We start from the raw sequence: 57,307 nt of genomic DNA, 5'->3' as shown, positions 1-57,307 counted from the left end.
CTATCCTACACATGATTTGGAATTGGCAGCAGTGATTTTTACTTTAAATATCTAGAGGCATTATTTATATGGAGAAAAGATATAAATTTTAACCGACCATAAGAGTTCAAAATACATTTTCACTCAGAAGGAGTTAAAATGAGACCTTGTAGGTGATTAGAACTGGTGAAGGATTATGATTGTGGATTTTGTACCACCCAGGAAAGACAAATATAGTGTCGGACGCTCTAAGTAGGAAGGTAGCTAATTCAACAGCCATGGCTACCAGACAGACTCATCTATGCAAGGATCTTGAACGGGCTGAGATTGCGGCAGTAGTGGGGGAAGTCACTGCACAGTTGGCGCAGTTGTCGATACAACTGACCTTGAGGCAGAGAATTGTTGATGCTCAATGGAGTGATCTTTACCTTATTGAAAAAGTTCATAAGGTGGAGTCAGGTCAGCGTGGTGAGTTTTCTGTATCTGCAGATAATGGTTTTCTCTATCAGGGACGCTTATGCGTACCAGCGAACATTGACCTTAAGAACGATTTATTATTGGAAGCTCACAGTTCCCCATTTTCGATACATCCTTGCAGCACCAAGATGTACCAGGACTTAAAGCGTTGTTATTGGTGGAATGACATGAAAAGGAAGATGGAAGAGTTCGTCAGTAAATGCTTAGTGTGTCAACAAGTGAAAGCCTCAAGACAGAAGCCAATAGGCTTATTGCAGCCCTTAAGCGTACCAAAATGGAAGTGGGATAATGTGTCTATGGACTTCATCATGGGGTTGCCCCATACTACAAAGGGTTTTACTGTGATCTGGGTTGTGGTAGACAAGCTTACTATGCTAACGCATGTCGTTCCAGGGAAGTTTATCTTTTCGGTGAATAAGTGAGCGTGGATATACATGAAAGAGGTGGTGAGATTGCATGGAGTACCTATGTCCATTGTGTCAGATAGAGACCCTCGTTTTACATCTAATTTTTGGAAGAGTCTCCAGTCAGCATTTCGTACTCAATTGGATTTTAGTACAGCTTTTCACCCACAGACTGATGATCAGACATAACGTTTGAACCAGACATTGGAGGATATGTTGTGCGTTTGTGCATTAAAGTTGTTAGGGTGTTAGGACTCTTACCTACATTTGATGGAGTTTGCATATAATAACAGTTATTAGGTTTTTGGATCTAATGCAGAGAGTTTCTAATTATTTGAGAGGCGTTGGTTATTTACACTAAGTTAATGGCATGTATGCAAGAGAAATAAGAGTTATGCGAGGGGAAAATGGATTTATAGATGAATGGTTTTAAGTGTAAATGGTAATCGAATGGAGATGGTACAAATGTTCAATCTAAGTGTATTTGCTATGCATTGGAAGTCTATTCTTTAGTTCATGCTATGTTCAACATCTCCAAATGTCACACATAATCCTATCTCTAAGGTGCATGGTTAGTTACAAAGAACAGGCAACAAGCATGAACAATTCTATCTCTAAAATTACTTCACGCCCTGACTTGATGCGTCTAACAGTTAAACTACTTTCTCGAGTGATTTAACTGCTATTTTACTTCAATCTACAGATTAAGAAGATTCAAGCAACAAATTTCATGCACAAGCCAGAAAGTTCACAAACACAAACAACTTTGAAAGTAAATAGATGGAGAAATGAAAAATGGTTGAAGATATGATTGAATTAAAGATAATAAGTGTTGATACAAATAATCTTAGTTCAATTAAATGGAATAGTGGATGGAAATACAAAGTAAAAAGGAATAAGTCAAGTTGTAGAGTTCAATCTCTTGTTCTCTTAGGCTTGTTTTTAATGCTTGCTATGACCAACTTGGTGAAGGAGTTGAAGAAGATATCTCTCTCTCAAGATTCTCTTAAGTAACACCTTTTTATCAATGGTGGAAAAATGGTGGTCGTCCCTCCTCCTACTTGCTTGGTAACAACAAAGGTGAAAAGTTCTAACTACTGGCTGTCTATGTTCTAAATTCTAACTTTCTAACTCTTTTTCTTTGAGGTGACTTCTCCTTATATAAGTAATCTCTCAGCAACTTGGTGATGTGATTACATTAAATTCCATGTCCTGAGATAGTCGTCTGCCACTCTGATTCAATAAGATGTCGACAGTTAGATGCTCATGCCTGCAAATTGTGATTTGACATAAAATGCATGAGCCAAATGAATCCTTCATGCGTCGAGTAGTCTTGGACGCATACGCCTTACGTTAGCTTCGTCTGCAACATTTGGTATATTTTTTTTATTCATGCATTGAGGTGCGTTAGTAAAGCAGCTTTTATTTAAAACAATACTTTTGTACGAGTTTATCACATATGTTAAATTCCACGTGTTTTCTTTTGCAATGAATGCATTTACATCACTAAAAATCCTAATTATTCCAACTTTGAGAGAAAAATAACTTGTATTTCTACAAGTTATCATCAGGCTACCATTGTCATATTGTCGTTTGACGCCCTATATGGAAAGAGTTGTAGATCTCCCATTTGCTGGGATGAAGTTGGTGAGAGGAAGTTGCTAGGACCTGAGCTAGTACAAATCACGAATGAGGCAATATAGAAGATTAGAGCATGCATGCAAACAACTCAGAGTAGACAAAAGAGTTACGCTGATGTTAGACGTATAGACCTAGAGTTTGAAACTGGTGACTTTGTGTTCTTAAAAGTGGCACCTATGAAAGGTGTTTTGAGGTTTGGAAGAAAAAGGGAAGCTAAGTCCACGATTTATTGGGTCTTTTGAGGTCTTGAAGGGGATTGGCTATGTAGTTTATCAATTGTCGTTACCATCACCTCTCTCTTTAGTTCACAATGTTTTTCAAATCTCAATGTTGAGGAAGTATGTGATGGATCTGTCCCAATGTGGTGGACTTTGAACCATTACAGTTGAACAAGAACTTGAGTTATGAGGAGAAGCTTGTTCGAATTCTCGCCAAGGAGGTGAAAAATTTACGCAACAGGGAGATAACACTTGTAAAGGTTTTGTGGCAGAATCACCAGTTCGAGGAGACTACATAGGAGCGAGAGGATGAGATGAGAGCTCAATATCCAAAGCTTTTTTAGGAATAAACTTTCGAGGATGAGAGTTTTTTAAGGAGGGAAGAATGTGACATCCCAAATTTTTCTATGTAATTTAATTCAGTAAATATGTAATATTTGAGAATTATTTTAGATTTTTTAAGGTTAAATTGAATTATTGTAAAAGAATAATTTAATTTTAATTTTTCTCTATCACAGGGTCAAAGTTCTTACGTAGCTCCCTTAATGAGACTATGGGAGGGCAAAACCAGTCTGTCTCGAGGATAATATAGATGGCTTACTTGGCCTAAGGCAACAGAGGCGCTGCGAGACGTCGTGTGTGAAGGAACTTATTAAGACCCTGAGCTGAAACGTGAAGATCAGTCCCAAACTTTATTTTACAGAAACAAAATTTCATAAAAGAAAATATGCATACAAAAAACAATTTACAACATGCAATAAAACAAACAGAAGAAGAAAAATAAGATTTCTTGAAAACCTTGCCTTTGAAGAACTCATAGTCTACACAAAAATTCCCTTCTCCAGATTGTCATGAACAAAACATGATCGAAGATGACCACCACCTATTGGAGCCTTCTGTATTCTCTTTTGGGATGAGAATCTCTAAGAATGTGTGACCTCTTACGTTTTTGGAAGAAAATGAATACAAATCACGTCAAGAAGAAGCAATAATTTCCCCCACTCTTCACGATTATATAGAGAGAATTGAGGGGAGGGGAGTTATTTTTCTCCCTTTAATTTAAAATAAAATAAAATAAAAAATAAATTTAGTTTTGAATATATATATCATATATAACATATAACCTATAGCTTTAATTCTCTCATTAATGCAGGGTATTTAATATAAATCTCATTCATACTAAATTTAATTATATGAATCCAATTCACATAATTAATATTTGAATCATATTCAAATATCTATTTCCTCTCAAATAAACTTTATATTATAATGTATTAAATACATTATAGTAATTATGTCATATATAATTAAATTAAATTAATTATATCACATACAATCAATTCCCTCATTTAATTTGAACAATTCAAATTAATCCAAAATTAATTCTCATTAAATCTGTGTTGAGGCACAGAAGATACCTCATGGATCTGTAAATTGAAGCTTTAATGGTACTTAATAATTAATTAAATTCTTTTATTTAAATTACTCAACACCCATTAACGGTTGGGCACTCCACTAAAGACTGACAACTATACTTTTTGCACTACATATATATTTTTGTGTCCATTGGATATAAGTAGTCAATAAAGCGATGACCCTTCACAAATTGCTCATAAGTACAACTAGGCCAAATTTACCGTTTTGCGCTTATAGTTACATCTAACTCTTTAAGTATCACTGGTCCCTCCAATGAACAATAAGCCATAGTCTAACTATGATCAAACCCCTCTCGGGCCAAGAGAGGGTGTGGTGTCACATTGTTCAAGCCCCAGAATCAACCCTTAAGGGAGGAATTTATCTATTTACCCCAACGTTAGGGACAGAGTGAATTCCGTCTTGTGTAACTATATTCCCAACTCCCCAATCAGACGAATCCTCAAAATGGTAGGCTTATTGAGTCGGCAATTTGACAACTCTCACCCATACAAATCAAAGGACCGTCTTCATAGCAGGAGTTCATAATTCATTTAGGATTTAGGTCATGTCACCTATGGTCATCCTGGTGAAACGCAAATCTTTATTATAAACGGTGTTATATAGTGAGACTAGTTATTTCGTGGTCCAGTCTTATACAAACTCCTTTGTATAGAATACCCCCGTTCATATGTCTCCACATGAATGATCGTGATCAGATCATTTGTAGCACTTTACAACAAATGTAACATCTATAAAGCGGGTCGTATATGTAGTATCACTAGGATAAGGTATCCAATTTTATCCATCTACTATATACCATTTAAGTTATCACTTAAACATGATTTAGCTGTATATCTCTACATACATGTTTAAGTTACAAATGATAACCTTAGATGTTAGTTTATTAGTTTGTGGGTTTAATGCTACTAAATGTCAAATAAAATATCTCATATTTTATTAAATAAATAAAATGTTTATACAATACAATTACAAACTACATAACCCTACGAGATTTAGGGCATTAACCTCAACAGCGTGTGCAAGAACTTTGACTAGGGATGATCGTCGGTCAGTCAGAGTTGGTTTTTCGACCATACGACACCAAACTGATCATAATCGTTTTGAAAAATGACCAAACCATCCCGACCTTGCTCTTTTAATTTTATTTATTTACTTACTTAGAAAAATGCTTTATTTAATTATTTACCATTTAGTAGTTAGTACTATTAGCTATTACTATTATAGTATTAGAAAAAAAATTATATTTTGTTATAAATTATTATCGTAATAAATAACAAATTTCTAATACAAATTAAATTAACTATCAAAAGTCAACTAATTAAAAACTAGGTTTAGAAAAACTAATTTAAAGATTTATAAAAGTTAAAGTCGAGTAAAATAAGAAATGGAATAGTAAAAGCAAGGGTAATTTAATTTTCAAAATTTTTCATATCTAAAAAAAAAAATCATTTTCCCCATTCATGGTTTCCTTCCAGCTTCAACTATGTAAAAATTTATTATTTGTTAACTTCCTTTTTCTTCCTATGAATTTAGCTAGTCAATTTGGATCGAATATTGCCTTATCAATCATGTTTAGTTTTCTCTCTTAATTTGTGATTGTGATTCAGAATTTAAGATACTATTTTAAATTTTAATACTTATGGAAGATAGGTATTAAAATATTGATATGATTTGATTTGACAACTCTTAATATTTAAAATGTCCATTGTTTGGAATTGTGTTGGCTTGGCTTAATTGCTTAAAGAAGCACATAATACATGTATTTGAAAACAAAGCTAATAAGAGAGTCAAGAGTGTCTTCTTCATTCTGTTTGCAATTTGTATTATCATATTCAAATATCAATTATATTGTTCATAGTCTCATATTAAAAAAAATACAAATTACATTGTTTATAGCTTCATATTACAACATAAAGTTATAAACCGTCACAAATGTCAAATACAACCAAATTAGAAATTACAACATAAAGTCATAAATAGTAAACAATATGTCACTCACAAAAACAACCAATAAATACAAAATAACTAGTAATACTAACTAGTAAATCATAAATGCTTAATCATAAATGACAACTTTGCAAAATCTAGAAGGTCTTGAATCTCTTTTTCATTATCCATAACCGCTCTGAATCCTATATAATTAAGATTAAGAAAAGAAAGAAAACCTCATTAAGATTTTAAATTAACACGTTACAACTACAAAATACAAATAAATAAAATTTAAAGTTGAACAATTAAATAAATATCTTCTTCAAATAATGAAGGTTCTTCCAATTCATGCTGAACTTCAAGATCTATTGGACCATAATTGAAGTATGGCAATGGAATTTGAGTACCGATGAGAGACTCCACTGTTTTTGGAGCCAATGAACAACATAATGAATCAACAACACGTCGTACTAAAACCCTACTCAGATGCTATAGTAGATACTGGAATTGCCAGAATATCTCTAACCATATGGCTAAAAACCTCAAACTGATGATTGTTTATCTTCTACCATTGAAGTATGTCAAATCACATTCATTCTTAACATTGGCTTCCGACAAATAAATATCAATCTCTGACCCCTGTTTGAAAGGTGTAGTCTCTTATCGTCTTCAAAATAAATATAATTGTATCATAGACAAAGTCTTCACTTACCTTTTCAGTTGGATCACAATCAATAATGGCCTTTGAGCCTAAGACAATTGGTGTATTAGTAGTAGTACTATTACCACTACTCCCACTCCCACTCCCACTATGAGTACTAATATACTCATGAAAAAGACGTCTACAATATTTCTCCACTACATTTCTCATAGATTTGACAACCTCTGGCCCAAAAAAATATTAAGGCAAAAAGATATAAACCTCAGCTTTTTTCAAGGATCTAACACAATAGCAACATACGACAAAAGATTATTCATTGTTCCCCTAATACTTCTCAAATTTGACCTTCATACTATTGGTCATTCCAACTAGCCTTGCATTTGCATTACCAGCATTCAAACGTATATAATTTTGAACAATTGTAATCTGATAAAAAACCATAGTTGAAGTGGTGTACAAAGAGCATGAAATTTTTAACGTCATATCATAAAAGACTTTTAAAAACCTAATCAACATCTTAACATTTGTCCAATCTTCTTTATTTAATGATAAATTGTGTCTATAAGAATCATCTTCATCTTCTAATCTATCAAAAGCCTTAAGAGTCTTTGACACCGTGACATTCTTAATAGAAAAAATGGGAGTGGAGTGTTTAGGAGATATCGAAATGTTAGAAGGGACAAATAAAGAGTGACCGGTATGAAGAATACTTAAACTTGGTCCATTGCCAACATGTATTTGTTCTCCTCCATTATAATCATGCTTGAGAGAAAGATTTCCAAGATCATTTGTAACATGATTCGTAGCTCCATAGTCAGGATACCAGCCATTGTTGTCATTAGAATTTGAAGAAGATGCCACAAAAGCTTGAATTGAATTCTGCCCAAACTGATTAAAGTCATCAAATCCTTCTCGTCTTTGAATATTGTTTGGAATGTTAGAAAGTATTTGTCTCTGAAAATTAGGATCATGAAGAGAGAAATACTTTAAAATTTGCTGTATATTTGACATGGTTTTGAATTAGACCAAAACCGATTTCCTCCTCTTCCTCATGTGTCATCAACAAAAGAGTAAATTTCATGAAAAGGCTTTGTCTTTGTTTTAGCAGATATAACAGAGACAATTGAATCATATTTTTGACATAATCCCAATAGAATGTGGACAATATGTCTTGCAATGAAACAACACATCCAACTTCATTTAATGCACGAACAAGATTTTTTACCTTTACTTCATTCAATGAAATGGCATCAAATCATCAATTACTTCAATACTAAAACATGATCTATTTTTTCCCAAAAAAAAAAAAAAAAGAATTAAAAATCATGAGGTATACGACCAAAATATCAACCTATGCAACACAATATAATAAAAAAGGGTTATAATGAACAATACCAATACAATTTCACCAAAATATCAACCATTTTAAACTACACTAATTTTAATTCAAAGGAAAAATTTTAAAGAATCGATTTGAAAGATATATAAAATACTGTAACTAACCAGGAAAGACAAAGCTCTTGGATACAAAGAAGCAATCCCCAAAGGAAAATGCTCGTGCCACAATGTATTAGCTCCCACAGAACCTGTCCATGCCAACTTATGAGATGTTGTATTGTAGGAACATGACACATGCTGGAATGTAATGGAACGGAAAGTAATCTTCCTAGACCTTCATAATGCCTCTTTAACATTTGAAAAATCACTAAAAAATCAGACAACACTAATATATGAGACAATTCCATTCTAATAGCCAACCGAAAACCTTCATAAATAGCCTAAGTTTTAGCACCTGTCAAGCATAAGGATATTTTCTTTAAAGCCTCATCTACCTTAGGGAATTTTCATGGATGGATTTTACTATAATATAGGAATGAAATCAATTAATGGCATATAAATATCATAAAAATAGATGTCCAATACTTAGTGTCCTAAAAGTCATGTGTCATTTTCCATATTGTCAATGTGCCTTATAATAATTCATGCTGGATGTCCATGCAAGTTCACATCCTACTTGTCACTTTGCCTATAAAGTGGATCTTAAGATGATGCACATTAGTGAGAATAAAAAGAAAATTTTATATATTTCTTTTTTCCATAAAATCATATTTTCTATTTCTATTATATTATTTTCATAAAATTATCATTTTAGTTATTTAAAAGTTTAGTGATATTTTATTATTTTATTATTATTATGTTATATTATATTTATATATATATATTATATTTTCTCCATATCCGTTGTACTCCATTATGCTCCCGAATTTCACAATATGCTATCAGCACGAGCTCCTGTTGCTTCCATCACTGAAGGTAGGTTCTAAAGGTAGGTCAGTTTTTTTCCTCTTTATTATAATTAATAAATTAAATGTTATTTTGCATATTTAGTATATATTAAATTTCTAATATAAATACAATATTTTGTGATAGTGTTGCCATGACAAACCTTACAGAATTAGAATTTGCAGCCCTTGGCATTAATGGCAATAATTATTTATCATGGGTGCTCGATGCTGAAATTCACTTGGATGTTATGAACTTGGGAGAAACAATTAAAGGGAAATATGACATCCAACTAGGACAAAGTAAAAGCTATGATTTTCCTTCGCCATCATCTCCACTGAGGGTTAAAAATGGAGTATCTTACAATAAAAGATCCCCGTATCTTATGAAAAAAATTGAAAGAAAGTTATGATCATCAAAAGACGATTATTCTTCCTAAAGCTTGTTATGGGTGCATTCATTTGAGGCTATAAGATTTTAAATCAGCAAGTGTTACAATTTTGCATTATTTAAAATCAGTTTAAAATTGTTGTTATATGAAGAAATAATTATTGATGTTGATATGTTAGAGAAGACATTTTCTATATTTCACGTCTCGAATATGCTCCTGCAGCAGCAATATTGAGAGAAAGGTTTTAAACAATATTCTAAACTAATTTCATGTCTTCTCGTGGCCGAACAAAATAATGAGTTATTAATGAAAAATCATGAATCTTGACCAATCGAAACGACATCATTTCCTGAAGTGAATACTATGAATTTTAATAATAATTGAGATCAAGGTCATAGTCGTGGTCGCGGTTGAGGTTGTGATTGTGGCAAAAGAAGAAATAATTATTATTTTTGTAGTTGTCATTTTAATCATTCAAATTTTAAAATAACCACAAAAAATGATGATCACAAAGGAAAAGCTCCACAAGATAAGAGTTCAAAATGTATTGAAAATAAATGCTTCCAATAGGGGTGTACATAGTCCAACTATACATAGTCCAGGTTGGGCCGGGTTGGAAGATTTTTGTGGACCAACCCAAAAATTCGGGTTAGCTAATAATTAACCCTATTAGTTCTTTTTTGGAGGGTCAACTCAACCCAACCCAATCCAAAATTTTCAGGTTGGGTCATCGGTTTTTTTTTTTTTTTTTTAATTTGACTTTTTTTAACTTTTATATATATATTGGGGTCGGGTCGGGTTGACCCGACCTTGAAATGGGATAACCCGAGACCCAACCCGAATTTAATATTTTTTAACATTTTTAACCCAACCCAACCCAAAATAAAATCTAACCCAACCCAACCCTTACGGTTTAGGTTGGGTAGTCCGGGTTGGTCAGGTTACTGGATTTTTTTAACACCCCTAGCTTCCGATGTGGAATGACTGGGCATTGGTCACGTACTGTCATACGTTAAAACACTTAGTTAACTTCTATCAAGCCTGAAAAAGGAAAAAATGTGAAAGTAAATTTTGCAAACCAGGATAATGATATATTTTACCCATCCCATATGACAAATTTGGATGTGGCGGACTCCTTTGAATCTCCTGAAGAGAAGATTGGCGCAGTTGATGAAACATCAAGTATTTTTTTTTTATTATTTTGAAAACATCTAGACTTAATGTTGTTGTTGTTTTTTTTTTTTTTTTTTTTTTTATCTATCTTCATGTTTTTTTTAGTAACTTTTTTATATATTTTAAGTGTTGTTTTTATTATTGTAATTATATTATTTTAATGAAAAAACATGGATAATTTTCATATTTTGGGTGTTTAAAAAGTGAGCAAGGAAGATCTATATTTGGCAGATAGTGCAATTACACACACAATACTTACAAATAAAAAATGATTTTCTGAATTGACAATGTTGAAAGCAAAAGTGAATATAATATCAGGTTATGCAAACTTGATCAAATGTTTTGGAAAAGCAAATATTATTTTGTCTAAAGGAACAAAATTTACAATTGATAATGCATTGTTCTCTAGTCAATCAAAAATAAATCTTCTATGTTTTTAAAGATATACATTGCAATGGTTATTATATCGAGACTGATAGTAAGAATAATGTGGAATATTTATATATTATCTCCGCTGTCTCAAATGAAAAGTGTATATTGAAAAAATTGACTGCTTTATCCTCTGGGTTATATCATACTCATATACGAGTAATTGAAACATATGCAATAATGAACATGAAGTTCATGAATCCAAACATATTTACAATTTGACATGACATATTAGGTCATCTAAGATCTATGATGATGAGGAAAATTATTGAGAATTCAAATGGACACCCATTAAAGAGTCAGAAAATTCTTCAATCTAATAAATTATCACGTGATGCTTGCTCTCAAGAAAAATTGATAATTCGACCATCACCAGCTAAAGTAGGGATTGAATCACCTGCATTTTTAGAGAACGAATTCATGGTGATATATGTGGACCTATTAACTCACAAAGTGGACTATTTAGATATTTTATGTTATTAATAGACGCATCCAGCAGATGGTTATACATGTGCTTATTATCAAGTCGAAATTTTGCATTTGCAAGGTTACTTGCTCAAATGATAAGTTAAAAGCATAATTTCCTGATTATACAATTAAAAACACTCTTGATAATGTTGGTGAATTTACATCCCAAGCTTTTGATAATTATTCTAAGACAATTGGGATAAATGTTAAACATCCTATAGTTCATGTTCATGCACAAAATACTTACAAATATATCACCATGTATTTTTATAAAGAAATCATAATCAAAACAATCCAATATGTCCATGTGTTTTTATAAAGAAATTATAATCAAAATTTGTTATTATAACTGTATATGTTGATGATTTATATATAATTAGGACTCATGAAGTGCTTTCAAAGGCAATATAATATCCTAAGAAAGAATTTGAGATGAAAGATCTCAGAAGAACAAAATTTTGCCTTGGCTTGCAAATTGAGCATTTAGCAGATGAGATATTTGTTCATCAATCAACTTCTACAGAAAATATTTTGAAAATATTTTATATGGACAAAGCACATACATTGAACATACCAATGGAAGTTTGTTCCCTAGATGTGAAGAAATATATATTCTAACCTCGAGATGATAATGAGAAACTTCTTAGTCCTGAAGTACCATATCTTAGTGCAATCGACGCATGTATGTATCTTGCTAATAATCCGGATATTGTATTTTCAATAAATTTATTAGCAAGATATAATTCTTCTCCAACAAAAAGACATTGAAACATAATTAAACATATACTTCGTTATCTCCTAAGAACAATTCATATGAGTTTTTTTTTATTCAAATAAATCAATTTTTGATTTAGTTGGTTATGCAGATTCTGAATATTTATTTGAGTCACACAAAGCCAGATCTCAAACAGGTTATCTATTCATGTGAAGGAACTGTCGTATCGTGGTGGTTAGTGAAACAGATCATAACGGCTACTTCCTCAAATCATGTTGAAATTCTTACAATTCATAAGGCTAGTCGAGAATGTGTGTGGCTAAGATCAATGACTCAGAACATTCGTGAAACATGTAGTTTGTCTTCTAATAAAAATTTTCCAACAATATTATACAAAAACAACATAACGTGCATATCTCAAATCAAAGAATGATATATTAGAGGAGATAGAATAAAGCATTACCTACTGCAATCTTTGAAAAATTGGTGCGCAACATTGGAATGCGAGCACTCAGAGATTTCAAGTGATGTTTCCATGAGGGGGAGTAAATATGCTTTTTAGGAGTATAAATTGAAGGAACTCTTTTTACAGAGAACCTTTGAGTAGAAGTGGATTGTCCAAATCCTAATTCGATTGAACGCATAGGGTACCCAATTTTATCTATATACTACAGACTATTTATGTTATCACTTAAACATGATCCACCTGTTTGCCATCACGTACATGTTTAAGTTACAACGGTAACCATAAATGTTAGTTTATTGGTTTGTGGTTAATGCAACTAAAATATCATATATTTTATATTTTATAGATAAAGTGAATAAAATATCATATATTATTAATCACATAAATGTTTGTTCATACAATGTTTACAAACTATAGGACCCTACGAGATGTAGGGCATCAACCCTAACATAAATTATATGAAATATGTACTCTTTTCCCTGAGATTTTTTCCTAATAAGGTTTTAACAAGACATATTTCGTATATATAATGAACATCTAAGGGGGAGTATTATAAATATTATGCTAATAGATGAGCATGCTTAGTGTCGTTAACCATGTGTCATGTCCTCATTTTCCAAAGTGTTGTCCATGTTTCTCAACATTACACATTATTAGTGTCCATGTAATCCACCTCTTATTTATCAAATTGCCTATAAATAGTGATATTTTGTGAGTTTTGGAAGACATGCACATTGGGCAAAATCCATGAAAATTAGGAAGAGTGGAGATTTTAGAGAAATTTTTTATTTCATATTTTGTTAATTTAATTTATTTTAATTATTTATATACTATGTTTAATTTATTTTAATATTTATTTATTTTATTATTTTATTAGTATCCGTGTATCCGTTGTGCTCCTTAAGTTCACAACAAAAAAACAATGTAATGAACATTATTGACTACACTTGAAAATAAAATAAGTTTCGTAGTATTCTCACTTTTATTTTATTATATATATATATATATATATTAAAAAACTGTATTCTCACTATTTGGTAAAACAAAATAATACCATAAAATAAAACATGAGGAATATTCCTCTTTACATATTTTATTTAATATATCATGCCAACATCATGGAGACGTAATCTCATATCAAACAAACTGTCTACTAAATATACAAACAATTTGTCATATTAAATTTATATCAATCTTGATCAATGACAAAACATCTAATAAACTTCACTTAAAAAAAAAAAGTTAATAACTACGTAAAATTTTTAAAATGACAAATTAAAATTAATATTAAAACACGTTAACTAAAATTGTAATTTTAAAGTCTACTAGTTGAGGTGGACGACATGATGTTTCCAAGTGAAATTGATTTATGGTTATAAAAGAAAAATCACAAGGAGGAATGATTAACTACTAAACTTTAGTTTAATTAAGTGTCAAATAAGTAGGACTCCGTTTGATAATTATTTGATATTTTATTTTTTATAAAATCGTACTATATTTCTCGTATTTTTCCAAGTTTTTAAAAGCTATGGTTCTTTTAGCTTTCAAATTTTTGTCTTACTTATTTATAACTTGACGAAAAATTAATTTCTTTAAAAAAAGTGAAAACTATACCAGTTAGATTTTGAGTCAACTAGCATATATTTAAAAGAGACCATTGCAAATATAGTAATCAAACTCAAAGTATTTACAGATATAATATATTATAATTTTTTTCTTACAAATATAGAAAATTTTAGACCACCTCTTAAAGTTCATCCATGATAGGATCTATCAATGATAGATTTTGTTATATTTGTAATTATTTAAAATGTTGTCATACACTTAATTATTAACCTTAAAATGCTATCTATTGCAATTATCGATAATTGCAACTATAACAATCAAGTCCAAAGTATTAGCAGATATATCCCAATACAAAAAGAATTGCAGATATAACAAAATTTAGATAGTTTATCAGTGATAAACCATGACACTGCCAGGAGTCAATCACCACATTATTGGCATAAATCTATCAACGATAGGCCGTATAATTCATACACTTTGCTATATTTGCAATTTTTAAAAATTGTTGTTATACACTTAGTTATTATCACTAAAAATAATATCCATTGCAATTATCCTTAGGGGTCGTTTAGTTTTTATAGATGCGGAATAGGATGCCTAGGAATAAGATATTTGGGATCAAATATGACCGTGTTTGATTGTGTATTGCAAATGCTATAAGAATTTTGTAAAAAAAATGTTTCTATTTAATTTATGAAATTAAATGTGACAATCTTATATAGTTGTAATAGATTAACTAGTTAAAAATAAATATCATTCAATATATTGATAAAAGTTAACTAATGAAGAATCAATAATAATTTTAATTATAAATATTTGAAATTGAGTAATTTATAATTAAAACCAACCAATTAATATATTAAATGAATATCATATTAATTATAATCTAATTCTGGATCATTTTTGTAATTAATTAAGTTCGATGTTAGTAATTTTAATTGAATAAATATATTTTAATAAACAATGTGTTATATAAAAACTGAAAAACGAAATAGAAATATGATAGGTTAATGAAGGGAAAATTAAAAGGATATTGTTCTTTTAGAAACTATTTAGGAAAATATTGTTGTTTTCAAACTATTTGTAAAAATATTGTTTTTTTTTAAAAAAAATAAGTCGAGGGTTGAAAATTCGACCTAGATGGGTCGAATTTTGAACCCTCGACCTTCTCCTTTCGCTTTACATTTGCACGTCGAACTTTGAACCCTCGACCTTGCCTTAACATTATTATTGAGTCTGTTTAATTATCATTCCGGAGACCTTCCTCATAATTATTTGATGTGGAGAGAACGAAAGATCTTCTTCATTCAGAGACCTTCGTAGACCTTCCTCATAATACTCATAATTATTTGATGTATTAAAAATAATTTTGTATTGGGAGAGAATGAAAGAGGGAAGAGTAAGAGAGAGAGCGAGAGCGAGATCGAGATTTTGAGAGCGAGAGCAGGATATCCGTACAAATTTTCAATTTTTTTTAATTATTACACATTCCACCTTCTTCTTTCTTTCTTCCTTCCTTCCTTTTTTTTTATTTTTCATTTTATAAAAATACTTTCTAAAAATATTTTTTTATTATTTATAATTTTTAAAAAAATTCCATCAAAATCTTGGTACCAACGGTACAAAAGGAATCCAAGATAATTATTGTAAAATCTTTTAAATGATTAACCTCACTACTATGATTAAAATTTCTGTTCTTTATATCAATAATACAGTCTTATTTATAGACTTGCATGTGAAGGTTTTGAGTGTTGATTTGATTTATTATGTCCCCAAATTATTATCTAAAATATGAAAATTTGAATATTGAATTTTTTTTACCTAATTTTTTAGATTTAGACTATCTGATGTTATTATTTATGTCAGTGACATTTAAAAGCTTATATATCAAAATAATTACTATTCATGATATATAAAAAGAATAAATCAAAAAATAATTTCTCATAAAAATAAAAAAATATAAATTAAATATCTTATTTATATAAAAATAATTACAAAAATTAACGTGTCCCACAAGGCGGACGTCGTCGATTTCGAGCTGGTTGTCGTCGTCGACTTGGAACTTGAGGTTGCTCGGGTTCTTCTTGATATTACTGTGGTACCTCTGCAGGCGCTTCATAATATAAATATTCATTATGCTCTCAACGACCCCGACCATGTCCATGCACGTATGAAGACAAATGACTAGCCTCTGAGTCACAATGTCCTGAATCAAATGCTGGCATCATCATCATCAAACTAATATAATCAGTTTGACTCTGCGTCTGCATCATAGGGGGCAATTCTCCCACATTATGTGCAACCTCATCAAACTCATCCTCTTTCCGAACAGGTCCTCTACGTCTAGAAGCTGGTAGAGAAACAATAGGTATATCGTACATATAATGAATTTCCTCCATATAGCTAATTAGACAATATTTAAAATAAATTTAAATTAAAAATAATTAGATAATATTCATTTACCAGATGACCCACAACTGCTCCCGGACGAGTGACGTAGCGCCTTGTGATATTATTATACCAATGAATATATTCTAGAGTGACATCTGTGTCAAACTGTTCAAGATAAACCCTAACTGCAATAAACCTTGCACTATAGTGCCATCACACTACCAAATGTGCAACTTTTTCGAACCAATCTCCAGTCCTTAAGTCAATATCATGCAGTACGGGTTCAGTATTACAAGGCAATGGGATATTCTGTTGAAAACCGAATTGTCTCATCACCCTGTCAAGAAGATGCCACTCACCAATGTGAAAACATATGAGAGGACTCATCGTCTGCCATATGTTTTAATCACTTGTACAAAAATTAGCCAAAGTATGCACAATAATTTTGTATGGCTCCTAAATAACCTGAAACACAAAATATTATATTAGAGAATATTAAAGAAAAATACAATAAAAATGTGTATAAAATAATCAATTGGGTTTAGTGTAATGTACCTGTTCAGATGGAAGCAGATCAAACATGTATCTATACTGGCTGACTACATATGTGGCTATCCTAGTCGCACAAAATTTGTCTCTCCACCTAGAATTTTAAATTGATAATTTAGAATTTAAATTAACTAGATCGGTGATGTAAAAATTAAATTGAATTAAAACAACATACGGAGAACCGTAGGCTCATCCAACTAACTAAGCGTCATTAACATGATGTAGCTGTGGAGCCATTGTTGAAAATCGCTCCCAAGCCCATAGTTGCAAAAGTATGAGAGGCCCAGCTATCTCTCGAACCTCAAGTCTTGTTGCTTTGCATAGTTGTCTATACAACCATGCCAAACATGCTTCACCCCACGAATACCGCCCTGCATCATAGAGGTTAGCTAACAGTGACAGAAACATCAAGTGAACAAAATGATTTGATTTATCTGAAAATAAACTTCTACCCATCATTTGTAGTATATATGCTCGCACATATCTTATGACAGTTTCCTCGCCTGCATCATCTGTGAGCTCACGAATTTGTGTTCCTAACCATATTAAACTTAACCTCGATCATTTAATCTTGTCAGTAGGCGGGGTCACACCGAGGTACAGTTGACAAACTTTTAACCAGTCATCGTACATCACTCCGGTGACCGGCTCACCGTCAACAGGTAACCCCAACAACACTTCTATGTCTTGTAGAGTGATAGTGCACTCTCCAACAAACATATGGAATATATGCATCTTGGGTCTCCATCTCTCGATCAAGGCTGTGATAAGATGCCAGTCCAACTGAATAAATCCTAATTTGGCAATCCCATAGAATCCAGATGTACACAATAGCGGTAGTATTCGAGGGTGGAGTGAGATAGTGCGCTGGAGAACTGCCTCTCAACGGCTGCAAGATATTTCTCCAGTAGTACGATCTCGCCATACAACAGATAATTGATGAATGGACGGTCGTATAAAACATCGAGATCAATAGGTTCTGGGTTTAAAGCCATGACCTGAAAAAAAAAATTATTTCTCAATTAAAAAAATATTTGTTTCTCAATTAGAAGAATAATGTACAACTTAATTAGAAGAATAATGTACAACTTAATTAGAAGAATAATGTACAAGTTAATTAAAAGAATAATGTACAAGTTAATTAAAAGAATAATGTACAACTTTATAATAAAAAAATTGAATATACAATAAATTTATTTACTTTCCATAGAAATATATATATACACACACATGACCAATGAGAAAAAAAGCTAGTAATCATTAATGAAAAAATAACAACAATAACAGAATTTTGAATTGTAAGAGGGAGCGAGATTCTGAACGAGATTGAGGGTGAGATTGAGAGAGCGAGATGTTCAGAGACAGCGAGATTGAGAGCGAGATTGTAGGAGAGAGCGAGACGCATACATTCCATAGATGTTGGAGTTCCCATTCTACAATCTCGCTTTCAATCTCACTCTCACCTACAATCTCACTCTCAATCTCGCTCTCTCTTACAATATGCTTCACCCACTTATCTTCCTTGTCGAGGGTTGAAGTTTCGACTTATGTAAAACTAGCGAGATTTCCTATTCCTTGTATGTCAAAACTTCAACCCTTGACAACCCTAATTTATGTATTGTTTCCAAGTTTTTCTTTGTTTGTCGAGTTCTCAACGTTCGACCTCTACATTAGTCGAATCCTCAACCCTCGACTTCTAGCATCGAACTCCCAAAACAACAATATTTCTCTAATAAGTTTCAAAACAACAATATTTCTCTAATAAGTTTTGAAAACAATAATATTAATATTAAAGGTCTAGGTTAATGAAGTGTATTAATAAAAAAAGACACTAAGAAAGTTGTATATGTTTAATTAGAAAGATCAAATAAAAAGTAATTTCAATAAATAATTTTGATTATAAAAAACAATAAATAAACAATTATTATTATTGAAAATAATTTTTTATACTAACTAAATTTAATTAATCATAGTTTACTAATTAAATATATTTAAAATATTGTTAGATAATTAACTATTTATTTATGTAAAAAGTAATTGCACTCATTTAATAATTTTTTATTGTAAAAATAAGTTAAATAAATATTTTAATAGAATACTATTGATTTATTAAATTCAAAATAACATTATATATGAAATGAAAAATAGATGGAGTTGGGAAAATAGAAAATCAACCGTCTTGAAAGGAAATTTGTACGTGGGAATGAATATACCTTGGAATAACTTATTGCAAATGGTTGAAAACTATGTTTACATGAATTTTATTTGCATATATTAATTCATATGCATAAAATCCTATAACCAATCGATTTAAAAAATCTTAAATATAAATATGAGCATCTTTTAAATATAATAATAATAGAGGATTTGAACTCGATCACACAAGCTTTGAAAGGACCAATTAGATATAAACAAGCTCGTGAATTATATTTGTGAATTAACAAAAAGAAAAGAAATGATTATTGGGTTGAAAATTGAAATTACTATTTAGGTGACATAATATTGGGCTTGCAATAATTTGAAGGAAGGACATGATTGGAATAATGTGAAATCACGAGGGTATGTAATAACCTAGCGAAGGGCACAGATCTCACTGACCGAAAACATTTTTCCCCGCTCTGAAAAAACGACTCCTCGCCGGAAGGAAGAAGGAAACCTTCAATCACCAACTTCAACCCACTTCAAGAATACGAGTCCGGTGACAGAAATGTTGATTTCCCTTTAAGATTCCACCGGGATTACAGCCTGTGCCTCAAGTTCCGGCGTCAATACGAGCTCCGACGAGGAGGCGGCATCATTTCTGGAACTGGGACGTAGGCGGAGACGATGAGCAGAAATCTCAGATCCTCCGCCGCAATGTCTCATCGGAATAACCCTAAACCCCTCCCGTTGGTTGTTACTCTCAACTGCATCGAAGATTGTTCGCTGGAACAGGATTGTTTGGCCGGCGTTGCTGTGGTGGAGCATGTGCCGCTTAGTCGTTTGGCAGACGGGAAAATCGAGTCGGCTACGGCTGTGCTTCTTCATTCACTTGCTTACCTCCCGCGGGCTGCTCAGCGCCGGCTTCATCCTTGCCATCTCATCCTATGTCTCGGTTCTGCTGATCGCTCTGTCGATTCTGCTTTGGCTGCGGATCTCGGTCTCCGTCTGGTTCACGTTGATACTTCTCGAGCGGAGGAAATTGCCGACTCCGTCATGGCGCTTTTTCTTGGATTGCTTCGCCGTACTCATCTACTCTCTCGCCATACACTCTCGGCTTCGGGATGGCTCGGGTCTATCCAACCTCTTTGCCGTGGCATGAGACGCTGTCGAGGATTGGTTTTGGGGATAGTTGGTAGATCTTCTTCGGCTCGGGCTTTAGCTACGAGGAGCTTAGCCTTCAAGATTAGCGTGCTCTATTTTGATGTCAATGATGTAAGTTCCGTTGTTCTTTCATAATGGCTTAGGTTGCAATTGGCATAGGTTAACATTTAAGAGCATTTGGTTCAAAATGACGTGCTTCCATAGCTAGATATTAGTACTATCTTCGTTGGATCTGGTGGGAGGGTTATGTTGGTTAGGAATTGAATTGCAATTTAAAATCTGCAATCAGTTTAGTTCTTCGCTCTCCGCACCATGCTTTATATGATGCCAAGAAGCTGAGATCATGGACGCTGTTGGATATCCGTTTGATATAGCAAATTTTCTGATTCCCTGTCTTCTGGTGCACTAGATTTTGGGCCAATTAAAATTTTACGAGGATTTACCATTTGTTCTTAGACATTTAGACGAGCTGATTTTTTATTTTTCCAAGTTTTATCCATCTTGGGTAGCTTCATGAATGTGGAGTAGCAGGGCGCATGCTACCTGATAATGGGTAAATTCGTTATTCGCCCATTTGTTTGCGTTCACGTTGACTGGCAATAGCTTATTCTTTTTTGTTACTATCCGTATCATTTTTAAATGTTTTTGTTCTGAACTTAAAGGGAAAAGTGAGCAAGTCTACAGCAACATTTCCATCTGCTGCTCGAAGAATGGATACTCTTAATGATTTGCTTGCTGCAAGTGATCTTATATCACTTCACTGTGCCCTAACAAATGACACAGTTCAGATTATCAATGCTGAATGTCTGCAGCACATAAAGCCTGGTATATATTAATTTGCATGCATTTGGATTCATTATTGAAAGTTTTTTTTTCCTTATGCTTTCTGTTAATGGGAGATTATTGTGTTTTACAGGGGCATTTCTTGTTAATACTGGTAGCAGCCAATTATTGGATGATTGTGCTGTGAAGCAACTTCTGATTGACGGAACCTTGGCTGGCTGTGCTCTGGATGGTGCTGAAGGGCCACAGTGGATGGAAGCATGGGTATGTAACTTTTTCATATGGTTATATTATATTAATCAAAATGCTAGGATTTTTAGTATTTTGAATATTGTGATATTGTCTTGTAACTCGTTTTTTGGTGGCATACTTTACCTGTCCATGGTTCCAAAACTAGTAGAAATTTTAAGAAGAAACAAATAAGTCTTAAACTCTAGTTTGAAAGTTCAAAGGGTAAACAAATAAATTTATTCATAACTCTGATGCAGGTGAAAGAAATGCCAAATGTTTTGATACTTCCCCACAGTGCAGATTATAGTGAAGAAGTTTGGATGGAGATCAGGGAGAAATGCGTCTCCATATTACAAGCATTCTTTGTTGATGGGGTAGTTCCTGAGAATGCCATCTCTGATGAGGATGAGGATGAAAGTGAAGTTAGTGAGGTAAAAGAACAATCTGATGGTCGTGGTATAGAAGGCACCCTTCAGCTTGCTGTGGTTGAGCAGTTGGCTGATGATAACCATTTAAGTCCAGAGAGCTCCCAGAAGAAAGGGTTGAATCTCTCACCGGAGTCATCCAGTCAGCCCCACAGTTCCAGTTTGTCTCAAACTACTGTCACCAGGTCTGATGGAAGACGCAGTAGGTCCGGTAAGAAAGCCAAAAAAAGGCACACACGTCAAAAATCTCAACAGAAAGATGATTCTCACGCGTTAGAAAAGGAAAGTACCTCTCATCGAGAAGATGATACTGCTATGAGTAGCACAGATCAAGTATTAAGTTCAAGCTCTCGATTTGCTTCCCCTGATGAATCGAGAAACAGGAAAGTTCCTATGGAGTCTATGCAAGAATCTACCTCAGATCTATCACTTAAATCAAAAAAGAAATTAGTTAGGAAGTCTATTAGTCAGCTGAAAGACGGGTATATTGTTGCCATATATGCTAGAGATCGTCCTGCAGTCCATGTATCCCGGCAAAGAGTTAAAGGTGGTGGTTGGTTTCTTGATACCATGACTGATGTGACAAAAAGAGACCCCGCTGCACAGTTTCTGGTTGTTTTTAGAAACAAGGTTTGTTTAGGAACCTTTTCTTCATAGTTAGACTATAGTTGCTACCGGTTTGCTGGTTTAATCTTCTGATACTCTAATTTCAGGATACAATTGGTCTCCGATCTCTCTCTGCTGGTGGGAAGTTATTGCAGGTAAGAGTACAAGCTTGCCGTACCATATTGGGCTAGAACTCTCCATCTGTCATGCATACCTACCCCTTCCCCCCACAAACTCACAAATTTTATGGAGTTATTGATGATATTCAATTCTCATTAAGAGTGGAACATTTTGGCACAAAGAAGTAAACTAGCAGAGTTACTAACTAGGTTTGAAGATTTTGTATTTTGGTTATAAATCTTTAAGATTCCTCTTTCAGTGTGCATACCAATCGGATCTCTTTTTTGTAACCTTTATTGGTTCAAGGCGGCCGTCTTTTCAATGACTTTTTACTTCACCTTACCTTAACGAAACACTTTTTTTTTTTTTCAAAAACCTTTTGAGCAAAGGCCCATATAGTTGTGGTAAAATTGTTTTAATTTGCTATCTGCAGTAGATCTTAAGGTGTCATTTGATCTTTCATATTGCAGATAAATCGTAGAACGGAGTTTGTATTTGCTAGCCACAGTTTTGATGTTTGGGAGAGTTGGATGCTTGAAGGCTCTCTGGAAGAATGTAGGCTGGTCAATTGTAGAAACCCATTGGTACGTTATTTTCTTACTACTCTCTCAATTGCACACTATTATTTCTAATTCATGAATGTAAATTTATGTAAGTTATTTTCTTTTCTTTTCCCCCCTCTCCCTTCCCTCCCCAACAAAAAAAAAGAGGGTTTAGTCCTAAATTCCTGATGAAGATCACTCACATTTCCTCTTCGCTCTTTGGAGGAGTATAGTTCTCCAAGTCCTTATTTGGTATACTTGTTGTGGATGTGGACCATGTGGTTCTAACGCCTGATTTATCTTTTTAGTAAGACAAGGTCATTAGCATTTTCTATTTGTTGAATTGAAAAGTCACATCTTTTCATGTGTGAAAGTAGTAATACAAAATAGAATCCCTGTTTTTCTTATTTTGGTATATAAAATGGTTCAGCTTGTCGATCTTGCGACTATGAGATGGTTTGAATTAATGTTAAGGTTGGCTTAACTTTTAAAATAGGAAAAGTGTTTCTAGCTAACAAAAGTATTTTCAAATTAAATTTCAATTCTAAAAACATTTTCAAGTGCTTTGAAAGAATGTTTCCTTTATAAAAGTATTTTACTTAGAAGTACAATTCCTGAAAGCCGCCGTCTCAAACTCCTAAAAACCTGCTAGTGTTTCATTTGCAATATGTGATGTTAAACCTCCCTTTTATAGATGCATCCTATTTCTTCCACTAATCTCTATGTTATTGGTTGTTTAATGGAAATTGTAGGCACTTTTGGATGTGCGCATTGAAGTCCTTGCAACTGTAGGTGATGATGGAGTTACCCGCTGGCTAGATTAGAAGTATTCAAAATTTCCACCTCATTTGTCCACTAATTAAAGGTTTGCGTAACTTTGAAAGCTTAAAAAGTTGTAGAGCATTCTTTCCTTTCCTCGTTTTTGGTTACCTTATTCCTCTTTCGGTTGTTTGCCATCTTTAAGCAAAAAGGCCCCTTTCTTTACTATAGGCTTTGAAGTTGTTGGCTATTTACTCAGCCTGTGGATGAATGAGTGTACTCTGTAATCTATTTTAGAGCTTTAATGAGATTTGTTAAGATTGAATGCAGTTTCTCTCTTGAGTTGACTTGACCTTTAGTGTAAATCAATATCTTGCTTAATTATCAAGTCAAATATTGATGGTAGGTTAGCCTTTTAAAACAACTTTCGGCCTTTCAAGCACAAAATTAAAAAACATGTCCCATTAACCTTGCCAAATGCTAACTTAAACTTGAAGCTTGCATTCACAAACACAAATAATCTCCACCCAACTTCATTTTCCCCCTTTTGGGGAAGATGGGGATTGTTTAATTTTTAATCTTTAACTATTTCAATAGGATGTTATTTTTGTGAACAAAAGCTTCAAGACAGCATTAAAATTTTAATTTGAGGAAGTGCTCTTGAGTTCGCCTTTTCATTAAAAAGGCAAAGTTTTGTGGCAGGTTAGCTTTTTTGTCGTCATTTGAAGTATCTAGATCGAGAGGACTAACATGATTCTTAGTGAGATGGAGAGATCGAGCAAGGATGTCTTGAGAGGGGGTTAGGTTTAATGGCTCGTTATGGGCTTTGGTTTAGACTCTTTAATAATTATGATTTTGATTTGATTTTGTTGGATTGGAGTCTCTTTCTATAGATTTTTTGGGCTCTCTTTCTCTTTGTTTTTGCCGTGCCCTTGCATTTCTTTTATACTTTCTCAATAAAAGTTTGGTTTCTTATCTAAAAAAAAAAAGGAAAGAAAAAAATTGTCGGGGTTTAGTTGCACGAATGCTCCGAATGCCTGAATTCTGTTTTGAAAAGCAAAGGTGGGTTGTACCAAACTTAGCTAGAGTACATCCTGGTATTTTTGTAATCCTAGTATTTGGCATGCTCATCCTTTCCCAATAAATAATGTTAATGTCTACTTCTTATTAGTACGTGTCACTCATGTCTTTCTGCTTGCTTGTTTAAAGTAAGAGAATTCCTTTTTTGCATTCTAGATTAGAAAGTAGAGCAGGTTTTTTTGCTTTTATTGTAACACAGATTCCCAAAGTTAAGAAAAGAAAACCCGAGACGCAAATTAGACATCTTATTACCAAATTGACTTTTACATTTTATGAAAAAACTGCCAAGTTAGTTTAGCCATCTGTGTACTACAGACATTACTTGCCTCAGCACCAAATTTCTCTGCTTGTTCACTTTTGTTGGATTGTTTCCATGGGCTGTTGAGGCACATAATGAAACTTCATTGCTAATGATAGTGAAGAAAGAAAAAGGTTTACCGAATTTTGGAAACACAACATAACAGAACTAACAGTTTACTGTGTGTCCAAATTTATGTGCATAGAGACGGCTGGACCAGGCCAGAATGTTCTGATGCCATTTCCTTCCCTGCCGGCTATGGGCGACGCAGAGGTACTTTTCCATGTCACTTTCAAATGGATAGCCGATTCTTTTTGGTGCCCCATGCTTTGCCCTTAACTAACACTCCCCATTACGTTTGCATATTTTAATGCTTCTCCCTTTACCTTGGTTTTGTACATATTTTAAAAAATAAATATTTGAACTTCGACTTTTAGAAAAGAGAGTAGACTAATTATGCTAAGCTAGGCTTATTTTGGCACCGAAGTATGTTGGTTTTGAAGTATTTGTTGAAATAACTTGATTTTAATCAAGTTCTTTTTTTTTTTCTTTTTGTAGTTTGGAGGTGACTATTTTAGGTTTGTACATTTTCTGTTGTAACTAATTTGAATCTATGAAGTATGTGTATGGCTACATGGGATTTGTTGGTAGATTTGTTTACGGTCTCATGACAACGGGTTGAGGGTTAACTCATGCAAGGCAAGAGTTTGGCTAGCAAACTTAAAGAGTGATTAGGACAATGAATAGAGTTGTGAAGTTGTGGGTATATGGTGTAAGGATTTTTTTTTTAATCACACGGGACAAGTAGAGAATCAAACAATTTGTTTCGACTAGATAATTTTAAGATTCTTCATTATTTCTACCATCAAAAAGTTGTAAGATCCATGGTCTTTTTAGCAACCTAAAGGAATCAATTTGAAGGCAAAGCTATGAAACTCAATTTCATGAGTCTTGAAATATGTAATCAAGTATCGTCTTTGAATTAACGCTTCGTCCAATAAATAATAACTTGTTAATATTTGTAATAAACACACCCAAAATAGCCCAAAATTATATAATTTTTTAAAATTATTTCTAAAACAAAAATCATAGGAAATTGGACTTAGGACATAGAAATATTGGATTTTTATTTCTAAATTTATCGAGTTGTATCTATTTTTAACCTAAAATTCCAATTTCAGTAAATTGGACTTAGGACATAGATAAGGGTTGCAAATTTTACTCATGGTCTAATCACCACTAATTTTAACAAAAAGTAGCGTATAATCTTCATAAACAAATAAATGTCATTATTAAGTTTTGCCAAAAAAAAAATGGTTTATTTGAGTTGGGCATAGATTAATTATGGAATAACTCTATTTAAATTACCAATCTAAGTATGACTTTGGTGGTTTAGACATGCTATCATGGAGGTTTAAGTTTAACAAAATCCACAAATTCTACGTCTACAGTGTTTTCTAAATCCTATTAATTTTGCTTCCTGTTTAGTAACTATTTGATTTTTCATTTTTGTTTTTGAAAATTTAGTCTACTTCATTTATATTTTTTACCATGATTTATATATTTCTTAAGTACAATTGTTGAATTCTTAGTCAAATTTGAAAGTTTTTTTTTTTTTTTAGTTTTCAAAATTTGGCTTGGTCTTTAACCCTGGGTAAAAAATAAATAACAAAAGAAGAAATTTGAATGTAGAATAGTGTCCGAAAGCTTAATTTTTTCAAAAACAAAAAATAAAATGGTTACCAAATAGAGCTTTCGTTTTTTTTTTTTTTTGAAAATTAAGTCTATTTATTTCCCATTTCTTAGCTTGATTAGCATCTTTGCTAAGTACGGCGGTTGAATTCTTAATCAAATTTTAAAAACGAAAACAAATTTTCAAAAGCAACTTTTTTTAGTTTTCAATTTTTTGTTTGATTTTTTAAACGTCAATAAAAGTAGATAGCAAATGAAGAAATTGGGAAGTGGAAGTAGTGTTTATAGACTTAATTTAGAAGAAAAAAAAAATTATTACCAGGACTTCAGCGAACACATTAAAATACCTTTAGTTTGAAATTAAAATTGTCATGCTTACTTCTAAGTTTAGATGTAGTTGGCTGAAATGGATCATTTATGATGAAAATTTATATAAAGGCAAACTAAAGTATTAATGAAAAGAATATATATATTTTTTTAATTTTGAAGGTTTAAAAGTATTATTGAAATATTTAAAAGTCTAATGGATATTTTCTAAATAAAATATTAACCGTTTCATTCAAAGCTAAACGTAAGATTATTTTTTATTTATTTTTTATTATTTTTTTAAGTTGGTGAGTGTTATTGAATTTTTAAAATTTTGTAGATATATAATAAATTGAAAAAAAAATATTAATAAAAGGTTGCTGATGTAATAATTAGCTACACTACAAGCGACCCAATTATAAAAAAGAGGAAATCCTCGCGTCCTCTCCACGTAACCATCAGTGCCCAACTGACAGAAGAACCACGTGGGATCAATCAAGGCGAAATCAGACTGCCACGTGTATGGCCTAAATCCAATATATTATATAAAGCACGTTACGAAGGGAGCAGAAAATTATAATATTATTGTATTCCCTCTCCCACTCAATTCCGAAAGTCGGTTTGTATTGTAAACCACATTTTCTACTGAAACCCAACTCCACCATACAAAAAACCGAAACCTCCAGACCCAAAATTTGGCGAATTCAATTCAAGAACACTGAGGTTTGATCTTCAACTAAGCATTTTCCTGAAGATTTCATGGTTTTTTTTTTGGTGTCTGTGAATCATAGTCCTCATTCTACTTGAGGATTTTGCTCAGATTCGATGAATATGAACCATTTTCCCGGCGTTGATTCTGTTCGACCTCCAATTGCTTCACTTAGAACTGCTACTCCACCTACTTCGACTTCTAATTCTGTTGCTGCCTTCCCGGTTTCGGAGGATGCGAGTAAGAAGATCCGAAAGCCTTATACAATTACCAAGTCGAGAGAGAGTTGGACGGAGCAGGAGCACGACAAGTTTCTTGAAGCTCTCCAATTGTGAGTACTGAGTGATGCCTTTTCCTTTCTCTGATTGGTGAATTCAAATGAGTTGTGTTTTTTTTTTTTTTTTTGGGCATCACTGTTTCTTTAGTAGAGAAAGTTTGTGGAAAGGCCGAGAGAAGTTGGAAGACGAATTTACTTTTTAGGTCAGTTTGTATTTTCTCTGTTGCTTTATTATTGAGCACAACTTTGAATATTTGAATACCTGGAATTCCGTGCATTGATCAGTGAGTTTTGCTTTTTATTCTCGGACGAGGAAACAGAGGATCTTTGCTGTCTTCTGAGCACTCTTAAATTGGCCAAATTAGACCCTGAGGTTCTTGAGTCTGAATCCCTGCTATATAGTTATCTTTGATTGGATTATCTTTCTTAGTTTATGTTAATCTATGTTTTTAAACAGAAGTCTTTAAGTCTTTCTTTAAACCGGTACACAGACGTTATTGAGGGAGGTTTGCGTCCTCTGTACGTATTAGTTAGCAACGATGTTCTAGTTTCGAGGGGCGCTCATTGACGTAGAATAATGTTTTCGCGCTGTAGTACTTGATTCGGGTCTGACCTTGTTTACCACAACCTTCCTGCCGGAGGTATGGCCAAATTATTTAAATTAACAGTGACGAGAAAGCAAGGGATTCTGTGATCGTGTTTCCGAAGCAGGTTAGAAGTCTGGGCTATAATCGCATGATCACCTTTTACACTTTTATATCCAATTGAGTGAACACCTTTTCCATGAAATCGATTTATTTATTAGTTTTTAACGGACTCATTTGTTAGTTTTCCCACTACCCTTTGAACCTTTTATCATCCCTCTCTCGCTTTCATCTCCCCTTCTTATAAGTTTGTGAAAAATTCATCCGAAAATCTTGGGGGAAATACTCTCTCTCTTTCTAAAATGTGGAAAGGCCACTATCCATCAAGGCATAGAAGGCCTCGATAACCACATCACAGGGTTTCAGTCCTTTGGATGATCAATGAACCAGGGGAATTTGATCCTCTGCATTTGAAATTGAAACCTCCAAATTTATTGTTGTTGGTAAGAAATTCTTGAGTGGGTGACATGGGAAAGTTTAATGTTAACAGAGCGGGAAAAAGTTGTGGCACCTGATAGAAAAGCCAGGTTGGTTTGATGGTGAGAAATTTGTAAATGAAGTGATTAGGTGGTTCTTTAACAATGTAGGCATTTTTGGAAAGTCGCCTTTACAGTGACTGCAAATTAGGATCTGGAGTCGATATCACCAATGCTAAACAAGTAGTTTATTTCTTTGAGATCTTGGTTTGACCGTTGCTTCTTTTATAATTATTTCTGAATTTTATTTATATATTTTTGCTCTTTTCCTTACAGATTTGATCGTGACTGGAAGAAGATAGAAGCGTTTGTTGGCTCAAAAACAGTTATCCAGGTGATTTCTTGGTGATATGAACTTTCATCTCTCTGCACCAATGTTATGGAGTTCTGTTTAACAGTGTCATTGTAATAGAGCCCCCCTCCCCGCCTTACTTTCTTCTTCCTCTTTTTCTTCTTTTGGGTGAACTGGGATCAAGGAGGAATGTTCAATATCTGGTGGACCTGGTCCTTAAAATTATTGTGTGGTGTTTATATGATATATTCTTAGGGCCTAAGATTTCGATTTATTTTATTGACTTTGTACCAGTCCTTGAGATTCCAAAAATTTAGTGCTTGTGATGATTGGATTGTTACCACATTCTATAAATGAAGGTTTGGGCATAACACTTAGTGTATCATGTATTTTATACATAATTGGTAATCAAATTTATTTCTGCTAATTTTACTGAAGAAATTTTCTGCAAATCTTACCTGCAAGTTCTATCCTTGGCAGATTCGCAGTCATGCTCAAAAATATTTTCTAAAGATTCAAAAAAGTGGGAAAAGCGAGCATGTACCTCCTCCTCGACCAAAGAAGAAAGCATCTCATCCGTACCCACAAAAAGCTCCTAAGAATGGTCAGTATATTTTTTCTTTAGCGAGTTAATCTATAATGTAAAAACCATTTGGGATAATGTATATTTCCGATGGTTCCAGCGGCCACTCAGAGTCCTGGGATGTATCAGCCCTTGTCTTCTCCATGCGAACCAAGATATATTTACATTCCAGACTCAACAGCAGCGTTTGGACTTCCCAGTCCCAATGCTACTCTTTCTTCTTGGAACTGTAGCCCTGTGCCGACTATTGATGTTTCACAAGTACCCAAAGGTTCCAGGCTCCAGCCATCGATTTTCCCTTTAACTGTCAAAGATTTTTCTTTCCTTTTTGGCTTTCTTCCATACTATGGCGCCACTTCTTCATATTATCTTTGAAACTGACGATGTTGTTTTTAGATGGTGTAAAACCAGGTGGACCAACGTCGGCACATAGTAGCAGTAGTGAGAGCACTCCACGGACATGGAAAATTGGAGAAATTTCCGATCAAGGAGTTCAGAGCATGCGAAACAGAGGTATTTCTGAAAAGATCATTCCATTGATATGTAAAAAAATTTACAAATAATGCCACAAGAATGTGATATCCTACACGAGCCTTGCAGCCTGGGAGTTCTGAAAATTGGTTTTCCAAATGGCTGTAATATCCAAACTATTATTACTGTTATTGAACTCTTTGGTCCAATACTACCAACTCAGCACATTATTTGAACCTTTTATTTTGCTGGCTTTCTATATTTTCACATGTGCACTTATTAACATCATTTTCTTTGCTTCACTTCAGTAATGCCAGACTTTGCTCAAGTTTACAGCTTCATCGGCAGTGTATTTGATCCCACTGTGTCGGGTCATCTTCAGAGACTAAGGAAGATGGACCCAATAAATTTAGAGACGGTATACACTCTATAATTTTAACATCTAGTACATCATTGATTGACTATCATGCATTGGTATTCATTTCTCTTTAAAAACAAAAAACAAAAAAATTAATGCATCGGTAGCAGTGAGGATAAATATGTAGCAGCAGTCTTATTTTCTATATCTAAATTTCCGTGTTATTATTCTCTTTACTAGTAAAAATACTTCAGTTATGTGCTGAAAATATGTTTGTTTCTTCCAGACACTGCTTTTAATGCAAAATCTTGCCGTCAACTTGATCAGTCCAGAATTTGAAAACCACGTAAGTTCACTCGGTGATTTCTTTTCGTCTATAGTCTTATAGCGCATATTGACTCGGGTTTCGAGATTCTTGAGGTTCAACCGTATATTGTAGCCTAATAAGTTGGACTTCAAACTTGTTATGGGTTCTATACTTCTACTGTGTTTCACCAACACACTACCATTTTCTATGCCCCCACCCCATCTAGTCTGACCTTAGATCTAATTAGCTTAGTCATCACTCAATTACATTAGTTTGTCAGAGGATCAATGATAATCTCAAGCAAACAATTTGATAGGAAAGTATAAATAACTTGGGTTGGGAACCCTAAGAGGATTGACATCAGGTCAGTTTTATCAGTTCCTCCATCAAACCCTGAACAGATTGGATATGCTTGGTTTCAAATGAGGCAATCAAATTGCCAAACTTTAACAGCAAGTAGGTGAAGAAATCGATTTGAAACGGGAAATTGTTGATTCATATAATCTATTTTAATTGGAATAGTTTTGTGTTTGTTTTCATTTGGAGAGACATGGATATAATAGTTGAATTTCATTTTCCTTTTGGCATGTCACATGGGTATCTAAGTCTAAAGCAGAGATTATGTATAACATTTTCCAGTAGTCAATGGTAGTACTACAATAACTGATATCCAGTGGGCTTGAAGCCGAGATGGACATGCCTCTCTATCTAAATAGTGTTGCTATGAAGCACTTGAAATTACAATATTTGTTTCTGCTTAACTTCCAAATAAATTATAAATCTGGGTAGCATTTGTGATATAATTGTGAGGTGATTTTTTGATTATGAGTGCTTCAATTTTAATGCAATAGCTGCGTACCAGTCCTCTACATATTCTTGTTAATTAACAATATGTTGGACCCCTAAGATTGTTATGGGGTTTTAATTTTTAACTGACCGAAAAAAATGAAAAAATTTCATACTCATCTATTATTAACTTCTTCTTTTTTTTTTTTTTTTTTTTTCCTTTTCATTTATATGATTTGGTTCATAAAACTGGATATACTGATTTTTTCTAATTGAATTTAATGCAGAGAAGACTGATTTCATCATATGATGAGGACATGAAGAAGGCCAAAGCTGGTAGCTTCTTTAACAATCTACACAATGTCAGATCAGACAATACTATTCTATCTGCTTAGAAAATAATAAGGTACATACAAGTCTTACGCATTTGGAGCATTGTTCATATTTACTTTCATTTCGAGCGGCGCTAACTGATCAAAATCTGATGATATCAGGTGAACTAGAAGTCAGGTTTGGAAGTTGATATTGTCGCAATATATGTTCAATACATCATGTGGCCATATGTTGAGCTAGTCGTGCTGGTGGCCGTTCTCGAATGTATCCTTTGTAAATGGTAGGAAGTACTTGATCATAAAGGCAATGTAGATAGGGTGATTTTACTCTCTGCTTTGTTCCCTGCGGATCGAGATCGTGTATAGAGGTTTGAGTACATATAGGGAGTTTCATTTGTATTTGAGTTTGTAATATTAGTTGGTGTATTGTATATCTATAATGAACAAGACCATAATCTCCATAAGGTTGGATCATAAAGTGATCTTATTCGTGAAATTGTTTTGTGAACTTCCTTTAAATTTGTTTCAATGTTTATATATAGTGTCGACTTGCGACCAATTCAAGGCCCTTTACATATTATTAGCTTTGATTGTTTTTGTTTTGTTCTAATAATGAATGATTATTGTGATGTAGATTGTCCAACTGCCTGAGCTGAAGAAGCAAATGCTAATTTTAATGTTATATTGTGTTATAAACTCACTTCATATTTTTAGAAAATATAATCTGTATTATGCAAGTATTTTAAATTATATAATATTACATATAATAATATATAATTTTTTTAACAAATTTATAATTTATTAGGTATTGTCAACAAGATATTAGTGAGTACTAATTAAATGTGTACTATTGAACATATTTTAAACTATAGTTTAAATTAGAATCTATTATGAATATTATAATAAAAAATAGATGCACATTGTTTAGTGTCTTAAATGTCACATGTTATCATTTATGTTGTCTATATATTATATAGTTATTTATGCTTAGTGTCCATGTAAGTCCACATCTTATTTGCCACTTTGCTAATATATAGTGGAATTTGGTGGATCTTAAGAATACATCTACATTGTTGAGAATTTTACTCTACCAATTTTCATATTATTCAATTTCATGATTTTGATTATTTTATGTTTTAGTTATTTTAGTTTTTATTTATTTGTTATTATTATTATATAAAAATATTATTATATTATATTTTTCATATCCATATTTCCATTGTGCTCCTTAATTTTCATAACACGTTATCAGCACGAGCTTATGTCGTTTTTCCCACTAAGGGTGGGTCTTAAAGAAACATGGATCATTTTTAAATGTTGGATGTTTAAAAAATGAGTATATAAAATATATGTTTGGTAGACAGTGCAACTATACATATAATACTTACAAATAAAAAATATTTTTCAAAATTGACAATGTTGAAAGCATAAATAAATACAATATCGGGTTATGAAAACTTGATCGAAGATTTTGCAAAGGAAAATATTATTTTACTTAGACATTGTTTTTTAGTCAATCAAAGAGAAATCTTCTAAGTTTTAAAGATATACATTGCAATGGTTATCATATTGGACAGTAAGAATAATGTGTAATATTTATATATCATATCCACTGTCTCAAATGAAATATATGCAACAATGAACCTGAAGTTTATGAATCTAGACATATTTACAATTTGGCATGACCAATTGGGTCATCCAGGATCTATAATGATAAGGAGAATTATTGAAAATTCAAATGGACACCTGTTAAAGAACCAAAATTTCTTCAACCTAATGAATTATCATGTGATGCTTACTCTCAAGGAAAATTGATAATTAGACCATCATCATCTAAAGTGGGGACTGAGTCACCCACATTGGATTCATGGTGACATACGTGAACCCATTGACCCACCAAGTGGACCATTTAGATATTTTATGGTATTGATAGATGCATCCAGCAAATGGTCACACTTATACTTATTATCAAGCCGAAACCTTGCATTTGCAAGATTACTTGCTCAAATAATTAAGTTAAGAGCACAATTTCTTGATTATATAATTAAGACCATTCATCTTGATAATGTTGGTGAATTTACATCCCAAGCTTTTGATAGTTATTGTATGTTAATTGGGATAAGTGTTGAACATCCTGTAGCTCATGTTCATACACAAAATGATTTAGTAGAATCATTTATAAAACGTTTGCAGATAATTACAAGACCATTAATTATGAGAGCTAAGCTTTTGGGACATGCTATTTTGCATGCAGCGTCACTTGTACGCATTAGACCAGTAGCTTATCATAAGTACTCGTCATTACAATTAGCTTATGGTCATAAGTCAAATATTTTTCATCTGAGAATTTTTGGATGTGCAGTATATGTTCCAATTGCTCCACCACAACGCACTAAGATGGGTCCTCAAAGAAGGTTATGAATGTATGTTGGATATGATTCCCCATCAATTATTAAATATCTTAAGCCCTGACGGGTGATGTATTTAATTTGTTGATTGTCATTTTAANAATTAAGAAGTTTGAAAAAGAAATTACATGGAATGCATCGTTATTGTCTCATTTAGATCCTCGTACAGATCAATGTGAACTTGAAGTTCAGAAAATAATTCATTTGCAAAATATAGCGAATCAGTTACCAGATGCATTTATAGATGCAAAGAAAGTAACTAAGTTACATATTCCAACTGCAAATGTTCCATAAAAAAATGATATTCCAACACAACAAATTGTCACCAATGAGTCTGAAACATGCCAGCGTAGTAGACCATTAGGTTCGAAAGATAAAAATCCTCGAAAAGAAAAATAATTAATAATGAAAAAGACTTGGTTGAGAATGTAAATTCCCATAAAGAAATTCTCGACATGACTAGTGAGGAAGGTGAAATACTTAAAGATAATAATGAGATTTCAATAAACTATGTCATGATAGGAAAAAGATGGAATCAAACTAATGTAAATATTGACAACATTTTTGCGTATAATGTTGCTCTTGATATTATATCTGAAAATGAGGATTCTGAACCAAAATCTATTGAAGAATGTCGACATAAAAAAGATTGGCTTCAGTGAAAAGAGACAAAATTAAACTCACTTTCAAAACATCAGGTTTTTGGACCTGTAGTCCGAACACCAGAAGGTGTTAAACCTGTGAGATACAAATGGGTACTTGTGAGGAAAAGAAATGAAAATAATGAGGTCACAAGATATAAAGCAAGACTAGTTACACACGATTTTTCATAAAGATTTGGTATTGATTTTGAGAAGATGTATTCTCCTATGGTGGATGCAATTACATTAAGATATTTAATTAACTTGACTATGTATAAAAGTTTGGATATGCATCTTATGGATGTAGTCACAACATATTTATATGGATCGCTTGATAATAATATTTATATGAGAATTTCAGAATAATTTAAGGTACCTGAAACATATACATCAAATTCCCGAGAATGGTATTCAATAAAGTTACAAAAATCACTATATAGATTGAAACAATAAGGACGGATGTGGTACAATCGCTTGAGAGGATATTTATTGAAAGAAGAATATCAAAATAATCCAATATGTCCGTGTGTTTTTATAAGGAAATCAAAATCATGATTTGCTATTATAACTATATATGTTGATAACTTGAATATAATTGAAACTCCTGAAGAGTTTTCAAAGGCAATAGAATATCTTAAGAAAGAATTTGAGATGAAAGATCTCGGAAAAACAAAATTTTACCTTGGTTTGCAAATTGAGTATTTAACATATGAAATATATATTCATCAATCGACTTATACAGGAAAAATGTTGAAAAGATTTTATGTGGACAAAGTACATCCATTAAATATTCCAATGGAAGTCCGTTCATTGGATATAAAGAAAGATATATTTCGACTTTGAGAAGATAATGAAGAACTTCTTGGTCTTGAAGTACCATATTTTAGTGTAATTGGTGCACTTATGTATCTTGCTAATAATACAAGACCAGATATTGCATTTTCAGTAAATTTATTAGCTAGATATAGTTCTTCTCTTACAAAAAGCAATTTGAACGGAATTAAGTATATACTCTGTTATCTCCGAGGAACAATCGATATGGGGTTTGTTTTATTCAAATAAATCAAATTTTGATCTAGTTGGTTATATAGATTCTGGATATTTATCTGATCCACACAAAACTAGATCTCAAACAGGTTATCTGTTCACATGTGAAGGAACTGTTATATCATGGCGATCGGTAAAACAGACTATAACGGCCACTTCCTCAAATCATGCTGAAATTCTTGCAATTTACGAGGCTAGTAGAGAATGTATATGGCTAAGGTCAATAACTCAGCACATTCGTGAAACGTGTGACTTGTCTTCTAATAAAAATCTTCCAACAATATTATACGAAGACAACATAACGTGCATAGCTCAAATCAAAGGAGATAGAACAAAACATACTCTTTTCTACACTCATGATCTTGAAAAAAATGGCAACATCACTGTATAACAAATTTATTCGGAGGATAACCTAGCAGACTTATTTACAAAGACATTACCAACCGCAACTTTTGAAACATAGGTGCACAATATTGGAATGCGGCGACTCAGAGATCTTAAGTAATGTTTTCATGAGGGTGAGTAAATATATTGTATTTTTTTAGGAGTATGTATTATATGAAATATATACTCTTTTTCCTTCACTAAGTTTTTCCCATTGGGTTTTTCCTAGTAAGGTGTCCCAAAGGCCATGTGTCATGTCATGTTTAGTGTCCATGTAAATCTAATTTTGCCTATAGCATTTTGTGGATCTTAAGAACACACCTACATTAATTCCACTTTCATTAATTTCTATATTATCCAATTTCATGATTTTGGTTATTTTATTTTATAATTTTAGTTTTTATTTATTTATTATTAGTAGATAAAAATATTATTATATTATATTTTTCAAATCCGTATTCCCGATGTGCTCCTCAATTTTCATAATAGAATCTAATTTTTGAATCTACCATCAAATATATATTTAAAAATATGAAATTTAATTCTATTTTCATTAAATTCTTTGTTTTCAAATTCTTTACCAAAGAGGACTATCCTAATCGTCATACACGCGCTTTAACATTGTGGATATTTTTTGAACTTTGGTTGAAGACAATATTGGAACTCTATAAAGAATAAAAGTAAAAGATATAGACTATCCTAATCCAGAATATTATAAAGAGTGAAGGTATAGTTAAAGATATTGTACTATATATATATTATTTTTAAAATAGTAAATAATTGAACAGTTTGAACCCCATCTTGAAAGGAATAAATTAGATGTAAATAAGGCAAGTTTCGTCAAATTCAAAATTTAAATTTTAATGTAAAATTCAATTCAATTAGTAAAAAGTCACACTTTGCATTGGGAAAGAAGGATAATTAACATTTTTAATATACAAACTCAAGTTGAAAATTTTTATTATTAATGGTTATTACTATACTTGTAAACTCCACGCTCTCTTTTTCCTTAAAAACACTTCAATGGAGGATCCCAATCCAGAATATAAAGTAGAAAAAGGAATTAATCACGCCAGCCAAATTTTAGCAAAGATGAACTTTATTTCTTCACCTTTGCCTCAAGAGACAACAGAATAGTTCCATTAGTAAAAATGGATCCATATAGCAAACAAATCTATTTCTTAAAATGGCCAAACACTGCACTTTTTCCTTCACCTACTGATTTCACTTAGGTTACTTAGGATTTTGTTTATACCTACGGATTGATCAAAAACAATTCTTGAAAGAGGTATTCAATTTTAGGGATGAATCGAATGAGTTAGAAACCGTTAGGGAAATAAGCAAAAGACAAATCAACAAAACAGCCATAAGAAGAATTCTTTACTTACATTTCTCACTCAATCCTCTACTAAGAGGTGCAAATTGTTTCCATTCTCTATCCAAGGAATTGAGGATTCGGGCAAGTATACTTGGAAGTACAGTGTTACAATTACCTGTACCCGTAACCCATGTTCAACTCGTGACCGTACATTCCCTGACCATGGCCACCACTGGCAGAAAGCGGATGAATTTGCTTCGAGTTTGATCTATGTCCCATTTGGATAAGCCTCTGTATTGCGTCTGGTTGGTTACCAGGAGCTGAAATTTAAACGAGAAACAATAATGAAAAAGGAGAGCCACCCCACGAAATAAGAGATCAATGCCAATATATTCAACTGCCTTCTACGTATGTTGCTTGATGTATTCACAAACAATACAAGAACTCCGGCAGCAGGCATGCAAAGAAACGGTGCTTTTAATCCCACGATAGATCGAAGTTAAGTAAAGAATATCTTAAACAGAATCAGACAAAATGAGTCAAAAATCATAATTTTGCATCTTATCGCTAAGGACAAGAGATTATCAGACAACAGCAGCACTTAATGGATGCAATATCAAATTTGGCAGAAATATAAACAAATAATGCCCAGATAAGCAGGATATGGAAACTAATATATCAGTAATATATATATGAACAAATTAACGATTGAAGTGCAAACATGATAGCATGAGAGTTACCAGGCGAGGGTAATCTGGGACCACCAATATTAGGCACACGCTGACCGATGTGAAACCCTTGGATTGAATTGAGTTCCTGCGGCAAGCCAGTCACCTGATGGTTGGGTTGTGAAGGTGCTGCACTACCTCTGGCAGAGTGAGGATGTAGAGGAAGATTTCTGTTTGACATAGGTGGAGCTACACCTCTAGATAACCCTTGTAGTAGATGTTGTGGTGGAAGATTGACTGAAGTTTGCATCTGCTGCAGCATTGGGTGATGAATCGAATGATCAAATCCAGATAATCCAGAGGTAGGAGGACGAAGCATATTTGCTACAAATTGATGATTAGATGGCGAGTCATGATGCACAATTCCTTCTGGCAACATTAAATCTCCCTGAGAATTCATGTTAGGAGGACGAGGTTCAAATTGATGAAACAACTTGACATTATTCGTTTGTGGGGGATGAAGCTGAGAAAAGGCAGAATGAACAGGAGCTTTCCGATGTGGCATTTCAGTCTCCCTCCTATCATAAGGGTTGGCTGAAAAAGGTAGCCCATCCACACCTCCTATACTTTGTCTTTCATCTTTGAATGCAGGGCTAAGCATTGCATTATTGTCTTGTGTGTTGTGCGAGAACAGTGGTTGAGGTTTAGCAGAATTCCCCATAGAAATGAGATTCTGAAAGTTCATAGAATCGCTTATGATTAAACTGTCCTCTTCAGGAAAGGGCATTTCAGCTGGTCCGCCAATCTTATGTCCCAACTTGGCAAGGGGATGAGAAGAATCTGATTCAGGTCGAGGGCCATTCAGATTTAACCAATTCCCACGAACTATATCTGGTTGGTTTTGCTGTCTTTGATCACCATGATCATGATTAAGCATACTGGACCGAACTTCATTGTTGGACAAGGGACCATCATCTGTGATCGGACCATGAGACTCTGAAGCATCACTTTTAACAGATCCTGATGAACCCCTTTGTGCTGAAACTGGAGCTCCAACTGATTGAAGCTCCTTCATAAAGGCAGACCCAAAAAGTGTTTCAAGAGTTAATGTTTTCCCCGGATTTGAAATGTTGTGGGTGCTTTCCTCATTATTGTGAAATACAGGGCCCATATATCCACCATCATCACCATATTCCGAAATCAATGGACTCGAACCCTTCTGTAACAGTGAGAGAAGGTGCTGTGATGCATGATCATCACTTTTCACAGATGGATGTTTCACATCAGCAACAGGATGACTACATCGTTGATCAGACGGGTGCAAAGCTGAGTCATTCTCACTGACTTTTGACAGCAGTGTCTGTTCAACGGCTTCACAGGTAAGGATTGCAGAAACAGCCTCTGGCTTACTCTTATTATAAAATGGCTCAGGCTTTGCAACATTGGATGATGTTGAACTTGATGTGATATAATTTTCTGCAGATTCATAACCATGGAAAGCAACTGTAGGCAGAGATTGCTCAGAATGCTTCACATCAGCTACATCATACCCACCCTTTTCTCCACCTACAATCATCGTAAGCAAGTCAATTGACCTTTTAGGTGAAAGGTCGTCCTCCTGTTTCCTATCTGCAGGGTGAAAAAAAAATTGAGCTATGAGATATAAAAACTCAGCTGATCGGTGAATAAACCACTGTCCACTGACATATGGAATCAATTGAAGACAGAAATTTTACCAACATACCGCTGTCCATGAACCAATGAGCAAATTTAGATGATTGAGCATTTTGAGGGCTGCATACATCGTCCATCTCGTTGTCATGCTGCTGCCAAACACCCGGAAAAAACACACATCAGGGATGGATGTATCCAAACTTGAACTGCTTTTGTTACTTGTGGTCTTAAATGAAAAATCTAACAAGGAGAAAAGGCGGGCTTAACACTATTATAATAAATAATATAATTAACATGTTTTCTATGATAATAAATAATATAATTATTATTTATTATAATAGAAAACATATAACATTATTTATTATAATACAAGGAGAAAAGGAGGTGCTTATTTTCCTCGAGCAGCAATTAAATACGAAAATTTTGTTAAATGATGTAATATACCTACTCTGGTGCCATAACCTAAAAACTTAAGCTGATGGGTCAAGTAAATTTAATATCATATCATCTAAGACTCCCCCTCACTTGTGGAATTGAAATATGTAGAAAACCCAACAAGTGGAAAGCAATATTAATTAGGGAGAAAATAACATTGTAGAGGTTTTGAACACAGGATTTCCTAGACCACTTGCTCTAATATTATCTTAAATCACCAGTTGACCCAAAAACTTAAGCTAATGGGTGAAAGTAATTTTAGTATTATATCATCTAACACTCTCTTCACTTGTGGGCTTAAAATATGTAAAAGAAATCAATATTGATTGAGAATGAAATAACATTGCAGGGATTTGAACACAAGACCTTCTAGACCACCTACTCTGATACCATCTTCAATCACTTATTGACCCAAAAGCTCAATCTAGTAGATGAAGGTAAATTTAATATTATATCATCTACCAAAATTCAACGAAAATATATGCAACAAAAGAGTTATAGCTCCAAATTATATAACAATTTCATCCCTTATTCAACTGGGACCAAATGATTCGTCAACAAAATGACTTCCTATTATAAGATTGCAATTCAGAAAAGATATTGAAACATCAGGAGTTGATTCAGCATAATTCTTGCAATCTAAGCTCAACAAAATCTAAGCTGTGCAAGATGCGGAGGATCATAACTTATGACATTTTAGAACTCTAAGTTGGGCAAAATGCGTAGAGGATCATGTACCTTGTCGTAATAATACCACAAATAGGATGTTGATTTTGATTCAAACCCAGAAAATTTATACCATGACAGAAAAGGATGAATTTTTACATTCACGAGTACCTCAATAAAATTAGTAGCATCACCATCTAACTTCATGGCACTGCCAAAAAGTTTCTCCAAGATGGAAGATGAATGAACTTGGCTTGGTTCACCAATGGCAGTATTCGCTGGTAACTTCTCAGTCTTACAGTCAACAACTGTACTGTTATCAGAAGCTTCAAAAACTTCCAAAGATTTTTTGTGCGATTGATTATCTATTTCAGTTGTTTTATTAGACATGTCTACAGCAGAAAACAGATCGAGAATCTTTTCGCCAGTGTTGTTGGTAGAAACATTAATGCTGGTTTTTCTATATTGTTCAGCACGACCCATTTGCTCTGATGAACTTTTTCCCTCTAAATCTTCAGCAATCCCGTTATGCAATTGCTCTTCTTTGGTTTGCAGACACTTGTCAATGTCATCCTTGCCCTACAAAGTGACAAACATATGTTCAATTAATAATGAAGGAGGAGGGGAGTTCGCTTGTGCCAAAAGATATCCATAAGAAGGATAACTATTTATTACAATGATGTGAATGACTAAACAAATGCTGACGACGGAAAAAAAAATGAAAGCAAATAATCACCTCCAGCAAATGAGGATTAACTGAAGACCTTGTTGCAAAGTTTTTTTCCAACACAGTGCTGGTGAATCCAGGAGGCACAAGTGGCCTAGATACAGTTGACTGTGATGTAAAAGATTTTTCTCGATCATTCTTTGAAGTTTGTTTTAAAGAGATGGATTCATCGACACCACTGATTGTATTCAATGATTTCTCATCATCCTTAGACTCGTCCAACTCCATTAGGATGGCAAACTCATCTCTCTGCTTCACAGGATTTGATTTGTGACTTTCTTGAAATGCCTTATGTTGTTCTTTCCTCATTGACTCAAATGAAGCTGCAAACGTTTATCAGATAAAAAATTATTGCTGGGAAAATATATTTGAACAAGATCTGTGGATGTACCCGTTCCTACATCGAGCATCATAAAGAAAAGAGTGATTACCTCTTCTCTTTTTTTCCTCTTCAACCCTATCCTCACTTGTGTACTCAGAAGAACCAAAAGTTTCGTGATTGTATGAATCATTAGTATTCCCTCGTTGATGGGCTACAGCCTGATTAATAAAAGAACAACATGCATAAGGCAAGCTTAATCAAAATCATTTCAAATTTTTGTTGAGTAATTCGTTTACCAATTCAACAAAATGATTCTGACTATGTCAAAACACGTATCATTGAAGGTATAACCATAACCTAAGGATAGAAATTTAATTTAAATTATGTTCAAATTATGTTCGCAAGTGAAGAGATTGGGAAATATAATGTGATTGTAAACCTTATAAGGACGAGGTGGATGATATGGCTCATTGCTTCTGTTGAGCTGGTATTGATCATTTGCTCGAACCTTTGGTGCCAAAAATGCTGGTACATATCCAGATGGTCTAGGAAAGGAACCACTCCCAAGAAGTCCATCATGTTCAGGACCCTGCGAAGGCCTCCTAGACTGATCGCCATATCGCCACCCAGAATCCACTGTTAAAATGAATAATCCAAAGGTCAATACTGCAATGCTGACAGCCTGACAGAACTCCATTGTCAGCAGCATTTGGGCAGGGATAAACATCATGATAGATATATAAAGCACACTCGGGCATGAATGTTATTATTTCCAAGACAGCAGTATTTTTTTTTCAATAATTCAACTACAGTGGGAACCCAGCCGTTAACCAAGCCAAACAGGATATGATATTCAGATTAAATTATATTAAACAATATAATTATCTTAACTTAACAATAGATTAAGATGAGACCTTACCTGAATCCCTATCAGATTGTGAGTCACTATCCTTATCACTCCGTCCAGAAGAATGAATTTCCCTCTTTCCATGTATGCGACGAGAATAATTACTCGTTTCTGCCCTGCTGGGTGGTGATGAGCCATACTCATTGCGCCTAAAACTATTCAAAGACAAAGCTCCAGAAACTCTTTGCCTATCGTAGGAAGCTTCTTCAAATTCACTACACAAGGGAAAATGTACGCTTAGAGAAACAATCCAACAAGGAAAATAAGAATACGACCACAATGCTTATTTTTGGTTCTTTGCTTAGTAGGATATGGACTTCAGTTGGGCATAATAAGAATAGATATCAATTAAACAGTAGTCAGAAAAATAGAACAGGAGCATGAAAGAGCATCTTACGCCATAATGGATTGGTCAAAGCCGCTCGGCAACTTTTTGCAAACATCCAAATCGCTCAGGGACAACAGGAAATCTCTCGTGTAAGAAAACTTTGGTTTCCTAAACCGATCAGGAAAATATTGTCAATACTGACCAGTATTCACAGGGGAAGATGAATAATAAGGGAGCAGAAAGAAATAAAAAATTAAACCACGTGAATCGTAATTGAAACTGCAAATTGTAGATAATTACTTTCGCAAATCATGCTGTACTGCAGCGGTCTGATCGTGTGAATTCGAATCATCCTTCTTGAGGCTCATTCTGCTATGCTTAGTCTTAACAAGATTATCAGAGCAATCGATCAATATGCAAAAGTCTTCAACAGCACCAGAACCACTTTACTGAACGAGAACAAGAAGTTTATAAACAAAGCCGCCTAAGATTGCCGCAAAGCTAACTCTACGTTTATTGGATGCTATACCGCCTCATTCTTTAGAGAAAACCAATTAATTCAATGTAGACAAAACGCTAAGAACTTCTCTCCATCGCCTTGTCCTCGAATTTGTTCTTTCAATCGAGCCTAATTCAAGTCAGATAGCATTAAAAACACGAACTCAGAGGCAATCCCATGTTTGATCCAGCTGAATGCGCATCAAAAACCATCAAAAAATGAACTCCATTCATCCAAACTCCCTCGCCGAAAAATTATTAATCTCCAACTCACGTTAACCACTTGTTTCAATAAAATCGCAACCCCATAAAACAGACTATTGCGTAAAACCGCGCATTCCACGAATCACAAATCCAATTCCCGAATGATCCATCCAAAAACCAAACGAACGTCTCGTTGTAATACGTGATTGCAGATGTTGCACCAGAACAAATTCTAGGGTTTTGTTCAATCCAAGAGCTCCAAATTGAAACTAGGGTTTTGGAACATAGCGAACAAAAGACAATCCAAGAAAAACACCTGGATCCAAAACACAAATTATTCAAAAATCAATCACCATGAACACAAACTTCTTGTGGATTTGAATCTTTCAGGGTATTGATCTATGGATTTCCCGAGTAATCGACGCGAGAGAGAAATTTGAGTGCTGGATTTCTGGTCTCTGTTCATCAACCTAAGCCACATCCATCAGAAAAGAGGAACAAAATGTAAACTTAAAAAAAATTAAAAATAAAAAATTCAACTAGTTACAACGATAAGATAATCTCACCCGCATATTGCTCCCTGTAAACCACGCGCCAACGAAAATTTGTTGAACAACATTTTCACGCGCTATTTGGGAGCGTAACGGTGAAGATAAAATTTTACCCTGGAAAATTATAAATAAATAAATAAAGGATTTAAATAAATGTGAGCCTCCGAAATCTATATTTTTAGTGCGCCGTCTACCTTGCATTGAGCAATTCTATTTGGTTCTCCAAATTTAATTGGTGTCTTTTCTTTTTTAGAAAATTTATGTAATAAATAAGTTGTAATTTAAGAAGAGTCAAGTTAATTGGTGTGTTTAGTTTTCTTAATGGTGATATTAATGATCATTAACAAATTAAATAAATATATGAATAAATCAGAATGTTAGTAGTTTTAGAACCCATACAAATATATAGTTTAGAGTATACATATTGATCGGGTCCATATTGTTAATCTTTTTTTAAAAAAAAAATAGTTCACAACATATGAAGGTGAAATGTAAGAATTCCATTCCAGTTAGTTGTGTGATTTGTATTAGATAAATTAATTACATGTAATGAATTTATCTTTAAAAAAAAACAAACAAACAAACATAAAGCAAATTCTCTTATATACAGCTATTCTCTTGCTTTTCCCCTCATTGTTGCCAAAAAAAAAATAAACCCTAAAAAATAATAATAATAATAATAATAATAAATAAATAAATAAATAAATAACCTATTTCCTTCTCTTGTCAATTTGACAAAGTTGCATGGTTTTTTTTTTCCATTCGGTAAAGCAGTTTTACTCATTCCCCTTTTCACTCGGGCCAATATGCTTTATCCATTTTTTTGTTGATAAATTTATCTTTACAAACTTTAATTATAAGAAGAAGAAACTTGTTTTACTCTAACATTGAGTAAGGTCTCAACAATAGTTGATGAGTCAGGGGTGTACAACGGTCGGTTGATGTCGATATGGGAGAAAACCGGTATCGAAAACCGACCAAACAAAGAGTGTAAAATTCGTCCGATCGTCGGTCGGTTTGGCCTTTTTTCTTTTTTTTTCCTTTTTTCCTTTGAGCCAAAGTGAATGAAAATGAAAGATGAATTTATAATGTATTATTGTTAGGTTAATAAAATTAGCAACTTTTTAAATTTTAAATCAATCATTTTTTTTTTATGAAAATGATTTAAATAAATCATGTAATGGGTTTGAAAATTAGGCAACATAAAAAATAATAAATCAATACTAAAATAGTAGGTTGGACTTGGGTTGGTGGTAGTGAACTAGCTTTTATACTTATTTAAAAAAAAAAACAAATATATATATATATATCGGTCAGTCGGTTTCAAATTTTTTTCAGAAAAATCGAAAACCAACTGACCTTAATTTGGTCGAGTTAGTTTTGGTCGGTTTGATGAGTCATTGTTAATTATATTGATAAAAATAATAGAAAAACATATACCATATATATAGATCTCAATAAAATATAACTGTGTAGTATAAAAGTATAAATGTTTTTTCCCTTTTTTCTTGTGCATCCTCGGTTTGTTGCTTTAGATATTGAACATTGAACTTATTTTCCCAGGGTGTTATGGGTATCCTATGAAAATATGATCCCATTAAAGTCGATTCATGTGATTAAACCTAAAATTGGATAATATTATAGTAATATGTGAGGGTTTATAGTCCAAATCAAACGTCGCATCAAATATATTGTACGTGAATTTCTTTTAATCATAGATTGGTTGATGCAACCAGATTAATTGAAATCTCATTCACATTGAAAAGAGAGAAGCAATAACTTGGGTCGCACATCGATTTGACGATCATTATCATCTATGATAATTTTTTAAAAAATGATAATTATCAAATGTTGAGCAAAATCTCAACGGGAAGGAAAAAAATAATATGTTTATACTATTTGGAATATGGGGAAGAAGAGATTAAAAATATCCTATAAATGGAAAGAACAAACGGTAATACGAGATAACGGTAAAATCACAATAAAAGAATCCCAAGATAAATGTAAAAAAAAAAAGAGTGAAAGAAAAAATATATATGAATATAAGGATTATCGTTACAAATATTTTATTTGCCTATAAATAAAAGATAAATGCGTTTCACTAAATTTAGTAATTGATTAAGACGATGCATGAGAAGATTAAAAAAAAAAAAAAAAAAAAGTTATTTTTGCATGAGAAGAACATGGTGAATGGTAAAAAAATTGAAAGCGAATGGTAAAACAATATTTACTTACCTAAAAAAAATAGAAAAAAATTATTAATTTTTTTTTAAAAAAATAATAATAAAAAAATCGAGGCTCCATCCTCTTGGCGGACGAGCATGGCGTCTGAAGCCTTCCCTTATCCAATATAACAGAAAGATTAAATGACGAATTTACCCCCACTATCATCAAAATTTACAAAGATTAATTGCTTTATTAAGCAATGGCTTAATGGTAAAAAACATGGAAATGTGAGGGTATACACGGGATTTGGAAATTCAAAAAACTCCCTTTTGGCTGAAGTGATCCTGTACTTCATCTCTTTCACTGAGCGAAGGAGAAACGTTTGTGAACTCCGATGGCTTCATCATCCCTGTTGAGCTCTGCGACGTCGTCGTTTCATGGCCATTCCCCATTCTTCTCAGCCCGTTTTGCTGCACCGATTGCTTGCGGAAACCCTAGCAACATAGCTCCATTGGCGGTGAGAGTAAAAGCCTCGACTGGCGGTGCTATAGTGCTTGTAGACAAGGCAGAGGCTGAGAAAGTCAACCGGCTCAAATCCAATTACCTTGAGAAAATCGTGCCGCTGCTCATGGATGAGTTCTCCTACACTAATATCCACCAGGTAGTGACAGCGTAATTTGAGGAAGTATTGATTGAATTCTTGATTTATTTTCTCGATTGGTCGCTGGAGTTCTTCGGATTTTAGATTTGTGAAGTTCGGTTGGATCTTGATTACGTTGTTTTGATTGTTTCCGGAAGGATAATTTGTGTGCTCTGTAACTGTTTAATACAATTGCTAGGAGAATTGGAAATTATTCTTGTTTTTTTCTTCATATTTCAATCCATGGAATCTGACTATGTCTATTGCATAGAATCGCTTAGCTTACGGAGCTTTAAGTTTCTAGACACAGGTACTTCTATGTTTGTATGCAAATATGTACACCCGTGAGGAAGATAAGGATTCTTGACGAATTAAATACCCTTAAAACTGAGACGGAATTCGGATTTTTACTCGGCTGTGGTATTGTACAATACTTGTTTTCTCTTAGATTAAGTTCGAGTTTTCATTTTTGGCTGTGATTCTAATTGGTGGGTCTCGAAGAATTCTGGTTTTAGTGTTTTTTTCCCTCCATCTCAGAATTTTGGCACCCCATATGATGACTAAACACAAATTCTTCTAATGAAATATCCGTACAAATTCTTCTAATGAGATATCTGTACCTTTTCTGTTAGGTCCCTAAAATTGAGAAGATAGTAGTGAACTGTGGTATTGGAGATGCTCAGCAGAATGCGAAGGGTTTGGAAGCTGCAATGAATGAGTTGGCATCCATTACAGGACAACGACCTGTGAAAACACGTGCAAAGAAGTCCATTGCAACCTTCAAGATCAGGGAGGGTCAACCACTTGGGATTGCTACAACCCTAAGGGGAAATGTGAGTTTCACTTGTTCCTCTTAAAAGTTTTAGCCAGTCATTGTTTCTTTTGATCTTCTGGCTTCTGTTATAGCAGCATATCTTGATTATGGAAAATAAATTTTGATATTGGGAACTGGCTCTGATTTTCAATATTTGTAGTCATGAACATTTCATATGTTCTTTTACATGTCTATCTTTCCAGTCTTGAATAATTACATCGATGGTCTGTACATGCTTTTAACGTATTCAGTGTAGTGTATGCCTCTAGTATGATGATGTTAGGAATTCAATTGTTTGAGATGATATTATAAAAGAAGTGCGAAGAGGAGGAGGGAGTTGCTCCTTCATGTCATGGGCTTGTTACACAGTACCGTGATACTCGTTTATTGAAAAAGATTTGTGTGCCAATTGTCAATGAGTTGAAAGGACAAAATAGACTGTTCTCTTATGTATTTTTATAATTGAAGGTATCTAGCATTAGTGAATGGAAGAGGTCATGTGTGTGGCTGCAGGTATTAGCATCATTTCGATGATCCGTAAATGCCTCGATGTGTTTAGTGCAGTGGATTTCTCTGTGTAATGATGTTAGGAATTTGATTCTTGAGATAAGGAATGGCCTCGGAGTAGGGAGTTTCTCTTTCACAGGCTCAATACTCGTTAGTGAACAAGACTTGTGTGTCAATGTCAATTATTATGTAGTATATGGAAGGACAAAAAACCTAAGGGGTATTAAAGATCTGATATTGCAATAATGGAAGGTATCTTGCATCAATACATGGAAGAAGTTTTGGGTTTTGCTGCCTGCATTTGTGTCCTAAATGTTAAAACGACTTGATTTTTATGCTGCTTGCTTGTTGACTATACTAATAGGTGATGTACTCCTTCCTGGATCGTCTTATCAACTTGGGGCTGCCTAGAACAAGGGACTTTCAGGGACTGAACTCAAATAGCTTTGATGGACATGGAAATTACTCCATTGGTATTCGTGAACAGAGTGTGTTCCCAGAAATAAAGTTTGACACACTTGGCAAACCGAGGGGAATGGATGTTTGTATCACAACAACAGCTGAAACCGATCAAGAAGCTCAGCGACTCTTGGCTCTCATGGGAATGCCTTTCAGAGAGAGTGGTGGCTCTGTAGCTGTGATGCGGAAAAAGAAGCTAAAGTCCCACCATTTTGATTCCAAATCCAAGGGAAGAGCTCGGAGATAATGAATGCATTTTAGGAACAAGGCTTTTACATTTCCTCAATTCATCTGTTGTATCTTTACTCAAAAAAACTATACTCTAGCAAATTTAGCTGGGTTGTATGCTAATTTGATGAAGTTATAGAGGTTTGTTTATGAGATTAGTTCCTTTAGCTCGGAAAGCCAATCGGGAATTTTGCATGCCTGAACAGAGTTTTAGCACCGGATGCTGCATATGAGCAGTATTCCCATGGCCATTGAACAGACCACAGGCCTTGCTCTGAATAGTAATACCTAAAGAGAACAAACTTTTGTTTGAGAAATTGGACAAACAGTAAAACTAGATTTAAAGCCACCTCCCTGATTAAATCACTAGTTAGTTAGTTATTATAAGTTGTAGCATGTAATCTGTATTCATTTTTTTCCATTCAGCCATAGTACCATCATTTTTTTTCCCAAATTGTTGTGGAGTGGATGGATCGAACTGTTAACTAGTGTCTTATCTACTCAGTTGTGTTCGGGTCGACTCTGCGAGTGTCTCAAGTCCCGTCAAACCTTATTCGAAACTAGGATATAGATAAATGAGAATCTTCAAAAGCTCTCTAGTTCCTGTATGCATTTGACCTGTGTGTTGTTCTTGTTGATAACATCTGTTTTGCTTGTGAATTTTGATTCTCTAACATCAAGTCGGCCAACCCTTCGTACTTCACCATTTCCCCCTTGTATCAATTGTTTCACGTCATGGATGTTTTTTATTATTTCTTTTAGGAAATTCATTTTAGGAAGAAATAAACTATTGGTCTTTGATAGACTTTTTGTCCAACTGTTTAAATTCGATATTTTTGGCCCTTCTTTCATCCATACCTGGCGGACCCATTTTCTTCTTTCTATTTCTTTCTTTCTTTATTTCTCCTCTTTTCTCCTCTCTTCCGGATATTTTATTTAGTTCGTAATCGTTTTATTTTTTGTTTTTATTTTTTAAAATTAAGCCTATTGACACTATTCTCACCTTCAAAATTCTTCCTTTATTATCTATTTTTTATCCATGGTTTAAAAACGAAGCCAAATTTTGAGAGAAAAAAATAATTTTCAAAAAGTTGTTTTTGTTTTTAAAATTTGGTTAAGAATTCAACTATTGTAATTAAGAAATATATAAATCATTGTAAGAAATGAGAATGAAATAAGCTTAATTTTCAAAAAAAAAGAAAAGAAAAGTCAAATGGTTACCAAACGAAAAATATATTTTTTATCCCTATATTTTGAGTATAATTTTCATTTGGACTTTTGTTCTCAAAATATTACATTTTTAATCCTTATATTACGAGTTTGATTTCAGTTCAGTTAATAGGTTTTAAAATGTTATAATTTCACTTTTTAAAATATTCTGATTTTTATTTGATCATGTTTATAACTCTAAGTTTCACTGTTTACTTTTTTAACGTCGATTTTTCGATAAGTATTCACTTATAATATTTAATGTTAATGTCTATTAATTAATTTTTAAAAATTAAAAGAATTGTAATTGATTGAGTTTCTCAATTTTTTAACTATTTAAGTTATATTTTAAATTTTAACTTTATAATTATTTTAAAAGACATTAACGCTCAAAACTAAAATGTTTAATGAAAAAGAGACTGAAATTAAAAGTGTAAATCTTGAAACTTAAGGATCAAATTGAAACAAAACTAAAACCTCAAAAGTTAAATTATAACATTTTGAAACTTGTTAAATGAATTGAAATCAAACTTAAACAAGCTAAAATGTGTAATATTTTAAAAGTTGGGGACCAAATGAAAAGTATATCCAAGACTTAGAAAGCAATTTTTTTTTTTTCAAGTAGAACCGGGGAAGGAGAGAAAAAAAAGGAAGAAACAAGCGAAGTATAAGAGGGACCGAAGTTTTCTTTTTTCTTTTTTTTTTTTTTAGATAACATGATGTTTTTTTTATTAATTACTTAATTTCTTTTTAGATTTCATCAACATGTGTGGCACGATATTTCTAACCAAATATTAACAAAATTTAGAAAAAAAAATTGGTTTTTACTAATAAATTATGACACTAGTCACAATATCAATGAAGGGGTTATTTTTAACCTTTTGATATTAACATTTCAAAGTATGAAAATTAAAATAAATTAGAGTTGAAATTGCCTTCTCAACAAAAGAAAAAATCAAAGTTGAAATTGCATCGACAATAACTGTGCTAACCAAAATAATGTTGACTAGTTTGACATCTTTTTGGTGACTTGTTTTATAGCCAACCATCATGATTAGGTTAAAAATCTAACCTAACCCCTTAGCCTTATTTCTTAATATATATGTGTATTGAACAATTAATATATGTTTTATATATAATTTTTCGTCTATCCTTTAATTTTATTTATATGTTAAATGTATATACGACTATCCAATCTTGGATCTTGAGATAATATTCAAATACTTTTATGAAATTTAATTTAGAAGTAAACAGAGCTCCATTGTAAATTTAAAAAATAATAATAAAATAGAAAGAAAAAAAATAATAATGGAAAATCATCCCTTTATACTCTTAAATTACAAATTATGTCGATAAAATTAGTAAAAGTTGTATCAATTTAACTCTAAATTTTTTCTAAATGAATGATCATTTAGTAGTGATTTACAACTAATTTTCATTCGATTGTATTTAAAATCAACTCACAATTACTTAAATAAAATATGGTTAAATTAAATCTTCCAAATTAGGAAGAAAATTTGTCATAACTATGCATAATATAAGGAAATAAAATGGAGGAAGAAATAAGATAAAACGACGCTAATATTAACGAAAAAAATGCCACTACCAGTTGAAGTATACAAATTTTCTCTACTGTTTCGTTAGTCTTAGCATTAAAATAAGTATTACACACCTGTGAAATTAATGAATTGAATATTTTAAAATATGTATGAAAATTTTGTGTGATGAATTAACTCCCTAGGACTTGTACTAGATTGTTACTACATGCATGTTTATATTCCAAACGACCATTTTTATGAATTGGCTAAAACCAAATAACTTTTATTAAATCTAAATAATTAAAAATCTTGAATCATGGTACCCTTAAAAAAAAAAAGGTAGAACAATACTGGAATTTTTTTTATCTAAAACATCTAACAGTGCAAAAACTAGAAGTTTCTGAATTCAACGGACAAATTTTAAAAACATAAAAATATGGAAACATGAGCATAAGCATCTGTCTAGTCACGGTGGCACGGTCACGGAAACCCGCCATTCGCTTATGTGTCCTTACCCTTATCTAAAAAATATAATAAATAATGAGTATAAAATATTCCGGAAGTAATCTCACTATCGGGTCAGGCTAAGCATTCATGTCCAATTAAATGCACATACTAGTTGGACATGAAAAGCTCAACTAATCATAGATGACCATTTAGTGAATAATGGCACCCGTCTTACTTAGGTGAGATGTACCAAAAAATCGCTGGTGAATCCCGAATTAAACACAAACCTCTAGTGAATCCCAAATGAAGCACAAACCTCTAATGAATTTCGAACGAAACACAAACCTCTGATGAATCCCGAAAAAAACATAAATCTCTAGTGAGTACATGACTAAGGGAGGAAGCATTGTTCACTATCCTATTTAACATGCAACATATATCATACTCCCACAATATGGTAACATATCATACATCCTTATAATGTTTCTTATGAGATCTCATCCTGCTAAACATCCTCATAACATACTTTACAAAATTAACACCATGTTCATACATCCTCTCTAGTCAAGTAAAACATATATAAAAAATCTTAGAGAGCCAACAATAACATCCTAATCGTGTCACCTGATATATAAGCAGTTCCAATGGTAAGATTACCTACCTCGAGGTTAGGCCCAAGTAATAAACAAACCAAAATCCTTCATGTCTTGAATAAGAAAATGTCTCGAGTCCACCTCTAAGTATAAAATTGAAATCAACTTAGGTTTCCAGGGCCTAAACCGAACATAAAGCTCATTCGAACGGTCTTCAGTACTTACGCAATGAATGGCTTGCTCCCAAATTTGTTTCCAACCTACACATAACCCAAACTAAGAATTTAAAATCCACCTTCCACCATCAAAACTATTCCAAGAAGATCCCAAAGTCTCAAAGCTCCCAGAAAAATTGTGCCAAAACCACCAAAATCGATCCATTACCTCGCTGGACAGTTTGCTTGCGGTTCCAAATCTCCCCCAAAACTTGAATATAAAACCCAAAAATAACGGGTATCAATAATCAAACCCAACATCAATGGATAATCAATAAAAAAAAAAAAAAAAAAAAAAAAAAAAAAACCCATCAAGACTTACCAAAACCCACTCAAAACCAATATTCCGGCGAAACCCACCGGAACGACAGCAACCAAGGACTAGGCGTCGACTGGACAAAATAACATGACGGAGCGTTGAGGTTCTACCAACAAAGCTGAAACACAGAGGAGAGAAAGGGATTGACGAAGAATTCGAGGAGTTGATCGGACCACTTGTGACAAAACTTGTGGAACACAATTGTGTGATGCATGTCTTAAGCTATGCATTTATACTCATGCGTCGGTGGTCATGTGTTAGAATGAAAGTGTGCATTAATCTCGTATGCAATGACCATGCATTCCTGTCACAAGTTTTCTTGTGCTCTCGCCAAGTATAATGAGATCGCAAGTTTTTCGGGTGATCCGAGATCGAACTTGGGGACTTGTAGCTAAATGTTATGCTGTAGTGTGTTTGCGGCGAATAAATAAAAGAATGTTGAGGGTTATGAGCTATGCACTACTCCTACCCCTAACTAACAGATAAAGCAGTGGAAGTATGACTGAGAGGTAGAGACGTGGCAACTGTTAACGCGTAGTAAAATGCATGGAAAAATAGATGAAAAGGCGAGGATGTCTTCACTGCAACACTAAGCTTAACCACAAGGGCAACCCCAGCCAACACAAGTTATGCGATCATGCTAAACACACTTGACGAAAACGCATGCGATGTATATGCGATAATGTTGAGAAGCCTATTTATAAACCTCTACAATCCCGCTCACGTGCTCATACATAAGCAAGATGACTGCATACCACCATATCCTACTTAAATGGTGCATACGCTATGTAGTAGCAAATAGAGCTTATTCATAAGTTCCCCATTCATACTTATGTGATCCAATCCGCTTTCCTGAGTCTTAAATTTAGTTTTTAGACTACTCTCCTGAGTATTCCTAAATGATGAATGATGCGCTCATAAGACAAGATAATCGCATAAACCTGACTGACGTAAGATTATTCATATCTCTAATGAACACTTGCTTATATTGCTTAATGCGACCAACCACTTACCCTCCCGGACAGTTAGTTGCTGCTTATTCTACTCATAGACAAGCATTGTGTCCGCCTATAGACAAGCGTTGCTACAGCTTCACACGAAGCAAATAAGGTTTTCTCACAACATTCACGCAACGCACACCTCCCGGTGGTTTGCTACATGCTTCATATCCCTATGTCGCATGATTAAGTATGTGATACTCTAGCAATCTTACTCAGTGATACAATGAAAGTAAATAATGCTAAGAAAATGAAGATGGAGATGGAATCGAAGGAAAATATAGAAATGCATTGATCACAAAATGTATTAATTTCTTAAGCCAAAATGTAATACAATACAAGGATATAAGATATATGGAGGGGCAGATGGAAGCAATGTCTTGCTTCCATCAGATGTGTGTCAAGGCTGTCGATGGTGCCATGGATGGGCGGAGAAGTAGACTGTCACACCCCGCACCAGATTACCCTCCTAATATGGATGGAATGGTGACTGCAGCAGTTACCAACCCTTTTGCTGGCACTTACTGCCTATCTTACCTATTAAAATTTGCTCAAACCCTGAATACGTACATATTAACTCAGAACTTAACATATTTACATTACAGGGTTTCGCAGTATTGTTTATACATGGATGTTACAACTTAGTAAGCCCCATCAAGAATACTAGTCTCTAGACAGACACATGTGTACTAACTAATACAGGTCTTCAAATTCGCTTCCTTCAACCCGTTCCTTTGAGTGGCAGAGTAGCAGCAGAAAAGTCTTTTGGGAACTGACCGCTACCTGAAAGGAAAACATTTGAAAACATGAGCTAGAAGCCCAGTGAGTGACTTAAAAAAACATAAATCTCATGCTTAAACAGAAAGCTCGAAAACATAATACTGGAACTAAAATATACCAAGCAAACGTGTACATAAAATCTTTAAAACCATTGTATCTGAAACCTGAATCTTAGTTGAGAATGAACATTTATTGCTCTAATTCCTAGTGCCAAGCCATGGCCAGATGAGACCTATACTTCGATCTCTTCATACTAAACTATGGCTAGGAGAGATCCCTACGTCGATTTCTTTAAATATACTGATGGGCATCTCAAGCAACTTCCTCTAAACATTAACATTGATAACTACTCTTAAACACCATTAAACATCATTATTCCCTAGTTGAGAAAGAGCATACATCGCTCTAGCTCCCAACGTCTGTTATCGGCCACGAGACCCATGCTTCGGCCTCTCTTTGCTGGTTTATGGCCTAGGAGACCCATACTTCGGCCTCTCCTTCAGAACTACCTACGTGCACGTGAAGGTTTCTATGTACCGTCAACACCTTAGGTACATTTATTCAGATACCTTTCTTACCTTCAATATTCCTTTTCATTGTGTTTAAGAATACCAACGCATGTACTTTAGCAATCTTAGGTATCTAAACATAGTACATAAAGCTTCACTCAACCTTAGTTTTAACCTTAACGCATGCTTCATACTTTGTAAAATAAGTTGGCTTAAATCGTGTTGAACTAGCTTGTAAAAACCATTAGCTTGCGTTAGACATGGAAAACATACTTGGAAAACTCATACATTAGTAACATCATGTGTTGATCATGTTTTCCAATCATAGAAATAAGTTACTTGGAATCACATAAAATTTAGCATGAGCATAACATTGTTCAATCCCTCGACGTTGTATTACTTACGTGCACGTGCTCATAACTGAGTACCGTCATACCTTAGGTACTTATCTAGGATACTTTCTCATTGTTCTTTAGTATCCTTAGGATACCTTCTCATTGTCCTTAATTATCCATCGTATAACTAGTTAAGAGTATTTAGCTAAAAACTA

General features: G+C 33.4%; 4 protein-coding genes across 12 annotated transcripts; 3 read left to right on the top strand and 1 right to left on the bottom strand.

Moving 5' to 3' along the window:
• Positions 1-19,739: 19,739 nt before the first annotated feature.
• Positions 19,740-26,250, top strand: LOC120075605 (C-terminal binding protein AN). 3 transcript variants are annotated; one of them, XR_005481371.1, is made up of 9 exons: positions 19,740-20,591; positions 21,143-21,305; positions 21,397-21,527; positions 21,752-22,549; positions 22,633-22,680; positions 23,116-23,229; positions 23,940-24,052; positions 25,530-25,597; positions 25,883-26,250. XR_005481371.1 is itself a non-coding variant. In XM_039029166.1 (8 exons), exons 1-7 carry the CDS (start codon positions 20,004-20,006, stop codon positions 24,009-24,011), a joined length of 1,914 nt encoding a protein of 637 aa, XP_038885094.1. In that variant the 5' UTR covers positions 19,740-20,003; the 3' UTR covers positions 24,012-24,052; positions 25,530-25,957. The 3 variants fall into 3 exon arrangements, 2 of the variants coding, with proteins under 2 accessions (XP_038885094.1, XP_038885085.1); XM_039029166.1 differs by having other exon boundaries at positions 25,530-25,957; XM_039029157.1 differs by lacking the exons at positions 25,530-25,597; positions 25,883-26,250 and having other exon boundaries at positions 23,940-24,298.
• A 1,639-nt stretch (positions 26,251-27,889) lies between these two features.
• LOC120075621 (protein REVEILLE 6) lies at positions 27,890-33,134 on the top strand. Of its 4 annotated transcripts, XM_039029201.1 has the most exons (11): positions 27,890-28,045; positions 28,143-28,362; positions 28,457-28,511; positions 29,705-29,762; positions 30,201-30,324; positions 30,404-30,574; positions 30,700-30,816; positions 31,083-31,192; positions 31,419-31,478; positions 32,513-32,631; positions 32,720-33,134. In XM_039029201.1, the coding sequence occupies exons 2-10, from the start codon at positions 28,266-28,268 to the stop codon at positions 32,618-32,620; spliced, it is 900 nt and encodes a 299-aa protein (XP_038885129.1). In that variant the 5' UTR covers positions 27,890-28,045; positions 28,143-28,265; the 3' UTR covers positions 32,621-32,631; positions 32,720-33,134. The 4 variants fall into 4 exon arrangements, with proteins under 4 accessions (XP_038885129.1, XP_038885112.1, XP_038885137.1 ...); XM_039029184.1 differs by lacking the exon at positions 28,457-28,511; XM_039029209.1 differs by lacking the exons at positions 28,457-28,511; positions 30,404-30,574.
• A 5,179-nt stretch (positions 33,135-38,313) lies between these two features.
• LOC120073406 lies at positions 38,314-45,277 on the bottom strand. Of its 4 annotated transcripts, none has more exons than XM_039026255.1 (10): positions 44,383-45,277; positions 44,152-44,250; positions 43,767-43,969; positions 43,287-43,483; positions 42,957-43,065; positions 42,535-42,848; positions 41,871-42,377; positions 40,768-40,849; positions 39,096-40,652; positions 38,314-38,675 (listed from the first exon to the last, which is right to left on the bottom strand). In XM_039026255.1, the coding sequence occupies exons 1-10, from the start codon at positions 44,448-44,450 to the stop codon at positions 38,527-38,529; spliced, it is 3,285 nt and encodes a 1,094-aa protein (XP_038882183.1). In that variant the 5' UTR covers positions 44,451-45,277; the 3' UTR covers positions 38,314-38,526. The 4 variants fall into 4 exon arrangements, with proteins under 4 accessions (XP_038882183.1, XP_038882192.1, XP_038882196.1 ...); XM_039026264.1 differs by having other exon boundaries at positions 40,768-40,846; XM_039026268.1 differs by having other exon boundaries at positions 41,970-42,377; positions 44,383-45,276.
• Positions 45,278-47,844: 2,567 nt separating this feature from the next.
• Positions 47,845-50,325, top strand: LOC120070322 (50S ribosomal protein L5, chloroplastic). Its single transcript, XM_039022247.1, has 3 exons — positions 47,845-48,162; positions 48,774-48,974; positions 49,827-50,325. The coding sequence occupies exons 1-3, from the start codon at positions 47,896-47,898 to the stop codon at positions 50,166-50,168; spliced, it is 810 nt and encodes a 269-aa protein (XP_038878175.1). The 5' UTR covers positions 47,845-47,895; the 3' UTR covers positions 50,169-50,325.
• Positions 50,326-57,307: the final 6,982 nt, after the last annotated feature.

Source organism: Benincasa hispida, chromosome 1 (assembly GCF_009727055.1).
Source record: "Benincasa hispida cultivar B227 chromosome 1, ASM972705v1, whole genome shotgun sequence".
Lineage (NCBI taxonomy): Eukaryota > Viridiplantae > Streptophyta > Magnoliopsida > Cucurbitales > Cucurbitaceae > Benincasa > Benincasa hispida.
This window is presented reverse-complemented; position numbering and strand designations above follow the sequence as displayed.

Coding starts and splice junctions, on each gene's coding strand:
- LOC120075605 (XM_039029166.1), top strand. CDS start 20,004: ATGAGCAGAAATCTCAGATCCTCCGCCGCAATGTCTCATCGGAATAAC. Junction 20,592..21,142: donor TCTATTTTGATGTCAATGAT/GTAAGTTCCGTT, acceptor CTGAACTTAAAG/GGAAAAGTGAGCAAGTCTAC. Junction 23,230..23,939: donor TCAATTGTAGAAACCCATTG/GTACGTTATTTT, acceptor TGGAAATTGTAG/GCACTTTTGGATGTGCGCAT.
- LOC120070322 (XM_039022247.1), top strand. CDS start 47,896: ATGGCTTCATCATCCCTGTTGAGCTCTGCGACGTCGTCGTTTCATGGC. Junction 48,163..48,773: donor CCTACACTAATATCCACCAG/GTAGTGACAGCG, acceptor CTTTTCTGTTAG/GTCCCTAAAATTGAGAAGAT. Junction 48,975..49,826: donor CTACAACCCTAAGGGGAAAT/GTGAGTTTCACT, acceptor CTATACTAATAG/GTGATGTACTCCTTCCTGGA.
- LOC120075621 (XM_039029184.1), top strand. CDS start 28,148: ATGAATATGAACCATTTTCCCGGCGTTGATTCTGTTCGACCTCCAATT. Junction 30,575..30,699: donor TGTTTCACAAGTACCCAAAG/GTTCCAGGCTCC, acceptor TGTTGTTTTTAG/ATGGTGTAAAACCAGGTGGA. Junction 31,193..31,418: donor ACCCAATAAATTTAGAGACG/GTATACACTCTA, acceptor TGTTTCTTCCAG/ACACTGCTTTTAATGCAAAA.
- LOC120073406 (XM_039026255.1), bottom strand. CDS start 44,450: ATGAGCCTCAAGAAGGATGATTCGAATTCACACGATCAGACCGCTGCA. Junction 43,970..44,151: donor TTTGACCAATCCATTATGGC/GTAAGATGCTCT, acceptor TCCCTTGTGTAG/TGAATTTGAAGAAGCTTCCT. Junction 42,378..42,534: donor TTAATCCTCATTTGCTGGAG/GTGATTATTTGC, acceptor GTCACTTTGTAG/GGCAAGGATGACATTGACAA.